The 72,089-nt window shown below is 40.6% G+C and overlaps 1 protein-coding gene across 10 annotated transcripts; it reads right to left on the bottom strand.

The window, feature by feature from the left end:
• Positions 1 to 21,312: 21,312 nt before the first annotated feature.
• Positions 21,313 to 47,760, bottom strand: AADAT (aminoadipate aminotransferase). 10 transcript variants are annotated; one of them, XM_080675884.1, is made up of 14 exons: positions 47,669 to 47,760; positions 47,117 to 47,228; positions 46,350 to 46,518; positions 44,592 to 44,724; positions 42,042 to 42,116; positions 36,981 to 37,190; positions 34,871 to 34,936; positions 30,514 to 30,596; positions 29,949 to 30,045; positions 28,450 to 28,511; positions 28,149 to 28,213; positions 26,612 to 26,718; positions 23,492 to 23,593; positions 21,315 to 22,016 (listed from the first exon to the last, which is right to left on the bottom strand). In XM_080675884.1, the coding sequence occupies exons 2-14, from the start codon at positions 47,181 to 47,183 to the stop codon at positions 21,975 to 21,977; spliced, it is 1,278 nt and encodes a 425-aa protein (XP_080532010.1). In that variant the 5' UTR covers positions 47,184 to 47,228; positions 47,669 to 47,760; the 3' UTR covers positions 21,315 to 21,974. The 10 variants fall into 10 exon arrangements, 8 of the variants coding, with proteins under 8 accessions (XP_080532014.1, XP_080532010.1, XP_080532008.1 ...); XM_080675882.1 differs by having other exon boundaries at positions 47,616 to 47,742; XM_080675885.1 differs by having other exon boundaries at positions 47,624 to 47,736.
• Positions 47,761 to 72,089: the final 24,329 nt, after the last annotated feature.

Below are 72,089 nucleotides of genomic sequence, written 5' to 3' on the forward strand. Positions count from 1 at the left end.
AGAGAGCAGAAGGCTTGAGTTGCCCCCGGCGATGGAGGAAGCCAAACTTCCGCAGCCCTGGCCTGCCTTGGTCTCCACTCAAGGCTACAAAGTTTTAATTATAGAAGATAAATAAATCCCAACAAAAATGGCTGCAGCCATGGAGTGAGCAGGAGGCTTGGCTCCACTCAAGGCTACAAAGTTTCAATTATAGAAGATAAATAAATCCCAGGTACCAGGACCTCCGCTTGGGTTGCTGGGGGGCATGGCCGGCCTGCAAACCACCACAGGCCCCTCACCCAGGCCGCCCCTCTCCCCAAGGGAACCCCCACCCTGATCTGGGACACCCTTCAGGGCAAACCGGCCGGCCCCCACCCATGCACCAGGCCTCTATCCTATCTAATCCTATCTAATAAAAGAATAATATGCAAATTGACCATCACTCCAACACACAAGATGGCCGCCCCCATGTGGTCAAAGATCCTGCCCCCATGTGGACACAAGATAGCCCACAAGATGGCCAGCAGGGAAGGGCAGTTGGGAGGGACCAGGTCTGCAAGGGAGGGCAGTTGTGGGCGATCAGGCCAGCAGGGGAGGGCAGTTAAGGGTGACCAGGCCGGCAGAGGAGGGAAGTTGGGGGCGGCCGGGCCTGCAGGGAAGGGCAGTTGGGGAGGACCCAGGCCTGCAGGGAAGAGCAGTTGTGGGGCGGGGGGGGACCAGGCCTGCAGGGGAGGGCAGTTAGGGGCAAACAAGCTGTCAGGGGAGCAGTTAGGCATCAATCAGGCTGGCAGGGGAGTGGTTAGGGGGTGATCAGGCTGGCAGGCAGAAGCAGTTAGGGGCAATCAGGAAGGCAGACAGGTGAGCAGTTGGGAGCCAGCAGTCCTGGATTGTGAGAGGGATGTCCGACTGCCCATTTAGGCCCGATCCTACCAGGATCGGGCCTAAATGGGCAGTCGGACATCCCTCGAGGGGTCCCAGATTGGAGAGGGTGCAGGTTGGGCTGAGGGACACCCCCTCCCGTGCACAAATTTCATGCACTGAGCCTCTAGTCCTATATAATAAAAGCCTAATATGCAAATTGTCCTCTTGACTGAGAGTTCAACCAGGAGTTCGACCAGGGTGGGGGCCAGCCCACCACCTGCCCTCGGCCCCTCCCCCTGGCTGGCCTTACCCCAATTGGCCTCCCCCCCTCATCGGGGGGCAGGGCGGGCCAGCCAACCAGGGGAAGGGAGGCCCCAGCCGGCGGCCACTAGGGACCTACCCAGGCACAAATTTTGTGCACTGGGCCTCTAGTTCTCTAAATAAAAAAGTACTTATTCACTCAATTATTTTATTTCTCCTGATCTTTATATTCCTTGTTTTCCTGTTATATATTTGTTCATTATCTTACTTTGAATCCTGCCAGTGCCCTCTGGCTGGCCTAACATGGATACTTCTCTCCTGCCACCTGTGGGTGCTCACCATTTGACTTGCTCTTCCTTTACAAAACAGGCCTAGTGGTCCTTTTCTCAAGTGCTTGTAGTCTTGTGTAGGAATGTCCTGACTGTATGGTGTATAAATGTTCATTTTTAAGCTTTTTAGACAAATGCATGCACCATACCACCATGTTTGAGTGACACATATAGTACCATCTTAGCAGAGGTGCAGACTCAAAACCCATTGGTTTGAGTCCTGCTGGGTTGGTGTGCCAGCTGTACACACATGAGTAATTTACATGGGAGAGGACCTCGTAGGGCAGGCAAATTGGGTTAGTCCTGTATCTGTGCTATGGACTGAGCTGTGTCCTCAAAAATCCATATGTTGAAGCCCTAACCCCCAATGTGATGGTATTAGGATGGTATTAGGAGTAGTTAGGTCAGGAAGATGTAGCCCTCATGATGGGATTAGTGCCCTTAGAAGAAGAGTTAAGAAAGGATATCTCTCTCTGCAGGTGAGGATCCAGTGAGAAGGCAGGAAGAGGGATCTCACCAGAACCTAACCATGCTGGCACCCTGATCTTGGACTTTACAGACTCCAGATCTAAGAGAAATGAATGTCTGTTGTTTAAGCCACCCAGCCTATGGCATTTTGTTAAAGCAGCCCGAAGTGAATCAGACGGTATGGTTCCAGAAAACATTTGTCGAGTACATAGTGTCATCCTTACCCTGACTCATGTTTCCCAGGACAGAGGAATTAGCTTACATCAGGACAACTTAGGAACAATTTAAGGAGGAGCCAACATTTGTGCCACGCTAATGCAGCGTGCTGCTATGACGAAGGACTGAGCTTTCCTTTTGTAAAGATGCAATTTAACGCAGCTTTCAGAACAGAGTGGGCTGTGTTCCCATGGAGGAGTTTGTACGTGGTATGTATGGAGCTGTGATTCGAATGCAGCTGTGGCATATATATGTCTTTGGAATAAACAGTTCTGTTTGCTGTTTGGGGACACTAGAATGATTCAGATAACCTACAGAAAAGGTCTATGAGTATTTTTGTTCTCATCAAAATTCTTGTTTTCTTTTAACATTTTCTAAAAATATTAATTTATAAAAAATTTTAAAACTTTGAAGTCACTCCTCACCCCTACCTCTTTTCTTGAATTGCATTTCTCTGTGTAAATATTTTTAAGGAGTTGTAGTGCTTGGATGTTTTTTTCTCTATTAAAATAAGTACTTATTCACTCAATTATTTTATTTCTCCTGTTCTTTATACTTCTTGTTTTCCTGGTATATATTTGTCCATTATCTTACTTTTTTTCTATCTCATATTTTTTAGTTCTATCATATCTAGAGTTAGTACAAGAACAAGTTAGAAACAAACAAACAAAAAAAGAAAGGACCCTTTTCACAGTGGGTTTTCCTGCATAGGAAGTTCTATTGTGTCACTGAGCCTGTTAAAGGGAAATGTGCTCTGGAGATAATAAAAATGAGAAATGAGAACATTCCCCCCCACCTTTTATTTGCCATTTACATTGATCAATTTACCTCTGATTATCTGCTCTATGTGATAATGTTGGCAGATAAAACCTATTATTTTAGAGTTTGAAAGCACATGTCTTTTAATACCACAGATAGGTATACATGTTCATTAGTATCTGAGAAAATCTTTCAATTCTCCAAACAAAACCCCAAACAAACAGTCTTTATGTGTAACTACCATGCCCATTTTAGACCACACAGTTCATAATGTACATGTTGGCCAGGTGTTTTTGTTTTTAAGTCACGTCAAGTCCTTCTTGGAAAAAGAGAGGTCAGTAAAATAAATCACCAAATAAACAAAGAGATGTGGACAGTGTTTCAGATTAACACAGTACTGCCAACGAAGATGGAGAGTCATGGTGAAGCATCCATCTTATATAAAAACTGCTGTTTAAAATTTTAACCCTGCTATTTTGGCTTCTGTAAACGCTTGCTTGCTTAAATAATAAGGAAAATAAGACTACTCCCATTCCAGAGAGGCCATGGACTATGCCCCAGACAGAGTTGTCAGTGCTGACACCAGGCCAGGCCTTGAGATATGGTCTCATGGCCCCTTCCCAGCACATAGGCCTTCTTTCCCACAAGGCCCAGAAGTCATTCCAAATTTGGGAGACAGAAGAGCTAGGAAAAGTATAAATAGTAAAGGTTTCCTCCATGTGGGGGGGGGCCCAGAATTTGAAAGGCACATTTTTCTCTGGCCCTGCCCTTAATAAAATGTAACTAAGCATGGCTTGGTTTTTTTCTCTAAGCATGGCTTGGTTTTTTTCCGGTCTTCTGTAACATAATGGTTCCCTGACCGAGAAGAAGGCCAAACATGCTGGTCTTTTGGCCTCTGGTGAGTGGACCGGTTTGAGGCCCTCGGGAGCCGGACAGGCCTCTGGGAGGCACCACTCTGCTGATTTAGCAGAATTGAACCAGGGGACTCTGGGCACTCCCGGACCTCAGCCTAGGACCCGGCTGGCATCTGGAGAGTGTGGACAGACACTTCTGGACCTGTCAACAGAATCAGTAAGGTAGGGGCCCTATCAGTCAGGCCCACTCCGAGTGAGTGGAAGGGGGAGCTTGATCACCTCCCCGGAAGTCAAGGACTTCCTCAGGCAATTAATCAGGAATCAGGTGGACTGTTTAAACTCTGAGTAAATATCTGGTAGAAGTAAAAAACTCAAACTATTTGGTGTATAAATGTAAGTGTGAGAGTCTGTGTGAAAGACAGTGCAAACCCTGCTTTAGAGGAAAGACAGTAGAGAACTTTTAATTGCTTTTCCTTGATTTATAATTTTGCTGTGTTAGTTTAAAATTTTGGAATTCTAGGGTTAATTTAAGGGTATAAAATTTGTGAAGGTTGTCAATCCAGAGAAGTTTAAACAAAGGCTTGTTAGGTTAAGATTAGTCATAATTAACTGCTTTGTAGGCTGCCTTTTTCAGCCCTGCTAGCAAACAGAATCATGTGGTCCCAAGAACTGCGACCTGCCTGCCCTTCCTGATAGATTTACAGTGGGTCTCTGGGGGAGGAAGAGAGCTGAAAACTGCTCCAGAGCAGGTGTGAGAAAGGGTGGAGGTGGTGGAATTCACTCTCAGCCTGCTGAGATAGAGAAGCCATAGGCTGGGGGAAAGGGGGATGGTTGGAGATATCAGAAGTGGTGAAGGAGGAGGAGGATTTGAGATCTTCTGGGGCCTTGGAGTAAAGAAGGAAAATCTGGGAGGGAGAGCAGCTGTTCCTTAAGTGTAAAAAGCCTGGTTATACAGGATCTCAGACTGCTTGCCTTATTTCCCCTGCTAAGGACAGAGTAAATGGTTAATGCAGAAACGGGGGGGGGGGGGGGGCGGGCATCAGTGGGGAGAGCAGGGAGAGAGAGGTTTTTGTTGATTTTGCTGGCTATAACCCGCTCTGCTGGCGTCCTTGGTTTCTTACTTATCTGAACTATGCTGGACTCAAGGCTTTCTGCAAAACACAGTGGATCTTCCTCTGCCCCGTTTTCTTCTTTTTAACCCTTCCAATACACATAAAGAAAATCTCATTGTCCGAGCCTGGCAGGGCGGGGTTACTGGGTACTTCTTGGGCAGTGTTGGAATATTCAGCAAAGACACTTTAAGATATAACATCTTTAATGTTACAACTAGTTTAAGTTTTAAAAATCTCTGTCTCTCAAAAAGAAATATTTTTACCTACTCTTAGTTTTATCACAGAAGGTCTAAGTCATAAATGTTAATCTAAGAAATTCTGGCTCTTTACTTTTTAGGAATCATTAAAGGATTGAGGTTTCAAAGAATAAGGAATACTGAGTAGAAGGTCTGAGGCATGGTTATGCATTTTTAAAGGACATGGAAAGAAGGTTTAAAGGCTAATTTGGAAGTGTAAAATTTATAAAGGTTGTGTATGTAATAAGAAGGAGAAGAGAAATGTTGAAAGGAAATCAAATAATACAGGAAATCAAATAATACAGAGTAAATAATTTACATTCTGCCTCCCTAAACAGAGGGTAAATAGTTATGCCAAAGTACTTAGGGAGGGACTGATAAAAGAAATCTAACAGTTACTGTTTGTTGTAATACATTCAGAAACTATTACTTTGGAAAGTCCATAAAAAGGACTGGCAAGGAAAATTCTATCTTAAAGCAGGTCAGTGTATTTTTCTTCTTATACAATTCCTCCGAAATTTGGCAATACTTAATAAATAAATCATGGCAATACATTTCTTTGCATAAATTCAATAAGACCGATTTCCAATAGTGGTTTCATTAACCAGAAACTTTGACTGCAGTATCATGTTTTAAAGAGCCTGAACTCTGAAGACTTGTAGCCAATAAGAGTGCCATGGAAAAAGTCTGGTATCCTGCTTGGTAGCCCTGAAAATAGCTGGTGCTGGAGCATCAGGCCCATACCCTACCATCACTGGCGGTTGGTCAGAGGACAAGGGGAGCAATAAGGGCGCCTCTGCGTCCCTGCGGGACCCCCACGCACTCTGAGCCATGATGAGTAGGAGGGCTGAGATGGGCCTTGAAGCCTAGGGGATGGGCCCAGGTAGAGCCACTACAGGTGAGGACTTCACCTAACTCAGCAGATTCTACAGGCAGGCCTGACGGCAGCTTGATGGCTTGGCTTCCTGGCCCTCGGGGCACATTAAGATTCAATCATGAAATTCCAGCAAAGGTAGTCAGTTACCATTCTTGTTATGTTTATGCAAACAATCAGGCCAAATTAAATACAATAGATAAATTAGTCTTGATTTGGCTCTTTTGATAAACATGGGGGTAATTTTGAGGAGAAAAATTCAATTTCAATAGAAGTTATTAAAACTGAAAGGTTTTCTTTCCCTTCCACCAGACCATTTGTTACAGTTTGTCTCTGCCAGGTCACAAGCCCACCTCCTTCTGTGCCCAGGCCTCATTGTCCCTCTGACAGACAGCAAGGATCTCTTGGCTCTGAGAGACACCTCTGACCCACCTCAGCAGGAAGTAGCTAGAAGAGCCCACCGACATCCATTTTTCCTAAAAGAATTCAGAGCCAGGATCCTTGAGGTAATATATTAGGCAGTTAGACAGACATGAGCAGAGCAAGGACGATGTGCCAACTAGCACTACCAGATGTAACTAAGTCTTTCCATCTCTACCTATGTGAGACAAGGGGACTCCCCAGAAGCAAGAGGGAACGAGGCTGCAGATGAAGCGGCCTGGGAGGCTGCCCTAAAACCAGTGGGGCCTCTATAGATTCTAGTGACTCTTCTAAACCCTGACCTACCCACCTCACCAGCTTACATGGAAACCTAATCTAGAAAAGCTGAAATCCATAACCAATCTTTACTCGAGTTCTTACAGGCTTTACAGTCCACCCAGAAAGCAGTCCAGAAGCATGTCAAAGGTACTCTTCCTATACCAACTTCTGATCCGGTCCATCCTTCCACCCTGGTGACTCTGTTTGGGTAAAGAAATTTGCCACGCAAGGACTGCCTCCTACCTGGAAAGGACCACCCCCACAGCAGTCAAGGTCGATGGGATCCCGACGTGGCTTCATCACACCTGGCTTAAGACAGCTCAGGCAAAATAGATAGTCCAGGACTCTTCGGACCCTCTAAAGATTAGTCCTGGCCCTCATTCCGGGGCCCTTATCTTATAAACAGGCCCACTGACTTTATTCAGCAGAGAATTAATTCTATCAAGCTTATAGTCCTCATGGGTCAATATAACTCCCTTGCCAACAATGACCCAAAAGAGTCAATGATTTGACTCATGTACATAAAACCAGTGGGGAATGAAGCACCCATCTTATATAAAAACTGCTGTTTGAAATTTTAACCCTGCTATTTTGGCTTCTGTAAACGCTTGCTTGCTTAAATAATAAGGAAAATAAGACTACTCCCATTCCAGAGAGGCCGTGGACTATGCCCCAGACAGAGTTGTCAGTGCTGACACCAGGCAAGGCCTTGAGATATGGTCTCATGGCCCCTTCCCAGCACGTAGGCCTTCTTTCCCAGAAGGCCTGGAAGTCATTCCAAATTTGGGAGACAGAAGAGCTAGGAAAAGTATAAATAGAAAAGGTTTCCTTCATGTGGGGGGGGGCCAGAATTTGAAAGGCACATTTTTCTCTGGCCCTGCCCTTAATAAAATGTAACTCCCTTTCTCTAAGCATGGCTTGGTTTTTTTCCGGTCTTCTGTAACAATGGGTCAGGGTGTGGAACACCTATCGTCTTTCAGGTTAGCAGTCAGAGGACAGCCAGTCCTGGACACCTGGTGTTCCATATGCCAACTGATCCTCTGTGTGACCAGGAACAAGGAGAGTGTCCAAGAAAAGCAGTGAATACTGAGAGTCAAGCTAATGTTTGTCCCAATCATGCTGCTGATTGATAGAGCAGCAGTGCAGCCAGCCCTCCACATGATTCGAAACCCTGCAATCTGATCCCTTTTGCTATGTCACTGGCCTCCATAGGCAGCACACTTCATTTTAAATTGGCAAAGGAGGGTTTACCCAGCCTTTGAATGTATAGCCTCTGCATGAAACAATTTCCCCCTAATTTGCAATTCTAATGTGCTGACTACATTTGACTACTTATGATGGATTTCATGGTCTATGTTTATACATAGAAAATGTTGAGAGAAAGAGTGAATTTTGGCTGAGGTGTATGATTAGTGTGCTAGGGTTATTGTAGCAGAACCACAAACTGTGTGGCTTACCCAGAAACTTGCCTCATAGTTCCGGAGGCTAAAAATTCAAGATCAAGGTGGAGGGAAGGGTCTGTGCCAGCCTCTCCTGGCATCTGGTAATTCCTTGACTTGTGGCAGCACAACTCCAGCCTTCACGTGGCATTCTCTCTGTGTGCATGTCCGTGTCCACATTCCCATTTATAAGGACATCAGTCATGTTGGTTTAGTGGCCCACCCTACCCCACTGTGACTCATCTTAACTAATTACATCTGCAATAACCTTATTTCCAAATAAGGTCACATTCTGAGGTACTTGGAGTGAGGATTTCAACATATCAATTTGGGGAGGGGGCACAGTTCAGCCCCTAAAGGTGTGATTGACATGAAGATAATCAACTATGGAAGGTTAGCACCAGGAGGATCCTGGAAGATTATTGGATGCAACCCTCTTATTTTCCACATGAGATCAGTGGGCAATAAAGGGCATATTACATATTTTAAAAATTAAATTAGGTAAAGGTTCCTCAAAATATTCCATAATAAAGCTTTTCTTTGTTTTCTTTTCTTTTCTTTTTTTTTTTTTTTTTATGTTTCTCTCCCAATGCAATTGTGGTCCTTCTCCTTTTCTTTCTCTTTCTCTGAATCTCCCCCACCATCCTTGCTCCAGCTCCCCTTCCTCACCATGGGCAATCTTCCTTATTAGCTATTCTCACCAGCAGACTGCCCAACTCTGAACTCTGTACCAGCAGCCTTCAGCAACGTGGCCCATTCTGTCTCCTGATTTCTATCAACTGACATTTGAGCTGTACCTATCACCTTATGTTTTTATCAGGCCATGCACGTATAAGACTCCTGGCATTGGTAGACTGAACATTTTCTGGTTCTATTATTAAAAGGAACTCTGATAGGCGTAGGAAACTTTTCTGAGATACAAGTTTTAATCACTTGAATTTTGAGGAGTAGTGGTGTGATGTATGGGGGTCGGGCTGTGGACTGAGGTGGTAAGAGTAGCCGAGTTAATGAGCGGCTAGCTGACCATTCCTTACCCCAAAGTCAAACTAGCTGCCATCTTCAACTTCGATGATGTAAGCCTTTTGGTGGGAATGTATGTGTAATCGTATCAGAAAGCTCCCAGGGACATCATACTCTATTGGCCTTGTCTCTATAAGAAGGCTATGAGCTCCTTGGTGGGAGGACCCATCTCTTTTCCTTCTAAGTGCCCAGCATGCTGGGGGTGGGGGGTGGGGTGGGGGGGCCGGGCATGATTGTTAACTTACTGTGTTGGATAGTGAAGCCAGAGATTGTCTTAATATAGATAAGGTCAGTAGACAAACAATGTGTTATCTCATTGTACTAGACTCAGCACATATTTTGAGAGTAAACATACATTTACAATGATTATCCAATGAGATTTGCCATTTTAACTTTGAACAGTATATGAAGTATACTTTTAAATATTGTACAAATTGAAAGAACATATTAACCTTTAGGAAAAGTTAAAAGTACATTTTAATATTTCTCTAGAATGAATGAAAACATTTTTAATGGATTAAATGAAACAGGAGTATGTAATATAAAATTATACAGATCTCAACTCAGAAGACAGAATATATTAAATATCTTAATAGGAAAATCAATATTTAAACATATGGCTTTCCCCCAACTATTAATTAGAATGGCTTAGACATTGTACTTTATATCTAGTGTACAGAAATGTCTTGATGATTTATATCAATACCCAAATGTATTATCTTGTACTCCTGCAGTTAATTAAATGAACAGCTTTAGTCAACATTACTCATGAAACTTTGGGTAATTATATTATTAAATAATATTGTATCCACAATTTATGTTAAATATAAGATATATTTGGATTTTTGTAATGGTTATCATTCAGAATTAAAAATGTACTGTAATCCTTTCTGCAAGCTTTTAAAGAAATTGTGGGGTAAACCTGTCACCTGCTGGTCAAGATTTGTTACTTCATTTTACATTTCAAATAAAGGACATTTTCCACCACAGCATAGGAATGTAATACAGTTTGAAGCAATCGTACATACAGACTTTTGAGATTTCCTCGGTTGTTACGAAGTATTGAAGCTCAATGTTCTAATAATTGTCATAACTACAAGCCTTTCATGTTTATCCTTGCCTCTTGATGACCATCAATAACAAATCTATGGCTATATATTTCTGAGTTTCTGCTGTAGCGTCTAAGTTTGATTTAGGCTTTTACTCTCGAGTAATTGTGTGCCAAGAACATATCTGTAGGAGAGCGATGGCTAAGTGCTGCTAAACCTCCTGCAGAACTGTACTCCTCAGCCTCTTCTTTTTCTGAACGAACTGCGCAAACATACTGGGAATGCCGCTGTGTCCCCATCTAGGACCCCAGCCTGCACTGTCCCTCACTCCTCTGGCTGGCTCCAAGCACAGCCGTGGGGTCACCCATTACTCAGGCCACCCAAGAACCTCAGTTTCCTCATTTGTAAAATAGGGGTAATAATTCTGCTTCCAGTTGTTTTGAGCATTAAATTAGGAAATGCATGAACAGCACTTAGCTTCATTATTATTATAAGCCTTAGAAGACTTTACTTTTTTTGTCAATCACTGGTAGTTAGAAGATTTACCAAGATATGACTATGACTTTCCACCTCATTTATATTGCCTAATCCATTAAAAAAAAAAACCACATTTTTATTGATTTCAGAGAGGAAGGGAGAGGGAGAGAGAAATGGAAATATTGATGATCGGTTGCCTCCTGCATGCCCCTTACTGTGGATGGAGCCCTCAACCCGGGCATGTGCCCTGACCGGGAATCGAACCTGGGACCTCTTGGTCTATGGGACAATACTCAATCCACAGAGCCACCCCAGCCAGGTGCCTAATCCATTTTTTATCCTTGTTTTCTTCCCTTTTGTACTTTGAAGTCCCCCTTCCTTGCCAGACAGACTTTGCAATCCCAGGGACTAGAAATTTAGCGCATTGACACAACATGACAGAAATCATCTGGAGGCTGGAGAGAAATTCTCCCACGGGTCCTCCGAAAGGTCTCTAGCTTTACTCGTCTGTTAATTAGTGTGTGCTCATTAAACCTAACTTTGTATTTGCTAGAAAGAGGGGATAATCATCATGACTTCAGTAAAGAAGAGCAAGTAAGGTAATTAGTTCAATACATATTAATTAAGTGCCAACCATACGCAGGTACTGGGTGAGGTGCTGGGAATACAAGATGAGGAAAAGAGCCCTCTATAGAAGCAGTTCCCAAAAAAATCCCAACTATTTTCATCCCCACAAGGGGACGTTCCTGGCTATTATATACTGTCACATTTGGATGTCCCATGGTTTCTTTTCTACCTTTTTAGGTCTTACAACTTTCAAGTGCCTGTAATTTCTCATATTAGCCCTCCTTTCTCAATAGAGTTGACAGCTGGATAGGTCTCTGGCTCTCCTGAAAAAATGGTGTTCATGGTGTAAATGAAGCATGTGGCATGCACATTCCTCGTGTGTGTGTGTGTGTGTGTGTTAATCTTCACCCAAGGATATTTTTCCATTGGTTTTTAGAGAGAGTGGAAGGGAGGGAGAGAGACTGAGAGAGAAACATTGATGTGAGAGAGACACATCGATTGGTTGCCTCCCACATGAGCCCCAATCAAGGCTGGGGATGGAGCCTGTAACTGAGGTATGTGCCCTTGACCGGAACCAAACTCAGGGCCCTTCAGTTCGTGGGCCAATGCTCTGTCCACTGACCCAAAACAGCTAGTGCATTTCTTTTTTAAATGTAGTATTTAGCAAGTTCTTGCTACATGGAAAGTGGTCCATAAACATGTGTTTTACTTATTAAAAAAATTTTTCAACTTCTTATTTAATTTCAAAGTGTTCAATAATTGATACTCAATAATTGAAGTTGGGGAACAGCAGCCTAGATGTTCATTTGGTGTTCTTAGGAAGGCTGAGCAAGGGAACAGAGACTCATACTGATAACTTTCTATTTTTATTTCTTAAGACCTGAACCCTTGGAACTCTTGAGTCAGCCTCAGGCCAGCACAGGCCAGTGGTTGAAGCATTAAGAGAGGGATGTAGCTAATAATTTTTACTTATTTATTATAGAAGGATTGCATGTTCATTTCAGCTAATCCATAAAAAAATAGGGGAGATAAAATCTTACTTGTAACCTCACAACTCAGAGCTGTTGCTTGTTCATGTTTTCATGTATACCACTATGCTTTCGGCAGTGCACACAGCTGAGGGCAATTCTTTTCCTCCCATTCTCTCTCTCTCTCTCTCTCTCTCTCTCTCTCTCTCTCTCTCTCTCTCTCTCATGTTTTTTCATTGATTTTAAAGAGAGAGGAAGGGAGAGAAAGATAGGAGGGAAACATCGATGTACCCTGACCAGGAATCAAACCTGCAACCTTTTGGGTACAGGAAACACAACCAACTGAGCCACACGGGCCAGGGCCATCCCATTGTCTCTTTTTTTTTTTTAAATAAATCTTTATTCAGATTATTACAATTATTTCTCCTTTTCCCCCCCATAGCTCCCCTCCACCCAGTTCCCACCCCACCTTCTGCCCTTACCTCCCCACCACTGTCCTCATCCATAGGTGTATGATTTTTGTCCAGTCACTTCATGAACCCCCCCATACCCCTTTCCCCTTGAGAATTATCAGTCCACTCCCTTTCTATGCCCCTGATTCTATTATATTCACCAGATTATTCTGTTCCTCAGGTTTTTAATTCACTTGATTTTTAGGTTCACTTGTTGATAGATATGTATTTGTTGTTCATAATTTTTATCTTTACTTTTTTCTTCTTCCTCTTCTTTAAGAATACCTTTCAGCATTTCATATAATACTGGTTTGGTGGTGATGAACTCCTTTAGCTTTTTCTTATCTGTGAAGCTCTTTATCTTCCCTTCAATTCTGAATGATAGCTTTGCTGGGTAGAGTAATCTTGGTTGTAGGTTCTTGCTATTCATCACATTGAAAATTTCTTGCCACTCCCGTCTGGCCTGCATAGTTTCTGTTGAGAAATCAGCTGACAGTCGTATGGGTGCTCCCTTGTAGGTAATTAACTGTTTTTCTCTTGCTGCTTTTAATATTCTCTCTTTGTCTTTTGCTCTTGGCATTTTAATTATAATGTGTCTTGGTGTGGTCCTCTTTGGATTCCTTTTGTTTGGGGTTCTGTGCGCTTCCTGGACTTGTAAGTCTATTTCTTTCACCAGGTGGGGGAAGTTTTCAGTCATTATTTCTTCAAATAGGTTTTCAGTATCTTGCTCTCTCTCTTCTTCTGGCACCCCCATAATTCTGATGTTGGTACGCTTGAAGTTGTCCCAGAGTCTTCTTACACTATCTTCAACTTTTTGGATTTTTTTTTTTGCTTTTTGCTTTTTCGGTTGAGTGTTTTTTGCTTCTTTGTGTTTCAATTCTTTGACTTGATTTTTGTGTTCCTCTTGTCTGTTTTTGGGTCTCTGTATAATATTTTTTATTTCAGTCAGTGTATGTTTAATTTCTAGTTGGTCCTTTTTCATATCTTCGAGGGTCTCGTTATATTTATCGGCCTTTCCTAGGATATTCTTAAAAAGCCTTATAACCGTGGTTTTGAATTCTATATCCAGTCGTTTGTTTTCCTCCATTTCTTTCGTTTGTGATCTGATTCTTTGACGCCGCATTTTCACTCTTCCCTGAGTTGGTAAGGTAGATTTGTGTGCTAGGTTTCCAATATGGCCCAGTGGGTCTGCCTCCCCAGTTAACCTGAGGTGGACACTCTTGGTGCACCCCTTTGTGGACTGTGTGTACAGCCTTGTTGTAATTAAGTCTTGATTGTTGTTGGTATCACTGGGAAGAATTGACCTCCAGGCCAGTTGGCTGTAAGGATCAGCTGTGTCTATGCTGGGAGAAGTTCGGTGCTGGAGACAGCCTTATAGGATTAGACTTGCCAAACTGCAATAGCCTCTGTGCTTAGCTTGGATGGGGTGGAGTCTCAGTCTTGGCTTCCTGTCAGCCTTACCCTTGTGCGCACGTGTGCACCTTCAGACCTCCACCTTCCCTGGCTCCTGAGTCTCTGCCTGAGAGTCCAGACTCCCCCCGCAAGAGCGTGGGTCCCCAGGGGCTCGCCTGGAACCGGGGTTCAGTGCAGTCAGAACTGGGGCCCAGTGGAGTCAGAAACCTCCGACTCCCTTCCACGCCTTTGTGCGTACTGGCGTGCGTGCGCGCTTTCAGTCCTCCGCCTTCCCCGGCTCCCGAGTCTCTGCCCGAGAGTCCAGACTCCCCCCACAAGAGCGTGGGTCCCCAGGGGCTCGCCTGGAACTGGGGTTCACTGCAGTCAAAACTGGGGCTCAGTGCATTCAGGAGCCTCTGACTCCCTTCCACTAGGGAAAGCCTGTGGCAACCTCTACAGCCTTTGTGCGCACTGGCGCGTGCGCGCTTTCAGTCTTCCGCCTTCTCCGGCTCCTGAGTCTCCGCCCGAGAGTCCAGACTCCCCCCGTAAGAGCGTGGGTCCCTAGGGGCTCGCCTGGAACTGGGGTTCAGTGCAGTCAGAACTGGGGTTCAGTGCGGTCGGGGGCTTCCTTCCCCCTTCCGCCAGAGAAAGTCAGCCAGGCTCTCAGCTGCCCTTCCTCTCTGTGCGCACAAAGACCCTTTGCCGTACCTCCAATTCTCTGTGAGCTTTTCTCTTTCCTTCTAGTTGTAGAATTTTCACTCAGCCAGCTTTCCTGTGGTTCTGGATGGTGTCCGTTCTGTCTTTTAGTTGTAGTTTTGAAATTGTTGTGCGAGGCAGCAGTTTAGGTGCTTACCTATGCCGCCATCTTGGTTTCTCTTCAGTAGTTCCATCCCATTGTCTCTTAAACCCACTCCAACCAGCATTACAAATGCCCTCTACTTCACACAACTTCTTTGGTCTAAGTCACTAATGCCCTCCACTTTGCGTGATCCAATGGGCCAATTCCTGGCCCTTGGCTAATTCACCAACCAGCAGCACTTGGCATAGTTGGTGATTCTCTCCTGAGCACTGCATTGGCCTGGCTTTCTGCTTCATTGGTTCCTCCTCAGCTGACGTGGTCTCTCCTTCCCTGTACTGGACTGTCCGTTCTGGTTTGCTCCAGGGTCAGTTCTTGAACTTCCCTCTACATTTGGTCATCATTCAAGCTCAAGGTTTAAACATCCATATTTGCTGGCAACTCCCAAATCTCATCTCCAACCCTGGCCTCTTTCCCAAACTCCCAATGGACATTCTCAACTGCTGACTCCACATCTCCATTTGGATACTTTATAAATCAGGAAACCAGAAGACCCACTATGCATCTGAGTATGAAGGGTTTGGATAAAGGGGTCTGGAAGTTTAAACAATGGTGAGAAGGCGGGGGGAGGGGCAGGCAAAAGAATTATCAAAGACTCCTAGACACAGACAACAGTATGGTGATTACCAGAGGGAAAGGGACGTGGGGGAGGTAGAAGAGGGTAGAGGGGGATAAATAGTGTTGAAAGGAAACTTGACATGGGGTGGTGAACACACAATACCATATACAGATGCTGTGTTATAGCATTGTACACCTGAAACCTGTATAATTTTATTAACCAACGTCACCCCAATAAATTCAATAAAAATTAACTACAACAACAAAAAGAATCGTCAAAGAATTGTCACTTCTGCTTCAGCCTGCAGTAAGCACTGCAGGATCCCCCCACCAACTCTCTCAGGCAGCAGCAAAGCTGTGAAGCCGCTGGAATAACATGCACCCACCAACTATCCCTGATGTGGGCAATTTTCAAAGAGCTCACTCAGAAGCCACTTGGAACTCATTCCTGTTTTAACAACTTCCAGAGGACAGGGGCTTCAAATCTCAGGCCTCTCATTGGGCGGACTTTGATGGGGAAGGGGGTTCTGGGAAATGTAGTCCCATCTCTTAGCAGATACCTGTGGGCAGGTAAATGAAAGATTAATAAAAACAAGTTTTCCAACCTGCTATTCCAGTTCAGAGTTTTGTGTGATTGGAGCCTCTCTGAGCAACTTAGTGTGCAGAGCAGGACCCACGCAGAACACCCTTCCATTGCAGGGTGCACTCCCATCCACACTCATACTCAGACAGTGACAAGGAAGCCATACCAGTCACTGACATGTGCAACTTGGGGATGTGGGAAGAAACCAGAGACCCTGGGGAAGATCCATGCAGGCGAGGGGAGACTGTGCAAACTCCACAGACAGTGGCCTCAGGCCAGCAGGAATCGATTTTTTTCATCAATGTAATAACAAAATGTGAGTGAACAAACAGCGTTATTTGAGGACCTGCTGTGCTTTAGAAGAGAGTGCTACTGATAATGAGTTGAAAACAAACTGTCACAGATGTCTAGACTTCTCAGAAATAACACGTCCAAAGCTAAACCCCAATTCTTCTGCAATCAGCCTCGTCCTCTGCCTTCATCTTTGTTATTGTCAGCTCTCTTCCCCAGTTGCTGAGCCCAAAGCTTTGTTTTTGACTCCTTTTTCTTTCTTGTTTCACATTCAATCCATTAGGATATCCTGTTGGCTCTGTTTTTAAATTATGGATTCTAACCTCTCCTAACCCCCTATTCTGCCCTCTCTTTGGTCTGAGCCACAATTCTCTCAGGAGACCTCTCTCTTTGGGTCAAAATCATGATGGCTCCCCACCCCTCATAGAGTGAAAGCCTTACACTGGCAATAGGACACTCTCCAGCAACTCCACTCTCTTCTAATGCACTCTCTCTTGCTTGCTCTGCAGCAGCCACACTAAACAGGTGAGGCTCAAACCTGCTTGGGGTTGCTGCTTACACAAATACCTGCTTGGCTAACTCCCTCTCTTGAGTCTTTGCTTACCTTCTCAAAGGATTAGGCTAACTTTCCTACTTACAACTGCAACCTGCCATGGTGCCTGCCATAAGACATGTGCAGACCATGTTATATTGAGGTACTTTTAATACCGTTGATAATTTGACTTCTTGAATGAGGTCCCAAATAGATCTGTTTATATTCCATCTTTTGAGACACAGCTCACCTTGCCTGATGTGTGAGATTTGAAATAAATTAACATTATAAATGTATATAAAAACAACAACAACAACAAAATCCCCCTGCAGCATGCCTCGCCCTAACACTGCCAAAACCTTCTTCTGCCACTCATGGTCCTTTTTATCTTTTCACATCCTGTATAATGTATTTACTTAGGTTTATTACCTGTGGTCAATCTCCCATGCTGGGATGTAAGCTTCATGATAACAAGGATCTTTATTTTTTAAAAACGTTTATTGATTTTAGAGAGGAAGGGAGAGGGGGAAAGAGATAGAAACATCAATGATGAGAGAGAATCATTGATCGGCTGCCTCCTGCACACTCCCTACTGGGGATCAAGCCTGCAACCTGGGCATGTACCCTGATCAGAAATCAACTAGTGACCTCTTGGTTCCTGGGTCAATGCTCAAGCACTGAGCCATACCAGGCCAGGCAATAACAAGGATCTTTATTCATTGATGTATCACAAACACATAGACCTGTGCTGGAAATAGGGGCAATCAATAAATATTGGTTAAATACATGGATATATCTTTTTGTTAAGCAAAAAAGAATCAATATATAAACTGTTTTAGAAAAACTTTTGCATAATACTTCTTGAATATTTTCCCATGCCAACAGATACACAACCCATATATTTTTTTCTAATGCATTGTATGCCACTGAATAGTAATTTTTTTTTTAGTTTAATGTTTAATTTATGTTTTAACTAGAGGCCCGGTGCACGACATTTGTGCACTGGGGGCGGGGGGAGGGCGGGGGAGGTGGTCCCTCAGCCCAGCCTGAGCTCTCTTGCAGTCTGGGACCCCTCGGGGGATGTCCACCTGCCAGCTTAGGCCCGCTCCTGGCTAAGCCGGCAGGCGGACATCCCCCAAGGTGTCCTTAGCATGCCGCAGAGGCAGGAGAGGCTCCCGTCATCGCCAGTGCGTTCGCCAGCCGTGAGCCCGGCTTCTGGCTGAGCAGAGCTCCCCCTCTGGGAGCACACTAACCACCAGGGGGCAGCTCCTGTGTTGAGCGTCTGCCCCCTGGTGGTCAGTATGCGTCATAGCGATCAGTTGTTCCTCTGTTCGGTAGATTTGCATATTAGGGTTTTATTATATAGGATGGTAACATCTTCTTTAATAGCTTTATTGAGATGTTATTAACATATCATAAAATTTACCCATTTACTTATTTTTATTTTTTTTATAAACTTCTTTATTTCTCTTTTTTTATTTTTTTGAATAAATCTTTATTGTTCAGATTATTACAGTTGTTCCCCCTTTTTCCCCCCATAGCTCCCCTCTACCCGGTTCCCACCCCATCCCATGCCCTTACCCCCCCATTACCCTCATCCATAGGTGTAAGATTTTTGTCCAATCTCTTCCCGCACCCCCCACACCACCTTCCCCCTGAGAATTGTCAGTCCACTCCCTTTCTATGCCCCTGATTCTATTGTATTCACCAGTTTATTCTATTCTCCAGATTTTTTATTCACTTGATTTTTAGATTCACTTGTTGATAGATATGTATGTGTTGTCACTTAGTTGTTCATAATTTTTATCTTTACCTTTTTATTCCTCTTCTTAGAGAATACCCTTCAGCATTTCATATAATACTTGTTTGGTGGTGATGAAATCCTTTAGTTTTTTCTTGTCTGTGAAGCTCTTTATCTGACCTTCAATTCTGAATGCTAGCTTTGCTGGGTAGAGTAATCTTGGTTGTAGGTTCTTGCTATTCATCACTTTGTATATTTCTTGCCACTCCCTTATGTCCTGCATAGTTTCAGTTGAGAAATCAGCTGACAGTTGTATGGGTACTCCCTTGTTTTTCCAAATGAAACAAGTGTGACTAGTTTGCTTAAGGCATTAAAAATTACTTTTAGCTGGCTACAGTGGCTCAGTGGTTGAGCATTGACCTATGAACCAGAAGGTTCATTCCTGGTCAGGGGCATATGTCCGGGATGTAGGCTCAATTCCCAATAGTGCAGGAGGCAGCTCATCAATGATTCTCTCTCATCATTGATGTTTCTTTCTCTCTCTTCCTCTCCCTTACTCTCTGAAATCAATAAAGATATATTAAAAACATTAATTTTAAATTATAAAAGTAAAGGGCCATGTTAGCGAATTTTAACTTATAATTACTATCTTTGTGATTTTTAGTTTCTTCCATATTTTTGGGTCATTCTTTATTATAAATGTCTAGACATGGGATTTCTGGTGGGTGGGAAAGGGTTAACTCAGCAGCTCTGGGTTATCCAAACAGTACACATTCCCTAGAAAGGCTGTTTCATGACTGGCCCTTAGCTGGTTCCTGGGAACTGAGTTCTTGGAATATTCTGACTGATAAGAGTGTTTTGCATGTGTGGGGTCATGAGCCATGCTATAATAGCTTTTCCAGGTCGTTTATACTAACAAAGTGGTTTATGTTGAACACCTGCGTGCCCTCTGTGGGCTTGGAGCTTCAGGAACTGAGGTTAGTCATATAGGCATTATGTATATGCAACTGACCCCCAATGCTCTGGACAACCAGGCTCAAGTGAGCTTCCCTTGTTGACAGGACTTTGCACGTGTTGTCACACATCATTGCTGAAGGACACACGCACATCCAGTGTGACTCCACAGGGAGGCGTCTCTTAGAAAGAAGCTTGTGCCTGGTTTCCTGCAGACTTTGCTGCATGCACCTTTCCCCTTTGAGATCTTACCATGTCCTTTTGCTGTAATAAACTGTACCTGCGAAAACAACAACTTCTGCATCCTCTGGGTCCTTTAGGGAACCATCAAGCTTGAGGATAGTCTTGGAGACTCCTGACACACTGGCCCACTTGGCCTTCAGTTGCCAATAAGGAGAACTAGTCTAGCCGGTTTAGGCAAAAAGTGCTTATTATCATGTATTCTGTGGTTTCCAAAATTGTTGGAATGTCTGAAAAAGTAGATGGAGATTCCAGGAACCCTTTCTAGCCCCAGAATTTCATTCTTGCAGAAGCAGAAACCACCAAGAAGCTGCCTGCTATGGACTCATGCTGCCTCAACTATGCCAGCAAGTGGATGCTTGCATCTTGCCTGGACCCCCTTTTAACTCAATTCTGAATCCAGGCACCTGAATGGAGGAATTTCAGTCATACCCGGAACTTCAAGGGAGTCTGCAAATGTAGTATTTCACTTGTACAGTGCTCAAAGACACAAGGAGGAAATTAGAATTTATGCCTAGTCAAGCCACAGTATGTCATACATTGTGTTAAAGAACATAAACATTTTAATGTTCCTTGATACTGCCCAATTGCTTTTTTTAAAGTTTGGAAACATTTGCAATGGCAATGACAAGTGAGGCTCCAGTTTTCTAGTGCTTAGTATCAGGGGAAGGTAAGCTCAATGGACATAAATATTAAGGGACAGCTTAGGTGTCACCTGTGTTCTCTGCCTTTCTCTCACTCTGTTTTTCTTAGAAGAAACGGATGCCTATAGATTGTGGTTAATACTGGGGATTGCAAATCAACTTATAAATCAATTACTCCATGTTGGTGACTAACAAGGCACTCATTTATATAATACAGGCTAAGCAATTTTGGTTATTGTTGAAAACTACTGAATAAAGTAAGTGGAAGGCTAATTTTACTTTTATTAACTCTCTAAGTTACACTTTCTTCTTACGTTCTCCATCTCAATCCTCCTCCAGGCTTTGCATCTTCACAATATCTCCTAAATAACTACTATTGGTTGTCTTAGAAAAAGGGATTTGAGCCAGCTGATCTGAGCTCTGAGGTGAGATTTTTGCTCACGAGTTTTAACTGTAGGAAGATGTAACATCTCAACTGGATGCCAGGAAAAAAAAATAACTATAATACTGAACTTTATACCCACAAAGGATGACATAAATTTCCTAATTCCTTAAAGGAACTTATAACTTTACAATTACTGGATCTTGGAACAATGTGATAATTTGTTACACAGCATTAAAAAAATACAGGGTATTTATGATACACTACCATAATGAGATCCTATTCTTTTGTATGTTACATGAATATGTATAAACAATATTCAAAAGGACCAATGATAAATGCTGACAGCAATTATCTTTGGAGGGGGGGTGTGAGAAAATAAGTGGCTGCTTTTACTTTGTTCCTTATATTTCCTGGCTTGTTTTGAAATTTTTAAATAAGCATATTTTACTTTAGTAATATGATGGGAAAAATAAACCTTTTAAAAGGTGAGAAAGAAAATAATCAAATTAATATATTGTAAATGCCTCAAGGGATTTTAATAGATTCAAATTACATAACTAATAATAATATGTTTTTATAAATTGTGCAGTATTATGAAAAAACAATGTAGTAAATTCTTCTAAGTCCCGATTTCTCCTTCTTACTTAGAATTAATAAGTCTGATGTCTTTAGGTATGTTTAGTTTCAGAATTTTATTTTAAAGGGATTTTTATGGCATAACATAATATCTGTGGTATTCTTACTGAAGTCATTTATAATGGTCAAATTCTAACAATTTTTGCAACAAGATTTTATTACATTTTCCTAAAAGATAGTAAAAGTTTATATTACATACCATTTTGGATTTGTATTGTTACATTTTCAAAATAGTTTACTGCAAATGTTAGTTTCAAAGAAAATTTAAGGGAGATTATAAAGCAGTTGCAAAGTTCTTTACAATAAAATCCACAATAAAAATAATTTTTTTTCAAGTTGAAAATTTATCAAAAGGTACACATAGATTATAAATATATTTTGGCAATATGGTGGTTTTAAGGGCACTTTAAAAGTTGTCTATTTAATGACTACAGATATGACAAATCAATCTGTAAGTCTTAATCAATGATCATTTCTTGCTGCTATAACATCGAAGTAATTTATTTAAAAAATCCGTGAGTACTATGAAGAGTTTGATGTCCTCACAAAGATTCTTTTATAAGTTCGGCTAATCTCTGGAAGGCCTAAAATAGAAAATAGATAAGAATTAATGAAAGTAGGATGCTATTTAGGAAAAGTTTGTCAGAATGTTAAAAATTCAAACAAAGACTATCCATCTAAGGGTGAGATAAGGCAATGAAAACCAAGTTTAACATCAGTTTTATCATGGTCGGATGCCATCAGTGTTATAATATATGTACATATAAGCATATCAGATTCCCAGGATTTTTATTTTGTTGTTCTTGTGGCCTTCAAGGTCACCACTTTCGATTTTCTGTACACCACATATTATTTTTTCATGTAATCTCTCACCTGCATATACTGGTACATTATATATAGTTGAAATTGTCCAGATCTATTATATAAAAAAAATAAGCCCTTGCCGAGTGGCTCAATTAGTTGGAGCATCACCCTGTATATGTGGGTTCGATTCGGTCAGGGCACATACCTAGGTTGTGCATTCGATCCCTGGTTGGGGCGCCTACAGAGGCAGCCAATTGATGTTTTTCTCACATCAATGTTTCTCTTCCTCTCTCTATCTTTCCCTTTTTCTCTCTCTAAAAATCAGTAAAAACATATCCTTGGGTGAAAATGAAACAAAACAAAAAATAAAACATATGAAAAGCATATTTAATGACATGAGAAAGCAAATAAATAAAGAACACACAAAGAACCAATCCATCTGCAAAGATAGGTACCAACTCATTTTAAGGTTAATGGCACCATTCAATTTATGGGTCTTCTGCTTGGATTCTCAGACATATAGTTCTGAGGAACTTGTTTCTTTGCTTATTATTTTGGTTAAAGCTAGACTTTGTGATTAATTTGAGAGTATTATTCTCTTTGACTTGCTGATATATTTTTTCCTCAATGAGAGAGACTGGCCTCAATTTGCACTTTGGGCTTATGTTAGTTCTATGAAGGAAGGAAAGAGATTTTTTTCATAATATATTGGTGATCAGTGAACACTGTTTAGTAGTTCTGAAAACTATTCTTGAAAACAAAAAAATTAAATTCCAACTCAGTCTCTTCATTTGTCTATAGAAGTCTAGCAACAAAATAAATGTGTCTTTTTATGGTAGTTCATGAATTTTCAACTAATACTTTTTTTTTTCAGAAACCCAAGACATTAAAGCATATTGTAACTCACAAAATGAACACATGCACCAAAAAACAGAATTGAGCCCTGGCCAGTGTTGCTCAATGGTTAGAGTGTCGGCCCATGCACTGAAGGGTCACGGGTTCAATTCCCGGTCAAGGGTATGTACCTGGGCTGCAGGTTCAATCCCTGGTCCCATTGGGGCACGTGTGGGAGACAACAAATACATGTGTCTCTCTCATATCAATGTTTCTCTCTCTCTCCCCCCACTCCCTCTCTCCCTTCCTTTCTTCTCTCTCTAAAAAAATCAATGGAAAAAATATCCTCAAGTGAGGATTAACAACGACAACAAAATAGAATTGATATCTAGTGTTACGCTGAAGAGAATATTGTACTTACTATATCCATTTGTTCTGGAGAAGCCAAAGAGAAGGATGCTCTAAAGTAAGGGCTAGGAGCTGAGCTGTCAATGTAGAAAGCATTTCCAGGAACCATTAATATCTAAGAGAGTTTATGGAAAATAAGCGACATACCATTAAAGAAAAACTGAAAGAAAATATAGATAAATCAAATCTCAGAATGGGGAAGGACTTTTTTAAAATTAAAGGCAATTAAACAAATCACAAGGAAAAAATAATTTAATGTAAAAATCCTGTATATCATACAATAAGCAAAAATAAACACAGAGAAACTGGAAAAATGTTTACAATAAATATGGCAAATGCGACATCTTCTCCACATATAAAGAATGCACAGAGCTCTGGCTAGTTTGGCTCAGTAATTAGAGCGTCGGCCTGTGGACCAAAGGGTCATGGGTTCGATTCCCAGTCAAGGGCACATCGTACCTCAGTTGCAGGCTGGATCCCTGGCCCTGGTCAGGGTGCATGAGGGAGGCAACCAATTAATGTGTCTCTCTCATTTCGATGTTTCTCTCTCTCTCTCTCTCTCTCTCTCTCTCTCTCTCTCTCTCTCTCTCTCTCTCTCTTTTCTTCCCCCCGCCCCCTCTCACTTCCTCCCGCCCCTCCACTCTGCCTGAAAATCAATGGAAAAAATATCCTTGGGTGAAGATTAAAAAAAAAAAAAAAAGAATGCACAGAAACAGAAGAAAAACACTAGAATTGTAACTTTTATGGGCAAAGGGCAGCTTACAAAAGAAATAGAAACAGTAACAACCATGAATAAATGTTCTTTAACCTAACTAGAAAACTAAGTTCCAACAACGAGATACCATTTTTAAGTTATCAAATGTGGAAGTGACTTTTAAGCTGGAATCTGAAAGATAGGTAGGTGTTGGCCAAACAAAAAGTAGGGGAAGAATATTTTAGGGAGATGATACAGAGTGTAAAGGCCCTGAGTGGGAAGAAAAGAACTGAAAGAAGGTAAAAAATTTAATATATAAAGCAAAGGAGTAACAATGTTGAGTAAGTGTGTCAAGATGCAGTGGCGAGAACCACTGTGATTCTTGATGACCACTGTGGCAGACAGCTCCCTGTGGCGAAGTACATTTCCTCTGCCTCCTGGGCAACAAGTGTATTCTACTGGTATTCCCCAGACTCTTTCTAATTATATGTGGACACATGATTGAATCCTAGTCAATGGGTGTGAAGTTATGTGTGCTATTTCTAGGCCTGACCCATAACATTCTTCCCCTGTGTGATCCACCATGCTCTTTCCATTTTGTAGCCATGTGGACTCTATGTGTTGAAGACTGAAGAGCAAGGAGATGGAAGGAACCAGGGTCTCTGAATCACTGCTTGGAGTACAGTTGCCTAAAGATCAGTTATTTGAAAATTTTATGTGAGTCAGAAATAAACATCAATTATGTTAAATCTTTGAGATTGTTATGTAGCACAATCATGATATTCGAAAGTATTAGTAACTGCTTGTTGTTACATGGTACAAATCTGGGCACTGTCTGCTAAGGTAAGAGGAGTAGAGAATGGAATGATTAGGGGCACTCTGGGGAAGAGATTTCAAGGCAGAAGATGGGTTTTTGTGTCCTTAATAACAATAAAATGAAAATCATTTTCCCCAATTTAGCCGAAAAGTTTTGGGATGTGCTAGAAGCAAATTGCTGTAAGAGAAGGAGGGAGTGGTAAAAGTGTCTCTGTAAGATGACCAAAGTCTGAGCTAAGGCAGTGGTGATAAAGTTGGAGATTATTTAGAAAAGTAAAGGTACAGGCGACAGGATATATGAAATAAATGAAGAGGCCTGAAAAAAAGTGCAATAAAATATGAAGTCTGTATCCTTAGCATGTAGCTCAGAGATACATACAAATAGCCACTTATCAAATGTTTCTTAAAGATAATGGCATTGATAGAAAACCAAAGAGAATATAAAATTGATTTGTTATACTAAAATGTATTTTTTTGAAATAAACCAGTTAAATATTTATTAAGTACCTACTGTGTGCTGTTACTAGGATTAGAACAATGCATAAAACATGAGTCTTTCCCTCCAGTAAGATAGTTAGAGAGGATGCATGGGTTTCCCAAGGGAGTAGGGCTAGCCCAGAAGTCCAGCCAGTTGCCAGGTCTGACCGTTAGACTGCTCCAACTCTTAGCGCACTTTGCCACCATCAACACAACCTGTTCTTCTGTGTCATTTATTCTATTGCTTCACGACAAAAATTGATACTAGAAATAGATCTTAGTGTTTACAAAAGACTGATAGACATGGTAAGGGAATTAATTAATGGAGAAAGGATAATTTATTTGGTAAATTGGAAAGTTACACAGAAAAATACTTGGATTTCTGAGATTACTCATTGCCCCTGAATGAAATCTAAATAGACGTATGATTTAAGTACAAAGGGAGAATTAAAAAACATAGAAGAAATCATCATGGGCTAATTTGAAGTAAAAACAGAGGATAGAAACTTTTCTGTGTAATTTTAACCATGCAAAATAATTGTACTAGTGTAGCCAAAATATCAGCTATATACAGGCTCTTCAAGGAAATACACCACAAATGGTCATAAAATATGGGTGGTGAAATTGAGCTATTTAAAAAGTTTTCATTATATTTTTCTAAGTTTGCTACCATGTATATGGTTTACTTTCATAATGGGGGGAGGGCTCTATTTTAAATACTAATGGCTAATACCTATTGAGCATTTACTAGTCTAAGTGCTTTATATATATTTACTAAATTATCATAACAACTTTATGAGGGAGAAAGTCTCATTATTACTAAAACTCAGGGAGGGTAACTTACCCAAAGCCACACATCCAGTAAAGGGTGGAACTGGGATTCAAACCCAAGGAGTGTGGCTCCAGGGACTGTGCTCTTAGCCATTAATCCAACCAGTAGCTGAGATCAATGACTATATTTCCATTAATTTAGACCAGAATAATAATTATGTAACCCCAAAATCTATTATGATTTTAATAATGAGATAACATATCTGATATTAAAACATTATGAGTTGGGGTGGTAGGCAATGATAAACATCTCTCTCCATTTTTATTTAAGAAAATTACATTAAAGAAACAGTATAACTATTTCTGCCTTTTTACCTCTTTCTTAATGGCTTTTTCTTCAACCAGTTTTTTTACATCAGAAATGCCCTTAATTTTAAACCATACAAACATCCCAGCAGTAGGAGCATGCCATTCTGCCAAACCTATAAATAGAAGAAGGTAAGAAATATCTGCTGAAGCTATATTTGATATCACATATCATTTAATGACATAATTGCAATGACTGTAAACTAGTATTTCCATAAAAGTTCCTTCAGTGATAGCATTTTAAAGAATACAATTGTATGAGTCCTGAAGATTGATGGTCTGAGTTTTATTTCAAAACGTGAGTAAGCCCTGGTCAGGTAGCTCAGCTGGTTAGAGCGTCGTCCAGATGCTCCGGGGTTGCAGGTTTGAGCCCCAGTCAGGGCACAACCAATACTCAGCCAGTGAGTGCATAAAGAAGAGGAACAACAAATTGATGTCTCTCGCTCTCTCTCAAAAAAAAAAAAAAGTGAGTAAGGGGGTGAAGGTAGGGAGGGAGACTCGTATGTGCCTATTTACAGTTTTAGTCAGACTTAGGTTGGCACAAGAAGTCTAGTGTCTATGTCTCCTTCCTTTAGTTAGAACCATACCTGAGCCAAGTATGACTCTTTCAATTTTAGAAGAGGATTTTTCAACTCTTTCTAGATTCTTCCAGTGTTTCAATAAATGATATTATTTATGTAATAGTTTAGAACGTAATTAATTATGAAAAGAAGTACTTAAAATCAGGAATTCCAGTTGCATTTGTAGGCTTTATGCTTCATTGAGTATTAGGATAGAGAAACCAAGAAGGAAGGATAATTATTTTGACTTTATTATCTTTTTGTTGCTGTTAATTAAAACCTTTTCTTCAGCTCCACTGTACAAAACGGTAGAATAGTACTCTTTATCAAAAAAATAATTATATTTTTATCAATACTTCATAGGAAATAAGGTATGACAGTATTAAGGAATTGATATAATTTGCTTACTATTATTCATACCAGAGGTATTTTTCACAATATAATTAAAGCCATGTAATTCATTTTACTTTCTTATTTTTAATAGAAAATTAAACCCACCCTGCAATCAAATTAGCAATAGAGAGTATTAGACAGATAAATGAGGTTAGTGATTAAAAGGCAAATCATTTGTAATGAGAAATCCTCTGTAGACTGTATTAGTATTTTGTCTTTAGATAATCTAGTTAGAAAAAGAGTATGTTGTTTGTTTCACAATTCCTCTTCTCTTTAGAGGAAAATTTTGAAATAACTCTAAAAATTTTTGAGTATAGATGTTATTTAGCTTGAACTAACTTATTGCTGGTTGATTATTAGACTAATTGGTCTTTTTTTTAAAGGACAAATTCTTTGCAGCAGATAGGTAGAAATGGGTCAGGGTTTGCAGAATGTTCCTTCTGAGATTATTTATAGGGTAATATTTTCCTGACAAGAATACTCCTGGACTCTTGTTTCTTTCCCCGGGATTATTAACAATACTATGCAGTGTTTATCACCCACTATATAGGTACTGCTGTTTATCGAAGGACGAGGCTATATGTTCTACTCACCACTTAACCACTTGTCTGCAGCTGTCAGTAATGCATCCTTTTGCTTCCTATAGTAATCAATAACCCTAGATGAAGAAAACAGTGAAAAAGATGTGTTTAGTACATTGACTGCAGAAACTAAGAGGCTCTATAAGAATCCATTTTCTATTTTGATGAATATGAATGCCATATAAGGAAATAGAGCATATTTTTTTGACTTGTCTGGTGGTAAACTTTTTACCACTATGTTTTTTCCTTTATTGTGGAATAATTAAAAATTGTAAGGCAGAGTCCATTTCGAATGGGACCTGAAATACCATACCTCTCTATGTGAGCCAGGAAGCCCTCTTCTCCCCACTGGTGAAGAAGCTGTGATACCATGAGCTGAAAGAGGTAAGACAATAACCGATGTCATGCTTCATCCTCTACAATGTGTTTTCTGCCAGTCACTCTTGAGTATAGGTAAACCACCATAAGAAAATAGAACAAGCTGGCCCAAGCTTTAGTCAGTGATTTAGAATAAATGTTAATAACAAAGACGATGATAATAAAATGACAAATATTTATATAGTACTTGCTGTGCCAGAAACTATTATGATGCATTAAAATATTTTAGCGAATTTAATCTTGTAATAACCTCATTAGGCAGGTTATTACTTCTATTTTACTGATGGGAAAATGAGGCACAAGGGTTGTTAACTTTCCTGAGGTCACAGCAGCTCATCACAGAGCCTGGATTCGAGTCAGAGGGCCCAGCTCCAGATCCATGCCATTAATTACCACCCTGCACTTCCTCTCTAAATATAAAAAACACATAGTAGTTGTAATATATAAAATTACATAATATATTTGGAGATTTTCTATCTAAAATGGAAGTTATAAATGTCATGAATGGTTAATGAAGTTTTGTTATTAACAAATACCAAAAAAAAAAAAGAGAGAGAGAGAGAGAGAAAAGTCCCCAAACATGATAAAGTACTTTATGGAATGTAAAATATCAAACAAACATCCTATTCTACATAAATTCTTCTATGCCATTAGGTAGCAATTCTATCCTTATCTAATTCTATGGTTGCATTAGGAATGGAGCCAATAATTTCTCAAAGCTTGTGAGGAAATTTACACATTCTCTAAAATTAACTTTTTAAAAATTAAAGTACATACCAACCAGTGTCTTTAGGACAGGTTAGCACATGTGCAGTGAAGGCAATGAGTCATTAGACAGGTTTGCAATTCTTGTTCTCATTATAAATTTTAATACAAAGAAGCCCAAATTGTATTATTGCATCAAGCCCAGTTCCATTATGTGAAGTTCAACAGATTTTATGGAGTTCCTGGGCTGGATGTGAGGGACAGCAGAGGAATAAGATAGCCCAACTCATGGAGTTTAGTCTATGCCACAAAATAACACCAGATTAATTTGATTCTCATCTATAATAATAAAAGCATAATATGCTAATTAGACCAGATGTCCTTCCAGACATCCTTCCTTCCTGGACGAAGCTGGGTCTGCGAGGGAAGCCTGGGTCCCAGGTGCCTGCCTGCGGCCGGAGGTAAACCCAGGTCCCGGGTGCCAGAGGGAAGCCGGTGCCAGGGGAAGGAAGGCCTATTCTTGCACAAATTTTGTACATCGGGCCTCTTGTTTGTCTCTAAGAGTAAATGCCTGCAGTGCCATGTTTGCTGACTCAGTACATACTGGAACTAGAGATCCAGTATCTGTGATTTCCCTCTCTGGCACCTTAACTCAATCTTACTTGTCAAGATCTATTTTCTATTCTTATCTAATTAAAATTGTTTTTCTATTTCCTAAATTGTCCTTACCTGTGTAAAAGTACTGGTGTGCAATGTTGAGACTTGTGTGTGTAAAACAACTCTCTCTATCAAGGGTTTTGGTCCAGTTATAAAACCTATTCTCAACCTGCCCAAAAAAAGAAAAAGAGAGAGAAGGTACAATACCACTGTATTAACAATGAATCCATTTCATTTTCCTGATTTCATTAGGAAGAGAGCTGTGGCCTGGGGGCAAATGAATCTAGACAATGAAAACATCCTGATAAAATTAACTACTTATTTAAAATTCAAGTGTACATTTAAAACATAATGCAAGTCTGACTAAGCATTTCTAAATGTGCTTTTTCATATATGAAACCCCAAACCTGACCAGTTCCTCTACAACTTCCGATGAATGCCCAGGTTCCTTTGACGACTGGAGATGGACAGAGAGAGAGAAAAGTCCTATATTCATATTAATAATTTAACTGGTGTTTTAAGGCAAGTAGAATACAAGCATGTTAAAAGAGAATTGATTGGACAGAAAGCTACTGAGGCACAGTTTCTATCTCGGTTAGATCCGGCCTGAAGTTAGAGACACAGAGGACAGCCTTACCCAGAGGACAGAACTTTGGAGAAAGAGTCCGCTCTGATGACACGCCCATCAACGTCCATGGAAAGAAACGTTGGTGCCCAGGGCTTGACATGGAAAAGATAAACACTGTTGGTCTGAGAACTCTGTTAGTGACTATGTAATTCCTTCATGTAGAGACTGGAAAGGACATGGATTCAAATAACAGTAGCACAACCATCTTTCCCATTACCTTTATCCAAACCCTTTAAAATGGAATAAAAACAGAGATGCGTGTTCTTTTATTAGTATCTGCCTGTCTTCATGACTTTTCTGTCAAAAACGCACACACAAGATTTTACTAATTTGCTTAAGATCCATTATTATGAATTTGCCCCAAGGGTTGAAGTCCAAGATGAATAGATTTAGAGGAAGAAAAAAATATGGGCCTTGCTGAGAACCAAGGTTCTGAAATCCTATAAGGTCCCCATGATGCCCAGCTGGCCTGATTGTTGGAATAAAATGCATCTGAATAAAAAAAGAAAAACTAGTTTGGATAAGATATAAGCAGAGGGGACCAGCAGCATTCAGGATTGTTTACAGAAAGAATGCTGCCTCTTAGAATTAGAAAGATACAAAGATGAGACCAAAGCTGAGAAATGTAGTCAACATGAAATACTGATTTCAGTATTTAGTTAAGAAGTAGATGCACAAGAAAAGGGGGCATTATCATGTTGAGAGTGAGATGGAGGTTGGCAGACATGATATTCTTTCAGGCAATACATATAGGAAAATCAAGAGTTTTTCTTTTCTGTAGATTTAAAGAAGGAACCAAGTCCAGGTATATGTTCTCTGCAGTCCTGAGAGCAACTGAAGATAGTGTTTGATTTTGAAAAATCAGGTATTAGAATCATGTGTCACTACTATGTCCATGAGGAAGAATGATTATAGAAAATGGCATACATATAGAGTGGGAAGGAAACTTAAAAACCTATTCTTTTGCAGGTACTATCCAGGACTTTCATGACAGGACTGGCAAAAGTGTCCTGCTGCCAGTAACACATTATCTATGTCCATAATGGACATCACTCATTGAGCACAGCCTTTCTCTTTCAGCTTGAATACAGCTTCCAAATCCTTCTCAGATATCATACCAGTCAACTACTATCAAGAGACTGTAGTTGATACATCACATAAATAAATTGAGAGATAAAAATCACATAGCCATATCAATTGATGCAGAAAAAGAATTTGACAAAATCCAACATCCTTTCTTTTTTTTTTTTTTAAATATATTTTATTGATATTTTACAGAGAGGAAGGGAGAGGGCTAGAGAGCTAGAAACATCGATGAGAGAGAAACATCGATCAGCTGCCTCCTGCACACCTCCCACTGGGGATGTGCCCGCAACCAAGGTACATGCCCTTGACCGGAATCGAACCCGGGACCCTTCAGTCCGCAGGCTGACGCTCTATCCACTGAGCCAAACCGGTTTTGGCCAACATCCTTTCTTGATAAAAACTCTCAGCAAAGTGGGAATAGAGGAATCATACCTCAACATAATAAAAGCCTTATACGACAAACCTACAGCCAACATTCTCAATGGGCAAAAACTAAAACCATTTCACCTAAGAACAGGAACAAGACAGGGATGCCCACTTTCACCACTCCTATTCGACATAGTACTGGAAGTGCTAGCCATAGCAATTAGACAAAAAGAAGAAATAAAATGTATCTAAATTGGAAAAGAAGTAAAATTGTCATTATTAGCAGATGACATGATACTGTACATAGAAAACCCAGACTCCATAAAAAATTTACTAGATTTAATAAATGAATTCGGCAATATAGTAGGATACAAAATTAACATCAAGAAATCTATGGCATTTTTATATACCAATAGTGAACTTATGGAAAGAGAGATTAAAAAAGCAATCCCATCTACCATTGTACCAAAAAAATTAAGATACCTAGGAATACACTTAACTAAGGAGGTAAAAGACCTGTACTCAGAAAACTACAGTACACTGAAAAAGAGATAGAGGAAGACATAAACAGATGGAAGAACATATTGTGTTCATGGACTGGTAGAATCAACATTATTAAAATGTCCATACTACCCAAAGCAATCTATAGATTCAATGCACTCCCCATTAAAATACCAATGGCACATTTCACAGACCTAGAACAAACTCTCCAAAAATTCATCTGGACTAAAAAAAGACGCCAAATAGCTGCAATAATCTTGAGAAAGAAGAACAAAGTAGGAGGGATCTCAAAACCAGATTTCAAGCTGTATTACAAAGCCACTGTTATCAAAACTGCCTGGTGCTGGCATAAGAACAGACATATAGACCAATGGAATAGAACAGAGAACCCAGAAATCGACCCAAACCACTATGCTCAATTAATATTTGACAAAGGAGGCAAGAACATACAAAGGAGTCAAGACAGTCTCTTCAACAAATGGTGTTGGGAAAATTGGACAGATACATACAAAAAATGAAACTAGACCACCAACTTACACCATACACAAAAATAAACTCAAAATGGATAAAGGACTTAAATGTAAGATGGGAAACAATAAAAATCTTAGAGGAATCCACAGGCAGCAAAATCTCAGACATATCCCGAAGCAATATCTTCGCTGATACAGCTCCTAGGGCAATGGAAACTAAAGAGAAAATAAACAAATGGGACTACATCAAAATAAAAAGCTTCTGCACAGCAAAGAAATTCATCAACAAAACAACAAGAAAGCCCACTGCATGGGAGAACATATTTGCCAATGTTATCTCTGATAAAGGTTTAATCTCCAACATTTACAGAGAACTCATACAACTTAACAAAAGGAAGATAAACAACCCAATCAAAAAATGGGCAATGGACTTAAATAGATACTTTTCGAAAGAGGACATAAGGAAGGCCAAGAGACGTATGAAAACATGCTCAAAGTCACTAATCATCTGAAAGATGCAAATCAAAACGACAATGAGGTACCATCTCACACCTCAGAATGTCTATCATCAACAAATCAACAAATGACAAGTGCTGGTGAGGATTCAGAGAAAAAGGAACTCTCCTGCACTGCTGGTGGGAATGCAGACTGGTGCAGCCACTGTGGAGAACAGAATGGAACTAAAAATGGAACTCTCATTTGACCCAGTGGTCCCACTTTTAGGAATATATCCCAAGAAACTAGAAATACCAATCAGAAAGGATATATACACCCCTATGTTGATAGCAGCACAATTTACAATAGCTAAGATTTGAAAACAGCCTAAATGCCTATCAGCAGATGAGTGGATTAAAAAACTGTGGTACATCTACACAATGGAATACTATGCTGCTGTAAAAAGGAAGGACCTCCTACTATTTGCAACAGTATGGATGGACCTGGAGAGCATTATGCTGGGTGAAGTAAGCCAGTCAGAGGAAGATAAATATCACATGATCTCACTCATTTATGGAATATAATGAACAGCATAAACTGATGAACAAAAACAGATCCAGAGACAGAGAAGCATTGATCAGACCATCAAACCTCAGAGGGAAGGTAGGGGAAGGTGGGGGTAAGGGGCAGAGATCAACCAAAGGACTTGTATGCATGCATATAAGCCTAACCAATGGACACAGACACCAGGGGGTGAAGGCATGAGTGAGGGTGGGGGGACTGTGGGGGGATAAGGACACATATGTAATACCTTAAACAATAAAGAAAATAAAAAGAGACTACTAGTAGTTGAGGCCTAGCTGGTGTCTTCAGTGGTTAAAGCATTGGTCCTAACTGAAGGGTCATGGGTTTGATTCCCAGTCAAGGGCACATACTTGGGTTGAAGGCTCGATCCCTGGCTTTTGGGGGTGCACGTGTGGAAAGCAATTACTCAATGCCTCTTTCTCATGTTGATGTTCCTCTCTCTCTTCTCCTTCCTCCCTGCCACTCCCTGTAGGAATCAATGAAGAAAATATCCTTGGATGAGGAGTAACGAGAGAGAGAGAGAGAGAGAGAGAGAGAGAGAGAGAGAGAGAGAGAGAGAGACTGTAGTTGACACCTAAGAGGAAATCTACTTTAGATCCCTGGTATGATGATTAAGGAGCTATGCACTAGGATCTGGTGTTCAAGACCATTAGCCCTGACTTTCTCCAAATGTATGGTAGACAGAGCCAGATACTATTTTTAAGGTAAGTAATTTCTGGAAAGAGCTGTAGTACAAGAAATGAAAAGTACTAATTCCATAGTAAAACTAAAGGACTATAAAAGTTGAAGTGGTAGCAAATTAACAATAATTTTTGAAATTCCATTGTAAATGTGGATTAGCAGCCAGGTTAAACGCAAAGGCAGGGCAATAACTTACAACAATTTATCTTTTAATTGTGAAACAACTTCACATTGTTACTTACCTTGTTGAACTGGAGAAAATAGTAAGGATCATCTTCTATTATGAGAAAATCATATTTTCTTGCAAGCTAAAAAAAGGTTAAAATAATATAATTATTTCTTAAGAGCTATCTAAAATTAAAAGTATTTTGGAATCATAATTCTTTGTACTCATTCATTCAAGAAGCTATTGAGTGCCTATTGCCTAGACCAGTGGTCGGCAAACCGCGGCTCGCGAGCCACATGCGGCTCTTTGGCCCCTTGAGTGTGGCTCTTCCACAAGATACCACGGCCTGGGCGTCTATTTTGAAGAAGTGGCGTTAGAAGAAGTTTAAGTTTAAAAAATTTGGCTCTCAAAAGAAATTTCAATCGTTGTACTGTTGATATTTGGCTCCGTTGACTATTGAGTTTGCCGCTGGCCTAGACAATGAAGATAAAGAGATAAGGCTCCAAAAGCTCTTGTTCTCATGGAACTTACATTCTAGTGGGAAAGACAGAATATACATAAGCCAATGGATCATGAACAGAAGAAATATTGGATGGAGGACTTAAAGGCTAGGTGGAACATTAAACGGGGTGACGAGAGAGAGAGAGAGAGAGAGAGAGAGAGAGAGAGAGAGAGAGAGAGAGAGAAGCTATTTCAGGTTGAATCATGGGGAAGCCCTTCCTGACAAGATAACACAAGATCTCAGAATGAGATCTTTATTAGGAAGGAGCCAGTTGTGCAATTATCAGGGAAGAAGCTTATAGACTGAGGGATAAGCAAGAGCAGAGACCCTTGGGTGAGACAAAAATTTGGCATATTAGAGAGAAGGCCAGTGGGCTGCAACAATGATGGTAAGAGCCTGAGAATAGCTGACCAGGTCACCTAGCTTTTGGATTTTATTTTAAATGCAAGGGGAAGCCACTGGAGGCCTGTAAACAGGAGGACCATGAGACTAGCTTTATATTTCAGCAGGGTAAGGACATGAGTGGCTGCTGAGTGAAGAATGGTTAGAGGTCAAGAGTGGAGGTCAGAGGGGGTGAGGAAACGTCCCAGTAGACCAGCAAGGGAAGAAGTTGGTGTCTGAGAAGATGGCGAGAGCAGTGGTAGTGGAAGGAAATGGATGGATTTGGATAAATATGTCATCAGTAGAGTCCACAGAATGGATTGGATGTAGTGGGTGGGGGGAAGAGAGGGGGAAAAAGAGGAATAAAAGACAATGGATCATGCTGGCACAGTGTATGGAGATGAAGAATGGGAGGGGTTGTGAATGGGAGGGGTTTGGGGTGTGGCTGGTCAAAATCAAGAGCTCTGTGTGGCTATGTTAGGTTTGAAATGCTCATTAGACATTTACATGGGATGCCGGATACAGAAGTTGGATAGAGAAGTCTGGAGTTCAGGCATTTCCATCATAGAATGCAATTTACAGACACAGAACTGGATGAGGGTTGAAAAATAAGGAGTGCATGAAAAATAAGAATACAGTAAAAGGAATTGTTTGAAATCTTATGATTCCACTGTAATGATTAAATTCTATATTACTTTAACATAGTCTTGGTACTTATTTTAAAAAACGATTTGTAATGAAAGGCTAGGAATCATAGCCAGGTACATAAAAAAGACTTTACAGAAAGGCATGTTTCTCTTATTTTTCAAAGATTCCTGCATGGCTGCATATTTGCTTGATACTTTAAAAAATTTATGGTGAAAAGCTTAGGCATTGTTGTCAGGTCCCTAAAATAAACTTTATAAAAGGCACATGCCTATTCTGTTCAAAGAATTTCTTTGTAAATTGGAATGACAATGAGCAATAAAGAAAAGAGACAAGTTGGAAATACAAATATAAAATAATGAAAATCAAATAGTGGGGTCAAATATTAAATAACCTCATAGAATTTAACATCAGACCAAGAATGCTATTTCTTTTTATGAAAATATCAAAGGGAAAGAAAAATCTTAGAGTTAACAAAGGATGTAGTAAATTCTTGTGTTTAAATTTATTAGGATTCTTGGCATAGATGACTTCCTCTTATTAAAAATTATCTCCCTTGAAAGCAAGAGGCTAATAAGAAAGGAAACTTGCATAGTACTTTTCTAAAAGGTCAAAAAGAAATAGGAACATAGCCACATAACACATTCTTTTAAAATACCTCATAGATTTCTTTTTTGCGGTTACTTGTTAATGAATTTCCAGTAGGGTTGTCACCATTTGGGACAGTATAAAGAAATTTGGGGGTGTTTTTCTCGGGGTTCTTTGAATCTTCTGGTTTCCATTTGGAAAGTATTTCTTTGAGGGAGTCTGGAATAATCCCATATTCATCACTGGAAACATTAATCATGTTGCAGCCCAGTGGTTGCAGCTGTTGAGCACATAGAAAAAAAAAAGAAAGCCCAAGATTCAGATCTGATTACAAAATGTGTCATTGATTCTTCTTATAACTAAGAATGTTACCCTTTATGCCCTTGAACATATAACCTGCAGTTGGCTCTACTGCCAGAGGGTTTAGGTTGTATATTCTAATTCTATTTTTGCCCTGGGCCAGATTCCATTATTGTTCAAGAATATCCCCTGTCAATTTCCAGAACAAGGATCCTACTTCCTTGCTCATGTATGTCAGGCTTGGCCATGTGTCTTGCTCTGGCCAATAAATTGTTGGCAGAAGTAATGTGTGTTCCTTCCAAACAGAAGCTTCAAAATCCAGCTTGTGGTTCTCTATTTCTCTTTTCCCTCTGCTGTAAGACTCACAATGTTCCAGAAAGAGATTACTTCTGTTAACCTGGGGCTTGAGAAAAAGATGACATGGACCACAGCTACAGTTGCCTTGCAGTGGACATGTAGTGGGGGAAGAGAAGTAAGTCTTTGTAGCTGTAAGCCACCGAGACATTGGGATCATTTGTTACACAGCACAACCTAGCCTCTTCTGGTTGAATTATCATGATACGTATAATTAGAACTGGTTCATAAGGTAAGTGTTTATTAATAATTTTTTTTTCACAGAGCAAATTAATGATATAAAGCACCTGTTATGCAAATATATAAAACTAGAAGCCCGATGCATGAAGATTCGTGCAGGAATGGACCTTCCTTTCCCTGGCTGCTGGCACCACCTTTCTGCTCTGGCCCTGGAGCCGCCTCTTTCCGCTCTAGCCCCACCTTCCTATGCTGCCCAGAGGCCCTGAGCAGCTGTGTATGCAAATTAACCCGTCATCTTTGTTGGGTTAATTTGCATGCTCACTCCTGATTGGCTGGTGGGTGTCATGAAGGTATGGTCAATTTGCATCTTTCTCTTTTATTAGTGTAGATAGGTATGTGCAGAGGTGATATTCAAAGTGTTTAATAAGTGGTGTAGCAATGGGTACATCAGATACATCTGCAGGCTACAAGGGGTCCTGGAGGCTCCCTGCCATTCCAGTATTAATTCTGTGTAATGGGAGGTTCAGGGTGTCTTAGGAGAGGGGCCAGGAAAGCCAGCAGGAGTCCAGGGCAGCAGCATACCAAGGAGTGTGGAAGTATTTCAATATTTTGCCAATGGCTAATGCTGAACTGACAAGTAGTGGCCTTGCTTATAGACATGATTTTATAAAAAATGATGGACTATTATTCATGGATGAAAATGCACATTTAAAAAATCAGAAATTAAGAAATAACAATAATTGAGTGAGGTTATCAGAAAAAGTTTTCAAAGAATAAGCTAACACTCTTTTTAGCAGTCAAATGTAGAATTGTATACTAAGTGGGGATAATCCAGATGCTACTTATGACAAATTTAAATGTTTTTTGATGGAAGGAGACTAGACTTTGGATGGTGAGCACACAATGCAATATACAGACGGTGTATTATAGGATTGTACCCTTGAAACATATGTTATTAAGCAATGTCACCCAAATAAATGTAATAAAAAATAGAAGGTCTTAGCTTTCAAATGCACACGTAGCATGAATAACACAGATCACTATTGGTCCATGAAATAAACACATATTGCTTATTAGAATATATCCTCATTGCTTGGCACATGGTTTCTGTCTGGGTATATTAAAATATTTTACATGTGTGTGCCCATGCTGTTTATGTAGAAATGAGTTTTATATTTGTAGGCATTATGTAATCTTAAGTGTTAGGAGTTTAGGGAAATAGTTAATAATTACTATCAAATCATTAGGAAAAAGCAATTATTTTACTTTAGTTTTTTTTAACTGTGGTAAAATCTATATAACAAAAATTGGACTGTTTTAAAATGTATAATTCAGTGGCATTAATTACATTCACAATGTGTACACCCACCATCACTATCAATATCTAAAACCTTTTCATCACGTTGAACAGAAACTCTGTACCCATTAAGCAGTAACTCCCCATTCTTCCCTCCCCCAGGCCCAGGTTACTTCTAATCTACTTCTGTCTCTATAAATTTATCTATTCTAGATATCTCATACAATATTTGTCCTCTGTGTCTGGCTTCTTTCAGTTGGCATAATGTTTTCAAGGTTTATCCATGTTGCAGCATGTGTCAGAACTTTGTTCCTTTTATAGCTGAATAATATTCCATTGTATATACATACTACGTTTTGTTTATTTATTCACACGTTTATGCACACTTGGATTGCTCCCATCTTTTGGCTACTGTGCATAATGCTGTAGCAAATGTTTGTGTTTCTGTTTGAGTCCCAGTTTTCAATTCTTTTTGGATATATACTAGAAGTGGAATTGGTAAATCACATGATGGTTCTATGTTTAAAATTTTGAGGAACTGAAAAATTGTGTTACACAGTGGCTGTACCATTTTACATTTTCACTAACAATGTACAAGGATTTCAATTTCTCCACATATTTACCAATATTTACTATGTCCCATTCAAAAATAAAAGCCATCCTGGCGTGAAATAGTATCTCCTGTGGTTTTGATTTTCATTTCTCTAATGACTAATGACGTTGAGTATTTTTTCATGTGCTTCCTGGCTATTGGTATATCTTCTTTGGAGAAATGTCTATTCAAGTCCTTTGTCTATTTTAAATTCATTTGTCTTTTGTTGTTGAGTTATAGGAGGTCTTTATATATTCTGCATATTAAGCCTTGATCAGATATATGATTTGCAAATATTTTCTCCAATTCTTTAGGCTGTCTTTCTGCTTTATTCATAATGTCCTTTGATGCTTCAGAGTCTTGATTTTTTTATGAAGCCCAGTTATCTATTTATTTTTATTGTTGCTTGTGTTTTTATTGTCATATCTAAGAATTTAGTGCCAAATTCAAGGTCAAGATTTGCCCTTATGTTTTCTTCTAAGAGTTCATAGTTTTTAGCTCTTACATTTAGGTCTTTGATCCATTTTGAGTTAAAATTTTATATGGTGTGAGGTAAGGGTCCATTTCTTTCTTTTGCATGTGGAAGTCCAGTTGTCTCATTACAATTTGTTGGAGACTTCTTTTCCTATTTAATGGTTTTGGTACCTTTGTCAAAATCAATTGGCCACAGATGTATGGATTTATTTCTGGGTTCTCAATTCTACTCCATTGAAATATATGTCTATCCTTACACCAGTACCATACTGTTTTGATTACTGTAGCTTTGCAGTAGGTTTTGAAATGGGGAAGTGTGAAGCCTCCAACTATGTTCTTCTTTTTCAGGATTCTTATGGCCTCTTCCAATCCCATGTGAATTTGAGGATTGGCTTTTCTATATCTACAAAAATGCTATTAGCATTTGGATAGGGATTGCATTGAATCTGTAGCTCACTTTGGCAGTATTGGCATCTTAATAACAATATTAAGTCTTCCAACCCATAAACAGGTGATGTATTTTATTCTTTTGGATATTATTATAAATTTAAAATGTTTTTAAATTTTCTTTTCAGATTGTTCTCTAGGAAAAGAAATTTTTATAAAATCAATTATTATTATTATTTGTTAATCCTCACCTGAGGATATTTTTCCATTGATTTTTTAGAGGGAGTGAAAGGGAAGAGACAGAGAGAAACATTGATGTGAGAGTGACTCATAAATTGGTTTGCCTCCCACATGCACCCTGGTTGGGGATCGAGCCTACAATTGAGATATGTGCTCTTGACCGGAATCCAACCCATGACCCTTCAGTCCACAGGCTGATGCTCTACCCACCGAGCCAAACCAGCTAGGGCTATAATATCAATTTGATTTCTACTTAGGAATGTTGAGAAAATACACCTTTCATTAAGACTAGCTAATTGCTTTATATATTTATTTTTGTAAAGATAATGTTAAATTTGAATAAAAGAGAGAATCAATGAAATATGAATCAATAGAGCATAAAGGTCATCTCATTCAACTCCCCTATTTTAGGCTAGAATTACTTTTGCAACATTTGTGTTCGGTGGCAATCAAGAGTAACTGAGCACCTGCAGTGATGGGAAGTCAGGTAAGGCTGTCAGGTAAGGCTGATGATTAGAAAGTTGCTATACTGAGTTGAAATTGTTTCCCTGTAGTTTCCAGACTTTGATTCAGTCCTCCCAACTTAAGGACATGCACAAGCAAATCTAATTCTTTTGTCACATGGCTAACTTGTATGTATTTGAGGATAATTCTCATGTTTGTTGAGTCTTCTGGTTTTGGGGAAAAAAGCCACAGTTCCTAAAACCGTTTATCATATGGTATAGTTTCCAGTTCCCTATTCACTCTGACTACTCTTCTCTGACTGCTCTCGTTTGTGTACATATCTATCCTAAAGTATTGTGCCCCAAATGAACCTAATTCTCAGCAGTGTGTTCTGACCAGTGCACAGCAGAGCCGGAGAGTCAGTTCCTCTTTCTGGTTATTATAATCCCATTAATTTATCACTGGAGTGGAAAGTCTTAATTATACCATATTAGTTTACAGTTATAGTAAACTGACATATAACATGATTATACTTAGGCATGTGGCAATTCAAGATGGTAATGAAAAAATAAATATTTGTAAATTAAATCACATTTCAAGTGAAATATTAAGAAAACTGAACATGATTTTGTACAACCTAATTTAAGCATGTATTCATTTAAATTTGGTAAAAAGAAATGTATAAAGTGGAGGGTATATTTAAATAGTTAACATAGTTTGCATATGTCATTTATGATTCTCCTGTTTGCAGGTGAAAGACGTTATTTTATTTCTCAGTGGACAGGTCACTCTAATGGTGCAATGGTTTTTTTTCTTATTTGTTATAAGAAAGAGAGCTGCCTTTTGTAGAAATGTATACTCACAGCTTGAAGTGTTCCTGAATAAACAGGTTCATTTAGGAGGATATTATCTCCACGATTAATGATCATTTCAAACACCTAACAAAAGAAGAATAGGTTGGCTTGCACAGTATTGTTTCCATTCTTAGAACCCCTTCCCTCCTCCCACCCCCCATTTTAGTTTTAATTCATTGGGATTATATAGTAGGAGTTGGCAAATATTCTATAAAGTGTCAAGAGAGTACATATTTTGTGGGCCATCGTGTCCCTGTGGTAACTACTTTTCTCTGTCTCCGTAGTGAGCAAGAGCCACAGACAATATGTAAACCAGTGAGTGTGGCTAAGTTCCAATAAAACTCTATTTACAAAATCAGATGAAGGTTGGATTTGCCTCTCAAGCCATAGTAGCCAACCTCTGTTCTAGGGTTAGATGAAAAATAACAATTGGTTTGGCTCCCAAAATTCATTTTGGCCCTTCTTTGAAAATGTATTAATATTTACCATAAGCCAGTCCTGTATAAGGTCTGATGATAGAATGATGAACATAATGACATAGTTTTTACCATCATAGAGGTACTAGTCCAGGAAAGCTAGACACTAATTAAATAATTACTCAAATAAATGTATATTTAAAAGTGATGAATGCTATTAAGTACAGGTGTGCAATGTTATAAGAGCTCATCATAGGAGGACTTGGGCATTGAGGAAACTCAGGGCGTTCAGAGAGGGTTTCCCTGAAGAAGTGATGAGTTGGGGTAGGGGTGACAATAGGTACATTTTGAGAAACTGAAAAATTCTGTGGCATGAAGCAGAGTGTAAAGGGGAGAGTGGAATGAGATGAGACAAAAGTGGGCAGAGACCATACCATGCAGGCACTATGCCAAGTGAGGCCAGTAAGAATTTTAAGTAGAGTGTGGAAAGGGGGAATCACATGGTCAGATCTGCTTTCTGAGAAGATCATTCTGGCTATAACAACAGGATAAAGAGGAATGAAATACATGTAGAGAGTTTGGGAAGGTTTTATGATTATTTGGGACAGATAAAAATAGTCTGAACTAGGGTAATGACTGGATTTGGAGAGAAGAACTGAGAGGTATTTTGGAAGTCAAAACCGACAGAACGTAATTATGGACTACAGGGACACAAGGAAGAGGAGGTGTCAAGAATGACTCCTAGATCTTTGGCAATGGAACTAGATAGATGGTGGGAGTGGTGCCATTCACTGAAAAGCAGACCCAAAAAGTTGTCCATGTCTGAGGAGTGTGTTTTGGTTTGAGGTGTCTTCAAAACATTTTGTGATGATGTCAGGTGGACAGATACACAAATGGACTTGAAAGGAGCTTGGAAGCTACTAGCATATGATTGATCACATGGGTGTGAATGGAAGTACCAAGAGATGGTGAACAGATGGGAACAGATGAAGGGGAGCAGAGGTTCCAGGCCCGAGCCTTGAGGAACTCCAATAATAATGGCTGTGTAGAGGCCACTGCCACGGAGGCAGGCAGGTGGGCCGGCAGAGAGCTGTTCCATGCGGTGCTGAGAGCACTAGAGGAGGAGAGCGGTTCAAAAGGATGGGGAGGTCAACAGTGTTCAAGGATATTTAGAGGTCAAGTAAGACAAGGGTTGAGAAATCTTAAGAGATTTTGCAGTCAGTATGATGCATACTGACATCAATAGAGCCAGACAATAGATCTTTCCAGCCTAATCAAAGGGATCTATTATGACTAAATCTTACATAAATCACAGAATAATCCTTTCTTGCCTTGTATTGTTCACAATCCCCAGTTCAAGACTCTCCTTTCTATCATGTTAACAACCTACATCTCTTTTAAAAAAAAGAAATATAACTTTTTTTATTGATTTCAGAGAGGAAGGGAGAGGGAGAGAGAATCATTGATTGGTTGCCTCCTGCATGCCCCACACTGGGGATTGAGCCTGCAACCCAAGCATGTGCCTTGACTGGGAATTGAACTGTGACCTCCGGTTCATAGGTCAATGCCAAACCACTGAGCCATGCTGGCCGGGTGATAAACATTGCCTTTATAATTATTCACATTGTGTGTTTACATTTGTTTGGGGGACACCCTATAGACCTAGAGAAGCACAGCCAGGAGGAAGACAAGATACAAGCAGTGGTGAGCACAGATAATTTATGTAAGCAGACATGCAAAGGCATCAGATTTCACCTGAGGAGTATCAGGATATGCCCTCTAGAGAATTTAAAAATTATATTGAAATCTCATAACTAAAATAACATAGAACAAAATGTAACCCAAATCTTTGAGCCAGGTAAAATTAACCAATGATCACTAATGCTTTTGGTAGGAGTTGAGACCTCCTTTAATGGGAACTTATTTGAATGACTCATAGCTCTGAGTCACTGACCACATGTTCTATGTGTAAGAAAAACCAGGTTGGTGGATGTCTTTCAGTCCCCTGTTTATAATTCCAAGTAAAGACAAGAAGACTATCAGAAATTCACAAAACATGATCCTCTTGCTTATCAGTGAGAGATGACTGTATTTATGGAAATACTTGATTTTTAATGTGTGGTACCTTTCCTTTCAGTCTTACCTTACAAAGACCTTCTTGGCTGCCAGATGTGACACATATATCCATTTGTCCTTGACTGGATGGATAATGGAGGGTGGGAGGATTATGCAATTTTACTTGTAACTGTTTTAGCCAGGACAACAGCTCTGGGATTCTAAAGCATAAAATGTATTTTAAAATTTATAGAAGTAAATGTCATAATATAGGTAGAGAGGAATTAAATGGTAGCTATATATTAGGTACTTTTAGATTCAATTTCAAAATCCTCAAACACTTTTTGCCAATATTAATATTCCCTATTTCAAAGATAAGGTAACAGATATAGAGATTTAAAAATTCACATAAAGTCAGTCAGCTGATATTTGAATCTACATCTTTCTTAGTCTAAAAACCTATAATCTTTATTTTACAATAGAACAAAGACTTAATAATTGATTCTTTGTTCTACTCAGGAAAATTTCCATAAGCTACTTAGAAATTCAGGCCCCAAAAGTTCTTTGTATCATGGAAGGAAAGGCCTATGTATATATTACATATCTATCCTATATAATAAAAGGCCAATATGCAAATTGGCCAAACGGAGGAATGACCAGTCGCTATGACACACACTGACCACCAGGGGGCAGATGCTTAATGCAGGTGCTGCCCCCTGGTGGTTAGTGCACTCCCACCGAGGGAGCATCGCTCAGCCAGAAGCCCTGAGCTTGGCTCATAGCTGGCGAGCGCAGTGGTGGTGGCGGAAGCCTCTCTGGACTCTGCAGCAGCACTAAGGATGTCCGACTGACAGCTTACGACATCCCCCGAGGGCTCCCGGACTGCGAGAGGGCGCAGGCCAGGCTAAGGGACCCCAGTGCACGAATTTCATACACCGGGCCTCTAGTCTATCTATATAAAAGCCTAAGCGACCTAACGACCAGTTGCTATGATGCGCACTGACCACCAGGGGACAGACAACACACAGGAGAGGGCTCCCTCCTGTCTGGAATGGGCCTGTGGGGATTGGGCCTGCGGGGATCAGGTTCCCTCCTGTGTGGATTGGCCTGCAGGGATCGGGCCGAAACTGGCTATCCAACATCCCCCGAGGGGTCCCGGATTGCGAGAGGGCACAGGCCAGGCCGAGGGACCCCTAGTAATTTATATATATAGAGTGTCCCCCAAAAAATGCATACACACACTTTGGAAAATTATAAAGGCAGTGTTCATTAAAATACATTTCATTTTCAAAATTGAGCTATCAGATTGTTAAAGTATGTATACATTTTGGGGGGATACTCTGTATAAAACCTATATTACATCTTAATATAGTTTTCCATCACAGGAACTCTATAAATTATCATTAGAGGATCAGCTAAGGAAAATCTTAAGGTATGTGTTCTAGCTTGGCTTTAAGAATTAAAGACATTTGAACTGAGGGCAATGTGTTTGCATAGCTGGGAAGGGAACAAACTTCTTAGAAAATTGCCCAGCACTTAAAATTGCTGCTTCCTGGACCATCCTTTTCCTTCCTTCTTCACTTCTCTTTCTCTCTCTTTTCAGTCTCAGGTCAATGTAGTACTTTCTTCCAGAAGCCTTTGGACTCTCCCAGTCTTGTAAGGGTGAGAAGTCACCGAGGAGCATTCAATATCCTGTTGCTTTTCATTCTTCTTTGAAAACTCTTCCCCAAACCTTCCTAACTGTTGAATACTCCAGTTAAGAAAAAAGACACAAGTCACTTTATCAGTGGCCTTTAGAATATTGCTCATGAAAACGAGCCAATAGAATTGTATTATCTATAGTTACCCAGCACTTTCAGAATACTGAAGGGCTCTCTTCATGATCTGTTCATCAAACTGGATGGTCTTCCCATTGTCTATGGTGATAGCAGCAGCCTTAAAAGGGAACGTGTTTGGATTTGGTGATCCAGTAGCCAACGAGATGACAGATTTCGGTGCCCTGTTCTGTATCTCAGCTACAATAAACATGGAAGAGAAGAAAAACTTTCACGGAAAACATTCCTAGTTCAGTATGTTGCATTACACTCAATAATACTGTCAAGTGAAACAATTTCTAGTGATAGGATGCTAATCTAAAATAGACATAAAATAACTTTGTCTGGAGGTGTCCAACTAAGAAGGCAGAGTGATCAGGATTATCTGGATAAGCAAAGAGCCACAGTAACAGAAAACCCTGCTCCATTTAGCCCCTACCTGTCTGTCTAGCTTCGTGGCTCACCCCTTTCTCTCCAATTTACCAGACCTTCCCCACTCTGCACGCGGCTGCACACTGTGTCTAATCCCTCCTTAGGTCCTGGGAAGAGCCTTTTTAGACAGCACATCCTCTCTCTTACGTGGCCGAGTCCCACAACAGCCTGTTCTCGCAGCTGCTCCTTCCCCGCCTTCAGTTCTAACCCCAGTACATGTTTGCACACAGAGCCTGACTCACAGTGAGCTTTCACGGTTGAACGAAAGCAACCAAACGGTGACTGTAGGCACCACCCACAGGGGCTCTGGGAGCTCCCCGCACCTGCACCCGCACCCCGAGAGGAGGGACGCTGCCCCAGCACTCACTAAAGACGCGGATGGGAGAAGGCCTTCTTGCTGCGCTCCTCGCGGTGATGAACCGTGCGTAATTCATGTCTCGGATTCCCAAGCACCAAGCACCTTCTTCAGTGGTTGCAGACTAGAACAACCAAACAGCTGCGTCAAGGGCTGCCTCCTTAATCTCGAAAAGACACCGTGGTTGACCCCTAGGCTTAGTCCGGGTCCTCCAGAGCGCAGTGCTGGCAGAGCGCCTCCGAAACTCCCGGGCTGGAGGTGGCACTGCGAGCCTGGGTTCTGCTCGGACCTGGGGCGGGAGGCAAGATTATCTAAGTCCACCCGCGGAGGATCGGTCCACTCCCTCTCGCGATCCCGCACCCCACGTGCTGCGGCCTCAGCAGAGGCCGAGGCCGCGCCCCCTCCCGCCCCGCGCCGCAGCCTATAGCTGGCGGGCCGCGCGTGCACCGCCCCGCCTGGGTCATGGCCCTTGGTGCACCGGGCTTGGGGGCGAGGGCGCGCTGCAAGGCACCTTTGGACCTGGGCCAGTGCCTGAATCAATTCAAAGCGAGTACGACTCTTGACCTTGCGGTTGGGAATCGCTGCTAGGAAGCCCAGTAGGCAAACGCAACCGGCTGGCGATCCTGCAGAAGGGCTCCAAGGAGTGGGGCCCGGAAGTCCCCCGATCCTGATCCGTGAGTACCATCTGGCGGCTGCTGTGGTCCATTGCAGCGGGCTCCCTGAACTGCATTCAGCCTGGCGTTTGCTGCACTCAGCTTTTCTGCGCTGGTGGTTACCTGGCTCGTCTCTGTCCACGCAGACAGTGCATTTTACCCTCAGACCACTGTTGTGTAAAATACTGTCCTTTTTAAACAAAAACAAAAACAAAACAAAGCACTATTTGTAGGCACTATTCTGGGAAGTCAACGGAGAGCAGATGATTTCCAGTGTCACTTTCTCCAAGAGCTGAGCATTTTAGAGTGAGGGTGGAATGTTGATAAAAATTTTGGAAGAGTCACTCTGAGGATCTCCTCAAGTTTTAGAGTGTCTTTCCCTCTTGGGTTTTTTGACCATTCATATGGCCTTAGGCTCGATGTGTATATCCAAAGAGATTCATCTAGTTGAGTCAAGCACCTTACCCACTTTTCTTACAGAATAATCTTCCCTACCTTCCACCTCTCACCTCACCACCCGGTTTTCTCCGTGATTTCTCCTTCCTGAACGACCAACATGGAATGCACAGGGTTTCCATGTGAGCACATGTGAAATGATTTTGAGACGATTTCTCGTATTCTTCAGTGGGTATAAAAAAGTCATTTACTTAAAAAAACACACCACAAATTCAAAACTGGATTCATTCATTCAGTAAACTTTTGAGTACTTCCTAGATGAGTGAGTAATGACACTGCCAACGGGGTAAATAGACTGGTCCAGAGAAGACCTAGCTGACTGTATTTATCTAGGTCATTGCAACAGAAAGATGAGGTAACCAGCAAAATCTTTATGCCAGCAGCTGAGTAACAAGGGAATATCTTTAGTAAAGCTGCTAGAAACCCAAGAGGCAGTAGGGTTCTGGATTCAGAGATTTGAAGTAGTTTAAATCCTACTTGATGGTTTACCAGCTGGATGTCTTTGGCCAACTTACTTAATCTTTGCATGTATCAGTTTTCTCACAGGTCTATTATCAGAATTAAGTGAGATAATCCATATTAAACTGATTAGCATGGTGGCTGGCACATTGCAAAAGCACTCAGTGAATATTAGCTGTTATTATGAGTAGTAACAATGCTTTTAGCAGAACTTAAGGACTCAGCCTTCACAGGTTATAGCTAGAGAAACTATGTGGCAATTTTAAAGGCAAATTGTGTCTTTAGTTATGTAACATATACAAAACACTAAGGGCCGAGTGACAAACAACATGAATTACTTTTCTCACCGTTCTGGAGGCTGGAAGTCCAAGATCACAATGTTGGCAAGTCTGGTTTCTCCTGAGGCCTCTCTCCTTGACTTGCGGATGGCCACCTTTTCCCTGTGTCCTCCATGGCCTTTTCTCTGTGTGAGCACGTATCCCTGGTGTTTCTTCCTCTTTTTTTTTATAATGATACCAGTCATATTGGACTAGCCCCCATCTAACAGCCTCATTTAACCATAATCACCTCCTTTTAAAACCTCTATTTCCCAATAGAGTCACTTAGGGGTTAGGACTTCAGCATATGAATTTTGGTGAACACATTAAGTCCATAACTGAAGTTAAAACATCCAACATCAGTATCACAGTTTTTGTGGGTTGGGAATTCAGGAGCAGCTTGGCTGGTGGTTTTGGCTCAGGGTGTTCCAAGAAGCGGCAGTCAAGATAATGGTCAGGGCTGCAGTCATCCGAAAGCCTGGCTGGGATTGGAGGATCTATCTGCTTTTAAAGTGGCTCATTCACACAATGTATTCATTTTGTAGGGCTGCTGTAACCAAGTACCAAAAAAAAAAAAAAAAAAAAAAAAAAAAAAAAAAAAAAAAAAAGGTGGGTTCGAACATTAGAAATTTGTTGTCTCACAGTTCTGGAGGCTAGAAATACACGATCAAGGTCTCGGCAGTGTTGGCTCTTTCAGAGAACTTCAAGGGAGAATCTGTAATGTGCCTCTCTCCTAGATTTTGGTGTTTTGCTGGCAAATTTTGATGTTCCTTGGCTTACAGTTGTGGCACTCCGATCTCTGCCGTCATCATCATGTCATTCTCCCTCTGTACATGTCTCTGTGTCCAATTTTCCCTTTTCTTTTTAAAATTTATCTTTATTGTTTAAAGTATTACAAATGTTTTTATTTTCTCCACTGACCCCCTCTACCCTGCACCCACCGCACTCCACCCCTCCCAGGCCTTCACCACTGTATTGTATGTGTCCATGGGCTATGCATATATGCATACTAGAGGCCCGGTGCATGAAATTCATGCACGGGGAAGGTGGTGTTCCTCAGCCCAGCGTGCACCCTCTCCAATCTGGGACCCCTCAAGGGATGTCCGGCTGCCCGTTTAGGCCTGATCCCTCTCACAATCCAGAACTGCTGGCTCCCAACTGCTCGCCTGCTTGCCTTCCTGATTGCTCCTAACCGCTTCTGCCTGCCAGCCTGATCACCCCCTAACCACTCCCCTGCCAGCCTGATTGATGCCTAACTGCTCCCCTGCCAGCCTGTTTGCCCCTAACTGCCTTCCCCTGCAGGCCTGGTCACCCTTAACTGCCCTCCCCTGCAGGCCTGGTCACCCCTAACTGCCTTCCCCTGCAGGCCTGGTACTCCCCAACTGCTCTCCCCTGCAGGTCTGGGTCCCCCACAACTGCCCTTCCCTGCAGACCCAGTCACCCCCAACTTCCCTTCTCTGCCATCCGGGTCACCTCTAACTGCCTTCCCCAGCAGGCTTGATCACCCCCAACTGCCCTCCCTTGCAGGCCTGGTTCCTCCCAACTGTCCTGTCCTGCTGGCCATCTTGTGGTGGCCATCTTGTGTCCACATGGGGGCAGGATCTTTGACCACATGGGGGCAGCCATCTTGTGTGTTGGAGTGATGGTAAATCTTCATATTACTCTTTTATTAGATAGGATAGAGGCCTGGTGCATGGGTGGGGGCTGGCTGGTTTGCCCTGAAGGGTGTCCCGGATCAGTGTGGGGGTTCCCTTGGGGTGTGGGGTGGCCTGGGCGAGGAGCCTGTGGTGGTTTTCAGGCCGGCCATGCCCCCCGGGGACCCAAGCGGAGGCCCTGGTATCTGGGGTTTATTTATCTTCTACAATTGAAACTTTGTAGCCTGGAGCAGAGCCAAGCCTTCTGCTCCCTCTGTGGCGGCAGCCATTTCTTTTGGGATTTATTTATCTTCTATAATTGAAACTTTGTAGCCTTAAGCGGAGGCCAAAGCAGGCTAGAGCTGTAAAAGCTTGGCTTCCTCCATCGCTGTGGGCAACCCTAGCCTCCTGCTCTCTCCAGCTCCGTGGCTGCTGCCATTTCTGTTGGGATTTCTGTATCTTCTATAATTGAAACTTTGTAGCATTGAGTGGAGGCCTGGGCCGGCAAGGGCAGGCGGAAAGCTTGGCTTCCTCCATTGCCAGGGAAACCCAAGCCTCCCTCCTGCTCTCTGTGGCTGCAGCCATCTTGGTTGGGTTTATTTGCATATTTTCTCCTGATTGGCTGGTGGGCATGACTGGTGGGCGTGGCTTGTGGGTGTAGCAGAGGTACGGTCAATTTGCATATTACTCTTTTATTAGATAGGATAAGTTTTCCTGTTAATCATTCCCCTCTCCGACCCATACCCCACCTTCCCTCCGAGATTCTGCACTCTGTTCCATGCTTCCATGTATCTGGATCTATTTTGTCCATCAGTTTTTTTTGTTCATTAGATTCCACATATGAGTGAGATCATGTGATACTTATCTTTCTCTGACTGGTTTATTTCGCTTAGTATAATAAATGAAATAAGCCAGGTCTACCCATGCTGTTGCAAATGGTAAAAGTTCTTTTTTATTATAGCCAAGTAGTATTCCATTGTGTAAATGTACCACAGCTTTTTTATCCACTCATCTGCTGATAGGCACTTGGGCTGTTTCCAAATCTTAGCTATTGTAAATTGTGCTGCTATGAACATAGGGGTGCATATATCCTTTGTGATTGTTTCCAGTTTCTTGGGATATATTCCTAGAAGTGGTATTACTGGGTCAAATGGGAGTTTCATTTTTAATTTTTTGAGGAAACTCCATAGTGTTTTGCACCGTGGCTGCACCAGTCTGCATTCTCACCAGCAGTGTACTAAGGTTTCCTTTTCTCCACATTCTTCTGGGGAATAAAGTTCTACCAGTAAGGGTTCCTTTTTAATTTCAGATGATGTACTTTTCAGTTCGATAATTTCCATCTGGTCCTTTATAAAGTTTCTATTTTTCTGTTGAGTTAACTGTCTTTTCATTCATGGAAGCATGCTTTCCTAGAACATTCTAGGCCAAGGAAAACACTAATAGTTGGCTTAGCATAGTTACAATAGTTACTTTCAAATCATTGTCTGCTAATTCAAACATCTGGGTTACTTTCCTTTGTCTTTTCCCCCCTAATACTAAGTAATATTTTTCTGGTCCTTTATATGTTGAGTAATTTTGAATTATTGTGAACATAATTCTGTAGAGGCTCTGAATTCTGTTACATTCCTCCAAAGAGTGTTGAGGTTTTGTTTTAGCTGGTAATTAACTTGGTTGGAATCAAAGTGTAATTCCTATCTCCTGGGCAGCAGTTCCAATCTCAGTTCAGCTGTTTTACCTTTGGCTCGGCTGCTTTCAGTCTTCCCTGTGCATACATGGCTCAAGGATCAGCCAGGGACTTGAGCAGAGTTTATGTAGAGAATTTGGGATGCCCCCTTTCAGTCTCTCTCCTTTATGGGGTTTTGCCCTTTACTTTCCAGCATCTGTAGTTGCCCTGAACTTTTTATCCTTTCGTTCTTTAGACCAGAGACTAGAGGTTTTCTATTGGAGTTAGCTGCTGCATGAAAGGTTGATTTTAGTCTGTTCTTTGCTGGAAGTTGTAAAAATGAAGATCTCTTCTCCCAAGGGTAGATACCCTCAGGATTTTTCAGGATTTTGTTTACTTTCCAGGGTCCTCCCCACTTCTTTTCTTTTTGTCCCCTCCCCTCCCCTCCCCTCCCCTCCTCCCTCCCTCCCTTCCTTCCTTTTTGTATTTTGCACACAACTTATATTTGCTAGTTGCAGGAGGTTTGGGTCCAGTAGGAACATATTTGATTACATCCAAAGTGTAAACCTATGGCTGTGGACTTTTTTAAAGGGATGGAGACAGTATAGTGTAGTTAGTGATTATGGCTTTGGAATTAGACTGCCCTGTTTCAAATCTTAGGCTTATCACTCTGTGTGTCCTTGAGCAAATTACTTAACCTCTTTATGTCTAAGTCACCTAACCTGTAAAATAAGATAAAATTGTTACCTATTTCATAGGATTATTATGAGTATCAACTGCCATATAATTTGCCTTGCAGGTCTGATATATAATAAGTGTCTAATAAATGTCATCTATTTTCATTCTTATTATTGGCAATAGTAATAATGATAAAAGGGGTAACTCGAATATTCTGAGAAATATTACTTAAGAAAGATTTATCTCAAGATTTAGTAAAGCTTAAGGGGACTAAATCAGTTATACTAAAAAGAAGTATTAAATGCTTACCAAATACAAACTGTGGACTGAGTTTGCTAAGACAAATAACACAGAGCCCCAATTTTTGATGAGCAAGTATACATGTAGGTATATTCAGTGGGTGCTAAAAGTCAACAAATAATGATAGAACAATGTGAAAAGTACAATTTTCTGAAAAGAGTACATACATAAAACACAGAGATAGGAGTGACTAATTTTAAAGGAGATATTTAGTTCTCATCCAACACATTTATCACAGAATCTATCCATAATCTGAGACAGATTTAAGTTTTAGACAACCAAATTTATTGTGAGCATTCTGGCCTAAAATCTATAGCAAAGAGAGGTGTGCAATATAATCTCATGTACCCAGTTATCAGATCTGCAGTATGGACATTAATTTAGAACAGAAATAGGGGTTTGGGGGCTGTTGACTTTTTTCCTGGCAAAAAGAAATATGCAGGTGGCAGCTGAAGCAAGATTTAAATTGGGCAGCAAGATATCGTTCTTTTTGTCAAGTCAAAGCCCCCAGGACAAGGATTGATTTGAAAAATACTTGTTTGACATTTCCTATGTCCAGTGCTTTAACAGGCACTGGTAAGGGCTGAGAAGAAAGGCACACAGTGCTATGTATATAATGGCACAGTGGTGTAGTCCTAGGATTTGAAGGGTGATAGTCCTTCAAAAAAGTGATGTTTCCACTGAGATTAAAGGTTAAGTAAAAAAAGGGAAAAATAGAGTGGGTGAGAGAGCACTTTATTTATTCATTTATGTATTTATTTAAAAGGCTAAAGTATATATTTAAAATTTTAAAAACACTGTTGAGAAAGCACCTGTGCAAAGTCAATTTTAGTCACTAGGAAATCCACAAAAGGATCCACTACCCTATATATTTTTGTAATTTTTGCTTCTGTCTCTGCAAGTAATAACTCCACATTGCCATCACATGCAACTAAGATTAAATGAGGTAAATTGCTCTGCTGTGAGTTCTTCTACTTAGAAAGCAGTAGGTGATCATGCTGGAAGTCACATGATCAAGGCTGCATCTCCCATCATCTTTCCAGGTAGTGATACGGGAAAGTGGGTCTCTGAGGAGTTTTAAACCTGAGTGGGGGGTGAGGGGGGAGGGGGGTGGACAACATATGATTCATTGCTGGCTTGTATCCATGCCTGTGGTCAGCTTCAGGTAATTGGATGGGAAGAGCCCCACTTGTCTGTTCACTTCTTCTTTCCACCAGTTGGGGTCCTCCTTGTTGAGGATGTTGACGATCTGGCCCTTACTAAAGGACAGCTCTTCGTCATTCTGAGTGGTGTAGTGGTACATCCTGATCACCTGGCACACTGCCAGGAATGCTGGGAGTTTAGGTGGCTCTGTTGGTGTAACTTTGCTTGTCCCGGGGCAGAAAGAGAATGTGCAAATGTTTCCTGGGTGAGTGAAATATGGTATATTCAAGAAGTGAAAGGAAGCTAGAAATTAAAGAGTTGGGTGGTAAGAGTTGAGACTAGAGAGACAGCCAGAAGTCAAATCTCACTGGTCCTTGTAGGCTCTAGTGAAAATTTTAGTTCTTATCCCAAGAGTAAGGGAAAATATTGAAGAGTTCAAGCTGGAGGAGATATTGTGGGAGATATAGAAGGATTGGAGGGGGAAGATGATAAGTGCATTTTGCTTCCAACATGCAGAATGGGTGAGAGGAAGCAAAAGTAGATGAAGAAGGATCAATTAAGAGATTACTCTCATAATCCAGAGGAGAGTTTATTTTGGCTGAAAATTGGTTATGATGGTGTAAATTGAGAGGAGTAGACAGATTAGGAAGTAAAATGGATAGTACTTGTTGGATTAGAAATGGATTCAAGGGAGAAGGAAGTGACAAAATGATTGCTAGGTTTCTGGTTGGCAGAGCTAGGTGGACAGTGGTATTATTTACTGAGTTAGGGATCATGGGAAGAGGTTAGATTTGGGTGGTACTATTACAAGTATGACAGTGCTTCTACTATTTTTACATATTAGGGTATCAGGGCAAAGGATGGTGGACATTGTAATCACAAATGTATTGAATGGATTAGGTGAGAACAGGGCTTGCATTGGTTTTTCTTGCTGGTTTGGGCAAGTAATAGAAAGATGCAATAAAGGAGAAGAGAAAAAAATGACCATATTTATTTGCAGAGATCTCTTCCAAGCTATCAGCTGACATTAGTATTTGTGTAGAGTATTTGAATGAATGGAAGGAAGGAAGGGAAAAATGGAGTAAGGTGCTTCTCCAGTCAGGCTGAGAAATATTGATGTCCATTGTCCTTCTGCCTGGTCTTTAAACTCTCTAGGGTAGTGGGACCCTATGTCAGGAAGGGTTAAGACCTATGGTTCTACCTGGCATCCCCAAAGCATGCATGTGTACAGGTTTAGCTTGAAGATTTGGCTTGAATGATAAGGCAAGGTGGTAATGATTAATGAGCATGCTTTAAGTAGAGAGAGTTCCTGATTTTCAAACAGATGGTGGGCCAAAGTTAGTTCTCTGGCTGCTTGAATGAAACTTAATATTTTTATTCCCCTAGAAACAATGTTATAAATGGTGATTTAATTTTTCAAACATTATTTCTGTTAACATTTATTCTGAGTTGAAACTTGGGAAAAATACATCTGATCAGGTTTGGTCTAGTGTAACTTGAGGAAATTTGATTGCCTTCTGTGTCATTATTTCAAAAAGTGTTTAGTGAGCAGTTTATTCTAGGTAAATGTTAGGCACTGGGGATATACTAGCAAATATGGCACATGCAGTCCATGCTGTTGTGGAATTTGTACATTACACACATAACTAAACGTGTGTTGAGCAATAGTATGTGAGTAAGAAGAGGTGAGAAAGCATGGCAAGTCTGAGGAGCCAAAAGAAGTCCAGTATAACTGGAGTTGAAAGAGTAATGAAGAGGGTGCTGACGGTTGACTTTGGGGTGGTAGGCAGGCTAGATTCCAAAAGGGTTTGTTATCTGTATTGAAGATATTAGTGTTTATATCCTATTTGCAAAAGGTGTGTTTTATTTAAGAGAACAGCATTTGTGTTCAGATTTGTGTTTTAAAGGTCCCTCTGGCTACTGAGTAGGACACTGGTGGTTGCTTGTAATCCTTGGCATTCCTTGGTGTGTAGCTGTAGCAGTCCAGTTTCTGCCTCTGTCTTCACATGGCCTTGAATCCTATGTGTGTCTCCTTATATGGACACCAGTCATTGGATTTAGGGCCAACCTACTTCAGGATGACCTCATCTAAACTTCATTACTTTAGCAAAGACCCTGCCGAGAACCAATTCCAGCATGTAATAATTACAAGAGTTCCATCAAAAGGTTGGTGGGACTTGGGGAGCTCAATAGGGTTGAGTCACATGTAGTTTACCTGTTGGAAACGGCTAAAAGGCACTTCCCCTAAACCGGAATAGAATAATAGTTTGCTGCCAGACAGCTCAGGGCATTTTATTGCCTCCTGTTGGCCAAACACCTGAACAGCTGTAGGCTATTCCCCAAACCAGGAATCCTCAAACTTTTTAAACAGGGGGCCAGTTCACTGTCCCTCAGACCGTTGGAGGGCCGGACTATAGTTTAAAAAAAAACACTATGAACAAATTCCTATGCGCACTGCGGGCCCGGGACGAGTCGGCTGCTAAGTAGGACAGGCAGCGGCACCTGGCAGGCCAGATAAATGTCCTCGGTGGGCCGCATGTGGCCTGCGGGCTGTAGTTTGAGGACCCCTGCCCCAAACTGATAATGCTTCTGTATTGTATCCTTTGATACCTTACCCTTTGAAGTGTATATTTCCACCTTTCCTTGGGACAAATTGTGTTATAATAAAAGCACGGGTCCTTGGACAAGGCAGAGTCTTCAGTTCCTTTTAGCTGAAGCTCCTCTGACCCCCAATGCCCTTCAAAACTATCTTTCGTCCTTGGACTCTTCTTAATCATCTATGCGCAGCCCCTTTCTCCAGAATGCTGAACCCTTTGTAAGGCTGGGAAAAGAACCCCAGCAAGACCCTCTTTATAAATATGGTCAGATTCACAGCTTCTGTGCAGAGATGTGTTTTTTGGAAAGGGGTCACTATTTAACCCACTTCAGCCAGTAACTAGAGGAACCTAAAATAAAATAGTCTGAGAGATAAGAGGACAACCAGAAGCTTACAGTGTGAAAGACAACAAAACTTCCTTTGTTTTGAGGACTGAATGGTGCTGAGAGGGTAAACTTTTCTAACCTCAGAATCCAGGGTCACTCATCATCTCCCCCGGATGCTTTAAAAAAATACTTTTATTGATTTCAGAGAGGAAGGGAGAGGGAGAGAGAAATAAAAACAATGATGAGAGAGAATCGGTGATCAGCTGCCTCCTGCATGCCCCCCACTGGGGATTGAGCTGCAACCTAGGCATGTGCCCTGACCGGGAATAAAACTGTGACTTCCTTGTTCATAGGTGGATGCTCACCCACTGAGCACACTGGCTGGGCTCACCTTGCCTACGTTTCAAAAACCTGAGAACATTAAGTGAGGACTGACTGTAACGATGTGTTTTTGGCTTGGTTGTGTGACTTCAGCTGGTGTAAGTTAATTAAGTTTTCTTTGGAAAATTAGGGAGCCTTAATTGAGAAGAAATATTAAATATTTCATTTGAAAATGAAAATAGAAATAACTGCTAATAAAATGATAAGAGTTGTTAAAATGATGTTTGGTATATACCGATTTGAAGGTTAAGAAATAAGTGGAATGACCCTGAGAGAGACACCTCTATCTAAAAAAGAGGTAATAAAATATTCATGGTGAAAGGTCTCCTTTAGACCAGTTTCCCTACACTGCAAAAGGTCCAGAGAGGAAGTGGGGCATATGGGAGGCACCTGAATTTTGGGAGACAGACCTTGGTTTAAATCTGCAATTTAGATATGTGTCTGTGTAAATTACACTCTCCAAGTTTCAGTTTCCACACATAGAATTTCTGTAGGATGATGTCTACTTTGCAGGGCTGCTGTAAGGATTTGAGATAACACTGATCAGGTCTTCAGTACGGTGAACAGCACTCAATATGGAATCAGCAGATATTGTTATTAATAACTGTTAACAACAGTAAAGCAATATGTCTGCATTAGAGCCTTTTCATTTAGAAACCTCTCTTTTTCACTGTACTCATATTAGCATTGCTGTGGAGGGAGGCATTAACTAGCCCCAGTTTATGAGGGTGGCCCCGTGAAAGTACAGGGCTAACTTTCCCAGAAACATGTTTAGTATGCTGTCACTTACATGTGGGATCTAAAAAAACAAACAAAAACAAAACAAGATAAATCAGCAGGACAGAAACAGACTCATGGATACAGAGAACATTTTGAAAGTTGCCAGATGGGAAGGGGGTAGGGAGTGGGTGAAAAAGGTAAAGGGATTGAGAAGTACAGATTGGAAATTACAAAATAGTCACAGGGATGTAAAGTACAGCATAGGGAATATAGTCAATAAGACTGTAATAACTATATATGGTGTTAGATAGGTTCTAGATTTATTGGGTGATTCGTATGTTATATGAATGTCTAGTCAGGGGTTGTACATCTGAACTTAATATAATGTGCATCAACTATAATTGAACACTAAAATATAAAAAACTGAAAAAAAATAGCAATTCTGGGTTTAATATCTTCTCAAGGTGAGCTCAAGAGAGGAAATCAAAATTTATTTTACACAAAAATAGTTCATCAGCCGTTTATTGTTTTTATCAGTTTTCATAGCAGACCAGTGAAAAGACTGCTTGGGTATTGGAGGTGGCCTAGTAAGGAGAGCGCAGGAAGGCGGTCTGGGTTCAGTCCTGCGGGTTTCCCTTCTCGCTTCTAGATAGCAAGCTGTTTTCTCTTTTGAATGGTTTTCCCATATCTAAAGAGAGTGGATGGGCTATGAATGCCACGGGTTAACGACACCTCTGATGCTTTAATCTCTAACGCATCAATTTGTGTATGTGTGCACTGGTGCAGAGCGCGGACGTGGAAAGGAAGCGGTCAGACCGAGTTGAGCTTACGCGTTGGAACACTAGGTGTCTCTCCGCACTTGCTTTTGCCCATACTACTCAGCTAGGCTGGTTTAGCTGCTTCTGCGCTTCCCCCTGCACTTACACATTCTTCTCCCGCTTACCCCTCATTCTTTCCCTTCAGCTCCCGGTCTATTGATGGAGAGGATTCCCTGAGTCTCCCCATTTCACTGCTTCCTAGCCTGACATTTTTGCTCTTCTTTTCTCAGAAGTCTCTTTTCATGTAACATGCCTAGACTTCTATCCACAGTTCTTTTAACTCAATAGGTCCAAGGTACCTTATATAAAGTATATTGTGTCATCGATTCAATCACAGCGCATTTACTGAGTTTGCGTTTTGTGTGCATCATAGGCTCATCTCCCCCCCCCCCACCCTCTTGTCTGAATCATTTAATAAGTGAATATGCTTTGAAAAGAAATTTAATTTATTATATTTCTTTTCAGTTACAGTTTACACTCAGTATATTCTCTATTAGTTTCAGATGTGCAATAAAGTGGTTATAAAATCATGTATTTTACAGAGAGGTTCCCTCCGATGCTTCAGGTACTCACCTGGCCCCATACATAGTTTTTTTTTTTTTTAATCTTTATTGTGAAAGTATTACATATGTCCTCCTTCTCCCCCCGCCCCCGCCCCCATGGACCTCCCCACACACAGTTATCACGATATTATTGACTATATTCCCTATGCTGTGATCTACCTCTCTGTGACTATTCTGTAACTACCAATTTGAACTGCTTAATGCCTTCACATTTTTCACCCAGTGAAAACACAGGTTTTGTTCTTCATGAACTTAGAAGAATCTTTGGGGAAATGGAAACTCCATAAGCCATAATAAAAGATCTCTTTATTTACCAGAGTGTGTAGGCTGGACAATTTTTCGATACAATATGCATTCTCTACTATAGGAAAGGAGAAATATGTTCTGTGCTGCAATGCTTTGGGGCGTGGGAATATGACATTTAATTGTGAGGAAAGAAAAGTAACCAGAATGAGGACTTTTTTTGTGGGAGGGATAACGAGAGTTTGGGCAGAATGGGAAGAGACCACTGAAGGGAAGGAGGAGTAAGCAGAATAGATGGGCTTGGTTAGGCAGTGCCTGGATTCATACCCCTGAGGGGTCTGATGGTGACTGGTTACCTGGAATGGACATGCCGTTCTTGTGTCCAAGCCTTGTGGTTCTGGGATGACCTAGCTGGGCTGATTGTCTTAGGTAAAGGCTCATTATTGTTATTACTAGTAAATGGGGGCATTATGACCTTAGCTGGTTTGGCTCAATGGATAGTGTCGAGCTGTGTACTAAAGGGTCCTGGGTTCAATTCTAGTCACGGGCACATACCTAGGTTGCAGGCTTGATCCCTGGCTGGTGGAGGTCCAGTCCGGGCATGTGCAGGAGGCAACCAATTGATGTGTCTCTCTTACATCAGCATTGCTCTCTCTATGTCTCTCCCCTTCCCTTCCACTCTCTGAAAATCAATGGAAAAATATCTCGGGTGAGGATTAACAATAACAACAACAACAAAAATAAATGGAGGCATTATGCTACTTCATTCAAAAACCCCTACAGCTAATATCAACAACTAAGATGTTAATTGGATAGTGGTAGCAACATCTCCCTGCCTACACATACAGATATTTTTAGCAAATTATCTCAAATCTGTTAAGTGGGGAATCAGTGTTATGCCCCATACCTTGAGCATGACACATATTTTGGCAACCTGTACATATGATTCTCTCTGCAATGACTTCCAGTGGATGGGCAGTGACAGGAGCTTCTATTTGGGCTGGAGCATCTTGAGTATCATGTATGAAGCTGTGTGCTAGGCATTGTGGAATAAATGGAAATATGAATTAAGACTTGGTCCTTCCATCTGATTCATATTTATGGGGCAGAAGAAATACTGTGGGTCCATGTGAAACGTCAGGTCAGGAATTGGGTGAAACATTTGCGTATTTGAGACAGGTCTCCTCACTTCTCAGGTAGGGCTCCACTGTGTTTTAAACATTTCTGACCCAAGTTCATTGGTATATGTGTGAAACAAAAAGGTCACTTTCTAAGTTTCTTTAAAAAGTCAACTATCCTCTGTAAAGTCTTTTGTTGATATGTGACATTACACAGAGGGAGAATTATAGTCTGAATCATAATACTGCTAGCTTGATGAGTTTCTGGTTGAATACCTGCATCCAGGAGGTGTCAAATCTGATGACAGCTTTCCGCAGGTGTCATGGTTTATCCTGGCCCATATTCGGTTTGATACATTCATCAGGGATTTAAATAAACGTGTGGAGGACACACTCATCAAATCTGTGAGTGATGCAGAGTTAAGAGGATTAATAAGAAACCAAAATGACAGAATCAGATGAAAGAGGCCTTCACATGGTAGAGAGATGAACCAAACTTTAAAAATAGTTTGATAGGGGTAAATAGCAAGCACTATATAATTGTGTTTTTTTTTTTTTTTGCTTTAGTATTATTGAGTCTCATCATTAAAAGCATAACAAACAAACAAACAAAAAACCCCACAAGCAAAGCATATCAGAGTATATTAGTTCAAAACATACTAGTATGTGTGTGTGTATTCTATACAATAAAAGGCTAATATACAAATTGTCCCCTCGACCAGGAGTTTGACCAGCAGGCAGGCCGGCCAACCGCCCATGTCCCCTCCCCCTGGCCAGGCTGGCCGGACCCCATCCATGCACGAATTCATGCACCAGGTCTCTAATATATATATATATATATATATATATATATATATATATATATATATATACACACACACACATATACACACACACACATATACACACACACACACACACACACACTGAGTGGTCAGATTATTATGCGATCAGAGATCATAATAATCTGGCCACTCAGTGTGTGTGTGTGTGTGTGTGTGTGTGTGTGTGTGTGTGTATATATATATATATATATATATATATATAGACACAATTATATGGTTAAAACTTATATTCTATTATAATAGTGTAATAGTTCAAAACACAACATTTTACAGTGGGACATAGCTAAATAGATCAGACATGGATTCACCTTGATCACAGCAAGATCATTAAAATAGCAATAGCCTGAATCTTGGACGACTGTCTCATTTTGTCCTCTTTGGGAACTACATTTTTGAAAATGACAGCCTCAAAGTCGGCTTATATACTCTGGAAACAGCTGGGGAGAGAAGATTCCATGAGTAAGAATAGCTTCAACTTTCACTATTCCAGTCAAGGGTAGCTTATCTACATTGTGCATATTGGCTGCAAGCATCAGTCTAGTCATTCACAAGGATAGTCACACACTTTTTGACATCACAGACAAAACCACCCCATCTATCTCGTTGACTTTCTTTCTCTCTCTGTGAATCAAAGTACATTCTGCATTGAATCTGTTTATCTGCAATTAGGTAGCACTTTTGGAACCACTTGCATGAGGAGAAGTGATGATACGTTCCTCTACTTTGCAACATTTTCTTGAATCCACTGCAGACTGTAGATTCTGCATATAAATTATCTGCAGGAATAATATAATAAAAAAACGTAAAACTCTGTCTGAGGAGTGTGTCTTCTCCCTTGTTATGAAGTTGTATTGGTTACAAGTTTTGCAGAAATTGAACCATGGCTTGTGGTTTTTCTTTTTGTTTTGTTTTTTTATCTTGTTGGGTAGATGGAAACATCCCTTTGGATGATGATGCAATTTTGCAAGTGTTAGTTATGACGATAGGTTCCACCAAGTTATTCTAATTTATTCACAGTCACACCCTATGATATAGACAGCTTTCTCTCTTACACTGTCACTACTCTGTGCTTGGGTGTCCTGATTGCTGAATTTGGTGATCACCTTGCTCAGACCCAGGCCCACCTCTTCCCCAGTTGCTGGGACAGGTCTGGGGGTAAGCTGCTGCTGAACGTTACACTGTTGGGCATGGTGGAGGCTTGGGTGAGTTGGTGGGGGTGCAAGCCAGCTCATGGAAGTCACTTATTTTGAGAATAAGCTTTTTATGACTTTCAAAAAACTCCCTACAAGACCCCAAAAAACAACTAATGTTCAAGAACAAGATGAAAGAAATTTAGCAGTAGTGTTTCTGAAAATGTTTTAGAATATTCTCAAAATGAATTAACTGTGGAAAGTGGCTGCAAAAGCATCAGCATGTTATACATGTTAGTAGAAAAGGGTTAGAGTGAGGGGGTGATAATCTATTTCCATCTTTCAATTTTTGTTTTTAGTTTTTAGCAATACAATTTTCTTTTAAAAATAACATTTTTGTTTTTTATTACTAAGTAATGTATTTCCACTGCAGAAAATCTGAAATATACCAAAAATACATCAAGTAAAGATCATCTATAATCCAAATGATTTGAGAGAATTATTGTTAACATTTTGTTGTATATTATTTCAGGTTTATGAACACACAGAGATACACACATAAACATGAGTGATCTTACACATTTTTTGTAATCTTTTTTCTCCTACTTGACAACATATAGTAAACATTTCAATGCCATTCAATTACTTCTTCAACATACTTTTTAATTTTATCATGTATGTATATTATACCATACTATTACTTTAAAATACTGTAAGTAATGAATGCTGTGATGAACATTATGATATATAAATATTTTCTCATATTCCTGATTATTTCCTTAAAGAAGGTTCTTAGAACTGTAAATTTCTTGGAGAAATTTTTTAGAAGTATAAATTCTGGATAAAAAGGGGATTGATATCATTCTTGAAGAGGTACATGGACACATGAAGTATGTTCAGAAGACTGTGGATTTATTTTATTTTATGAAGGGACTACACACTCTTTCATTGGAGAAACTTGCAAGAGAATAATTGAAAATAGAAAGAGAAAAATGGGTTTCAAACTTCTGCACATATTTCAAGGCCTGTCATGAAGAGAAGAGGAATTATGTGCCTCTACAGTATAATATTTAGTATCAGTGGTTTGAAGTTACAGGGAGACAGTGTGATGCAGAAGTACTTGTCACTGCCAGGGCCATTACAACTCGGATGAGAGTGACTCCAGGGCAAGAGTCGCCTGTACGTGGCGGTACAAGCACAAGCAGATGGCCACGTACCGGGAATGTGGTTGGGAGGTGTTCAGGGGCTAAAAGTGGATGGGACTCTTCTAACCTTTAGAGTCAGTGATTTGTCCTAAGCAGAAAGTTTTTGTAAGAAATGAATACCTGATTAGATAATTTTTGTTGTTTGCTTTTAGAAAATAATTTACATGGGGTTTTGGAAAAATACAAATTTTAGGATATTTTTCCATTTCTGTGAAAATTGTTATTGTAATTTTGATAGGGATTTATTAAATCTGTAGATGGCTTTGGGTAGTATGAACATTTTAATAATATTTATTTTGCTGATGCATGAACATGGGATATCTTTCCATTTTTGAGATTTCTTCAATTACATTTGTTTCAAGAATTTTTAAACTAATGGAAAACTCACAATGTTTCTTTGACAATTACTGTCTGCTACCTAAAGTTTGTTTTCAAATTGATTTCCCATTTTACTTAGAGACACCTAGAAACAGTACCATTTACCTCTGTAGATAATGTATAATATACTTCCATTTTTCATGACTTTGGCTAGTCATTTATTTCTTTTTATGGTTCTTCTTTTTCTAATTACTCCAATGTCCACCTCTTCCCACAAATGCAGACAAAGCATGTGGGATGAGGACATTTGATGAGACCTGTATAAAAAGAAGACATCAAATGGAAATTCTCAGTGCTGAATTGTGTTTTGAGTGATATCATTGAACTCTAAGGATATGTTAATTTGTAAGCTAAGAGAAAAATTAGGAGAGCTATGGTGGGAGACATGACCTCCATAGTGGTAGATTTCATTGCGCTCAGAATCCAGATACTGAAATCCTTCATAGAGGAGGGGGACTTGAGCGTAGAGAAAGTAGCATTTGGAAAGGCACAAGAGAGTGGCGTTTCGTATTTCTGGATTCTCGTTTGCATCGCTTCAGATCAGGCTTTCAATGTGTATCATCTGGGCCCTTGTAGTAGCCTCCAGTGCTTTTCTTGTTTTCAGCTCCACATGCGATTCATTTCTTCTAAGCTGTTTTCAGCTTGCTTATTTCTAAAACACAATTATGTACATAGTCAAATGTGTCTGCCTCCTTAGTTTTAGAATCTCGTGGACTACATTTGACGATAAAATTTGTGAGCCAATCAATCCTTCTGAAATTTTATGTGGAAACATGTCCACAGATTGATGGTCGGCTCTACATAACCTTCTCCCTAGGATTTACAGCTCACATGAGATCTTGGGGTCAAGACCACCTAGTTATTACTTGCAACGACAGTTTATTGCTTTGACAGAGATTTTAACAACTGTTTTGTGCTGTAAATATTTGATAAGAATGGTCCCACCTGTTTTACTACCTGAACATAGTTCAGAAATTGCAGAGAGTAAAATGTAATATTTGTCAACAATTTTAGTGTTCTGTTTTTAACCATCTAACACTTTTTGTGTTTAGTGCAATGTTAGGAATTTAGGGGATATGGGAAAACTAGATATAATATTGACTTTAGTCTTGTTGGAAATGCAAAGGATACATATAATGAAATTAAATGAAATATCATAGTTTAATAATAACATAAAAATAATGTAAATGGGAGAAATATCAGAAATCATTATAATAATAGCAACACAGAAATCTTACTGTAGGTCACAAACTGTCCTAAACACTTTACATTAATTACTTTAGTTCTCAATTTCATTTTAAAACTACGCTATGAAGTAGACAATTAAAAGTCAAATGTGAACTATAGATTCAGATGTGCTCCAACACTAATTCTATTAAGTCCATAGAAGGAAGAAATCATTTCCAGAATTGTTATAGGAGACTATTAAAATGAGATAGAATTTGAAACTATATTTGAGGGCTGGATAGGAAGTGGGTAGACAAATGAAAGCAGGAAGCAGTCTAGATGAGAGATGTCATGGGCAAATTCCCAGAGGTAAGGATCTAAATGCATGTTAGTAGGAGAGTGTTGCAGATCATAGAGGATTTACACAGGATGATAAAAGAAAATAAATGAAGCTAACTAGGCCGGAAATAAAATATATATGTTTACAACTATGACTCCCAGGCAGTGAATTCTTACTTTTCCCCATGAGTTTGGAAAAAACAAAGAATTGGGTTCCTGAGCTTTATCAGTTCTACCCTTAGCCTTTTTAGAATGTCTACTGTCTTATGGAATCACTCCTCAGCAGCAGTGAGTAGGAAATTGCTTTGCTGTGTAGTCTCTGTTGACATCAGAGTAGATATGTTCAACCCTGAGATGGTGCTCAGACATTCTTGAGGACTGTTATGTGAAAACTCTCCTGATTTTGGAATCAGGATTTATGTTTCTTTAACACCTTTCTCAAGCTGTGGCAGTTCATCATGGGTTCAGCCACTTTATGTTCCCAGAGTCAGATAAGTACTCTGTGGTACACCATGCATAGGGTATAGGCTCTGAAGCTCCCTAGGAGAAACCCACAACCTAGGGATGTGCCCTGACCAGGAATTGAACCAGCACCCTTTTGGTGTACAGGACAATGCACCAACCAACTGAGCCACTGGCCAGGGCTGTTTCTATTTTTGAAGAATGCTTTCTCAGCCAGCTTGGGCTGCTGTAATAAAACACCATAGGCTGGATTGCTTAAACAATAAAAATTTGTTTTCTCTTGGTTCTAGTGTCTAAAAGTCCAATTTAAGCCCTGGCCAGTGTGCTCAGTGCTGGAGGGTTTCGAATTTGATTCCCAGTCAAGGAATCCTCATCCCTGGTCAGGGCACATGTGGGAGGCAACCAATCGATGAGTCTCTCTCTCACATCTCTCTCTCTCTCTCCCTCTCTCTCTCTTTCTCTCTCTCTCTCTCTCTCTCCCCGTTTTTCTCTCTCTTTCTCTCTCTCCCTTTTTACTGCCTCCCTTTACCCTCCCTCTCTTCTCTCTCTCTCTCTCTCCCCCTTTACTCTCTCCTTCCACTCTATCTACAAATCAATGGGAAAAGTATCATCGGGTGAGGATTAATACCAACAACAAAAAAATTGAAGTCCAATTCACGGTGCCAGCATGGTTGGTTTCTGGTGAGAACTCTCTCTGGCTTTTAGACAGTGGCCTTCTCCTTATGTCCTCATGTGGTGTGGAGAGAGAGAGAGAGCAAGCTCTCTGGTGTTTCTTCTTGTAAGGGCACTAATCTCATCATGAGGATCCCACTGTCATGACCTCATCTAACTCTAATTACCTCCCAAAGGCCCCTCCTCCAAATACCATCACATTGGAGATGTGGGCCTCAGCATATGAATTTCAGGGAGACACAATTCAGTCCACAGACTCACTTATGTCTAAACAGGAAGTGTGAAGAGACATTCCTCACCAGCTGGGAGGATAATTGAACTTGCTCTTCCAGCTGTGCCTGAATGTGCATCTCTGTTGTACTGTGCCCTCTGCTCATTGTATTTGGTTTGCGCTTCTGTCTCTGTCCTAGACTGTGAACTCCTTGAGGACAGAGAGTCTGACTTATTTGTAGTTTAATACAGGGAAATTCATAATGTGGTTTAATGGGAGAATAAATCAGTGGTCTCAGTCTTAATCATCCCTTCGATGTTTTCACCATGGTTTTGTCAGTGCCCATTTTCTTGGTTAAATTTCAATTCTTCTCGGCTTTCTCATCCTCATTTCCATGTTGCTGGCTTCTTTCTTGTTCTTTTGTTGTTGTTGTTAATCCTCATCCAAGGCTATTTTTTCCATTGATTTTTAGAGAGTGGAATGGAGGGGGAGAGACATAGAGGAAGAAACATCAATATGAGAGAGACACATCAATTACTTGCCTCCTGCATACACCCGGATTGGGGCCAGGGATTGAGTCTGCAACCGAGGTACATGCCCTTGACCGGAATCAAACCTTGGACCCTTCAGTCTGAGGGCCGACATTCTAACCACTGAGCAAAACAGGATAGGGTCTTTCTTGTTCTTTATGTGACAAGCCACCCAGGGAATCAGGCCTTTTACACTGCTTAGCATAGTTCTTTCCCTAGCTGCTCTGGTGGATTAGCAGTTATGAGTCATTAGCACTTTATTCTTTTGTATTTCTTTTTTGTTATCTATGACTGTGTGCATATATGTCACATAAAGGAATGGAAGAAGGACCAAGCTCATTCTTGTCATGTATAGTCGCTGAGGTGTCATTTGATTACTTTTTTCCAAATATAAGGATAATGAGTTTCTTTCAATTCAGAAATAACAGGATCTTTGATAGTTAATCTGAGCAGTTTAAAATATTTTCCATAAATATAATTCTATAGAAATCATTTATTCAAAAGCCCCACAAATTCCAAAATTGTCAAAACAATACCCACTGAACTAAAGCATAATACATACACACAGCCCAAAAGTGAAGTTGGCATTAATTTTATGCATTGACATACTTGGAATTGTCATAGTTGGTAAAATTTGAGGTTAAAAAGACAGAAATCCTGGTATCTGAATCAAGACCAGGGGAAATAAAATAGAAAGCAAAGTGATGAATTATGTTAAAATCGAAAGGGCTGTGAATCCAGACATCAAATATGACCAAGCGCGAGCTATTTTATTTCCTCGAGTGTTGCAGATACATGAAGCATCTCTGATGTCTCAGGATTCAATATGAAAAGTCAGTCAAGTATCTGGAGTTCTATTTCTTTGATGGGAAATTAGGTGAGGCTGAGAGCCCAGCGGAGCGGTTTTTGCATATTTTTGAGGTAACAATGGAAAGGGCATGCATGTCTCTCATTAGTGGTAGCCACAGACAGCTCAATAAGCCGGCGATATGACAAGCAAGATGAAACACTGGGCAGACTTAATGCTCCAGCATCACGGCACCTGGACTGGGAAGGCACAGAGGGAGTTCCAGACGCACCTCCCTTTCTGCAGATCGGCAGCACTGAGTGCCTATTGATCTCCTCTCCTGTCCTCTCCCCTCCCCTCCCGTCCTCTCCTCCCCTCCCCTCTCCCCTCCCCTCCCCTCCCCTCTCCTCTCCTCCCCTCCCCTCCCCTCCCCTCCCCTCCCCTCCCCTCCCCTCCCCTCCCCTCCCCTCCCCTCCCCTCCCCTCCCCTCCCCTCCCCTCCCCTCCCCTCCCCTCCCCTCCCCTCCCCTCCTCTCCTCTCCTCTCCTCTCCTCTCCTCTCCTCTCCTCTCCTCTCCTTTCTTGTCAAACAGTGGGATAGCTGAATTTTATGTTTTTACTGCTACTATGATCTTAACCAGACATCAAATAGTAGCGTGTTTTCAGTGACTACATTTCATTGCTTTTTCTTATGTTCAACTCAGCTTTAATTGAGAGAGCCACCCCTTTCCTTTTACATTTTCATCTTTTCAGTTTACATGTCTAATAAAATGTTAGTGATAACAAGGTCCAGGGACACATATAATCTTGTGAGAAAGCAAACTGATAAGTAGTGTGGATGAAAGGAAAAGTATAGAAAGCAAGTGAGAAGCATCCATGTGTCACGGGCAGGCAGAATGTGTTACAGAGAAATAATGAAATTTCAGCTATTTAAGTGAGTACATAAAGTAGAAGGCACTGAAGAGATCTCATTTTGTATATGGAATGAAAACAGTATTTAATCATTTATCTTTAAGGCATGTAACATCCATCTAAGCTATACAAGGGCTCAAATGTAGATTAATTTATACTGACAATATTGCACAGCAATTTCCTCAAAAGTTTGGTTTTATTTTGTATCAGAGGTTTGTCTGCTTTTAACTAAACAGTCCTGTCTTCTTGCATTTAATGCACACTAATGTTTCAGCTGATTTCCCCATCTTTTAAAAAAATTTATTTGTATGGGGCATGATTCAAAATCTTCCATCAAAGACAGCTGTAGCCAAGTTTGTTTTTACGATCCTGTTTTGTGAAGCACACTTGATTTTTTCCATACTTCAACAGGTTTTAGCATGATAGTTCCGAGGGCAGTGATAATCTGTGGACCCATGCAGATCTGTCAAGGTCTCGAGAGGAAGCAATGGCTTCTTTGGTGAGAGTGATGACATTGACTGCGCCCTAAAGTCTATGAGCAGCATTCTAATGGCAACTTGACATTTATCAAAAGATTTCAGCTTTGTACCTGGCTTTGTTTGTGCTCAGCCATCTTAAAAGTCAGGCATTTACAAAACAGCCATACTTCTAACAAATGGCGATATTAACTATTTAACCTGACAAACTCATGGCTACTGACTGGATGACACACCACAAACAACACTTTAAACTTTGTATAGACTAATGGCAGTTAGTTTTCTTAGGTGCAGAGGAGACAACTCTTGGATTCTTGTAGGATTCTCATCAAACATGAGAAACCTGGAGGTTATAATTTCAACACCATGCCAAAATGCCCAGATGAAAAGGGAGAAAGTAGTTTGTTCATCGGTGCACAGCATCAGATGCTTCTCTGTGTTGCCTAATTTTTTTTTCTGGTTTTAGGAAAGAATTTTCAAAGAAAAGCCAATAAGTTATGCTTTTCGGCTGACTTCGACACAGTCCTGCATGCTTATAAAACATAAAATTACTTTAGGGATCAATTGGGGGTTTATCTCAGGCAACAGGCTAGATATTTGGGGATTCCAAATAAATGAGATGAGAATAGACTCTGGGAAGAACCTCACATTCTAGGTGGCAAACACATGAAAAATACAGGGAACATATATATGGGAGATGGAGGAACAACCCCCTGACTGAGGAAGGGAAGGAAGTGCTCCCAGAGGCAGTAACCGCATAACTTTCAAGATAAGTAAGCAATTGTCTGGCCCACATGGGTGCCCAGATGGTAGAGCACACAGCCCAAATGCCAGCCTCCTGGGACAGTTTATATAAAGGCGATCTTCCTAAAGTGGAAATAGCTTAAAGCGTTTCAATAACCTTTTCTTCCGTTACCTTTGCTAGTTATAAGATAAATAATGCACACAGATAACTTGTTTTTAACCAAGCAGCCTATGAAGAGCATTTGTGTAAGAGAGATTAGTAAGATGCACTTGCCATGAAGGCAAAGTGGATATGATGAGAGCTGTAGAGGGGTTCTAGACAATCCTAAGTGGCAATGTGAAGGATACACTTGGATAGGGGTTGTAAGGGTCTGGAATCTCAAGTAATGTAGATAAAGAGGGCAAGTGTATGAATTACAGTACTGCCAAAGGAAAGAGAGAATGAAATTTTGTTATATTTCAGGTGGAAGTAACAAAATACTTATTCATTTATTATCTAAATAGTAAGTCTATTAATTTAATATTTCCTTAACATGCTCTATTATTAAAGCCTTGTTCTTTGAGGAATATAAAAATGATTGCTTTTGAGGGGTTTATAGTCCAGTAGAGAAATCAGACATCATACTGTATAGTCAGGGTTTTCCAGAGAAACAGAAACAATTGGAGATGTACACTGAGTGACCAGATTATTATGTGTTCAGAGATCATAATAATCTGGCCACTCAGTGCATATCCTACAGACACACACACACACACACACACACACACACACACACACCCTAGGGGACAATCAAAATGACACAGGAGGATCAAAAGGGGTTACTAAAATGGTAATCCCCCCTCTGATTCTCCTGTGCCATTTTGATTCATTTCCCCCTTTGATCCCCCCTGTGTCATTTTGAGTGATCCCCCTCTCCCCCCACCTTGATACCCCAATTCCTTTTTTTTTTACCCCTAGAAATGAGCGCAAAAAGAAAAAGCTACTCCATGGAGTACAAGAAAGGAATCGTGGAAGACTCTTGGGGCCAAAATCTTACTGCTTTCTGCAAAGAGAAGATGTT

Source organism: Plecotus auritus (assembly GCF_963455305.1).
Source record: "Plecotus auritus genome assembly, chromosome: 6".
In the NCBI taxonomy this organism is placed as follows: domain Eukaryota; kingdom Metazoa; phylum Chordata; class Mammalia; order Chiroptera; family Vespertilionidae; genus Plecotus; species Plecotus auritus.

What these genes read in the sequence shown, in the direction of transcription:
- AADAT (XM_080675884.1), bottom strand. Translation starts at nt 47,183, where the DNA reads ATGAATTACGCACGGTTCATCACCGCGAGGAGCGCAGCAAGAAGGCCT. An exon ending in TTCTCCCATCCGCGTCTTTA is followed by an intron (nt 46,519 to 47,116) that starts GTGAGTGCTGGG and finishes TGTTTATTGTAG; the next exon opens with CTGAGATACAGAACAGGGCA. An exon ending in TGCAGACAAGTGGTTAAGTG is followed by an intron (nt 26,719 to 28,148) that starts GTGAGTAGAACA and finishes TTCTATTTATAG; the next exon opens with GTTTGGCAGAATGGCATGCT.